General features: G+C 46.6%; 1 protein-coding gene across 1 annotated transcript; it reads right to left on the reverse strand.

The window, feature by feature from the left end:
- Positions 1 to 29,600: 29,600 nt before the first annotated feature.
- On the reverse strand, positions 29,601 to 58,945 carry ALOX5AP (arachidonate 5-lipoxygenase activating protein). Its single transcript, XM_081046017.1, has 6 exons — positions 58,900 to 58,945; positions 49,679 to 49,793; positions 43,441 to 43,540; positions 41,221 to 41,291; positions 37,856 to 37,937; positions 29,601 to 30,072 (listed from the first exon to the last, which is right to left on the reverse strand). The coding sequence occupies exons 2-6, from the start codon at positions 49,746 to 49,748 to the stop codon at positions 29,910 to 29,912; spliced, it is 486 nt and encodes a 161-aa protein (XP_080902143.1). The 5' UTR covers positions 49,749 to 49,793; positions 58,900 to 58,945; the 3' UTR covers positions 29,601 to 29,909.
- Between the last annotated feature and the right edge of the window lie 10,745 nt (positions 58,946 to 69,690).

The raw sequence follows: 69,690 nt of genomic DNA on the forward strand, positions 1-69,690 counted from the left end.
CGCCAGGAAAGCTTGTTAAAACTGCAGACTCTCCCTTACTGCTACCACCACCAGCACCACCACCCACAAAACCAGAATTTCCTGGGAGGTTGTGGGACTGACAGGGAAGAGACCTACAGGATTCCTGCACCTGCCTCCGGGCCCCTGAAACATGCGGTCCTCGGAGCTCCCACGATGGTCCAGAAGGAGGGAACCCTTTCCCCCCAGGCTGCAGGAAACCTCCAACGTATGCCCTCCATGCCACAGTCAGCAGGCCGTGTGGCTACTCCTCCCCTCCAGACTCTGAAACCCTTTTGCACTGGTGTCCCTTTCACCTCAGTGCTCCTGGGTAGGAGCCAAGAAAAAACCAGAATTCCTAACAAAGCCCTCGAAAGCATGGATTTCAGCTGCCCTTGCGATGGCCTTGGTCGCCTCTGCAGCCTGTTTGGTATTTGGGTCTGGCCCTATCTTATTCACATCCGTAGAGAGACACTGCATGAGCTGTTTTTGGTGGAAGAAATTTAGACAGGCCTGGGGATCAGAGCTGCCTTTAGCAAAACAGATTCCCAACCTCTGACCCCCCGGGGCACACTTTGGGACCCATCTACTCAGGGAGCCTTTCAAAAGGATGCTGGGACACTCTTCTTATGTTAGTTTTTCCTGTGTCATGCCTTTAGAGGCAAAGAGTCAGGAGCCAAACCCTGGCCCTGCCTCTTAGCTGTGTGATCTTGGGTACATTATTCACCTTCTCTGAGCCACAGGTCTTATCTGTAAAATAATAATAAAAATAAAAGTAATAACAATAATAATAATAATAATAATACAGTAGTCCTCTCTTATCCAAAGTGAATGAATGCCTAAAACCACAGATAGTACTGAACCCTGTTTATACTATGTTATTTCCTGTAATACACACCTATGATAAAGTTTAATTTATAAATTAGACACAGTAAGAGAATACCGAGAATCACTAATACTAAAATAGAACAATTATAACAATATACTGTAATAAAAGTTATGTGATTGTCATCTCTCTTAAAATGTCCTATGTCCTCCCCCTTCTCCTTGTGACGCTGTGAGATGACACAACGCCTAGGAGGAGATCAGCCAGGTATGGTGATGCTAAGTGATACAGGGATGGTGACGGAGCGTTAGGCCATACAAGGGTCACTGGAACACAAGCACTGTGATACCACGACAGTCGATCCCTATAGTAACCGAGACAGCTACTAATTAATGTTCGGGGAGGGTCTACAGCAGGGAGATACTGGACCAAGGGATGATTCACATCCCTGGTGAGACAGAGCTGGGACAGCGAGAGAGTTCATCACGCTACTCAGAACGATGTGCAATTTAAAACATACGCATTCTTTATTTCTGGACTTTCCCATTTAATATTTTCAGACAGCAGTTGGCCGCAGATAACAGAAACCTCGCAAAGCGAAACCGCAGATAAGAGGGGGCTACTGTGATAATAATGTTCCTGCAGCATTAATGAGATAAAAGCTCCTTCTAGGTGCTTAGCTGGTACAGAAATATTTGATCCCGCCCTTCCTGTCTGTAGCCTTCTCACCCTGCATCTATACTGGGAACAGGTACCTGGACACTCAGGGAAATGGTACCAGGGAACCATTCTCATTGCCTAAGTGTGACAAGTCGTCTGTCACGCCTGATATGTGCTCCTGAGTCTGAGTGGAGACAGTTACTGTTAGTCTTTTAAAGCAACAGGTGGCCCAATCTGTTGATGGCATCTCCCATTCAGACATATGCTCTACCCACGAGGAGCAATGGTGGCAAAGCCGTCTTGGTTCTCGAGTCTTCTCCTGAGCTCGGCGGTGCCGAAGTGGCTCTGAACAAGGTTTCGTATTTAAGCACACATCTTGTGTACCTGTCACAGATCCAGACACACTGGGAGCCCTGGCGCAGGCACCTGTCTATGTCCCAGCTTTGAGCAACAGAACTGATGCCAATATTCGAGGCTGTTGGCTACCAGTGGCTGACAGGTACCAGAATCCTGTGGCCTGTTAATTGTCTTGGAAGCAAATCCTTGAACTGGGAGAAAGAGAAGGCAACTGTAATTACTGCTTCGCCTGGGCAGAACTTCCCAGTGAGGGGAATTGGCACATTTCTGGTATGCCTGTTAAACTCCCAGTGCAGGGCTAGAAACTTCATGTAAATTGAAACTTTTAATCCTTAAAACCGGGCGAGGACATGATTATTGTCACCAAGAAACAGAAGCTCAAAAAGGTTAAGTGACCTCAGAGTCCCAGGATCAGAACTAGGGGATGAAGCTGGGCTGGGGACTGTGACTATGGAGGATGGGAATCAATCACTCTCTTCTTAACCCTGAGGCCTCGTTAATCATTAATGTTGTCTCAGGGACTGGGCACCTTAAGACTAGAGAACAGGCAAGAGTTTCCAGGGAATGCCTCCAGGTCTCACTACAAGGTCAATACAAAAACACTTCCTGGGGCCTCGTGGGGCACATTGGGCAAACACATTGTGTCTTAAAGTATGTATTTATCCAGACTCAAAGGAACGGAAAGAAACCTCGGACAAAAGAAAACAGAATAATGCAGAAGTTGCTGTGTTGTCTCCAGGGAACAAAACCCAGGAAGCCAAATTACAAGAGACAGAGGCCACGACAGCTGTCTCCTCAACCCCCACCTCCATCCCCAGGAATCTCCCCATGCTTCCCGCACAGACCTCGGGGTCCCCAGCCACAGCAGCCCCTGCCACCCTCTCTGTTCCCTATCACTCACAGCCACGGTTGCAGCTGCAGTTATGTCACACAGCTCAGTGCCTCCACGTACTGCTCGCTTGTTCCCACCTGGTTTACACTCCTTTCCTGCGGCATCTTCAGGTACCTTTATAACTTTGCCCCCCTCTGTGAACTGTGAGTTCTTCAGAGGATGAGCCTTCCGTGTCCATCTACCTCCCCCAGAAGGTTGCCCAGGGCTCTGGACATGGAAGGCACTCTGTAAATGCTTCAGGGCAGACTTTCTGAATGGATAGTGGCCTGGGAACAGAAACTTTGCATTCCCGATCCCTATTCTATGGCTGGAAGCATCTGATCCTCGTTCTCATTGAAAACTTAATGCAGTACGTCCTCATTCAAACATAGTCAGCCCAGGCCGGCCCGGTGGCTCAGGCGGTTAGAGCTCCATGCTCCTAACTCCGAAGGCTGCTGGTTGGATTCCCACATGGGCCAGTGGGCTCCCATCCACAAGGTTGCCAGTTCAATTCCTCGAGTCCCGCAAGGGATGGTGGGCAGCGCCCCCTGCAACTAGCAACGGCTACTGGACCTGGATCTGAGCTGCGCCCTCCACAACTAAGACTGAAAGGACAATAACTTGAAGCTGAATGGCACCCTCCACAACTAAGATTGAAAGGACAACTTGACTTGGAAAAAAGTCCTGGAAGTACACACTGTTCCCCAATAAAGTCCTGTTCCCCTTCCCCAATAAAATATTTAAAAGAAAAATAAAAGATAGCCCATATGGCCTGTTTCCTCAGACAGTAAACAAGGTTATACAGTCTTATAGAGACCTCCTAAGGAGTAACCAATAACTAAATAATAATCAAATGTTCACAAGATCATAGGAAAATGAGAATAAGGGGACCTCTAGAATCTGAAGGTAATAAACAACCGTGAAAAACTGTATTTTTAAATCTCCAAACAGAGTACTTTAATATATACTTGGGACAATTCATTTCACTTTTAAGAATCACTTCAATAACTCAAACGTGTTTATTGAGCACTTCTCAAGTGCTTGATGCTGTGGGGAGATTATTAAGACCTCCTGTTTATAAAGTACTCTATACTTCTCAGCACATTTTCACAGAATTTCTTCTGTGTTTCTTGGTTTCCTCATTGTGGCAGGCAGAAGAATGGCCTCCAAGATGCCCACGTCCTAATCCTAGGACCTGTGAGGATGTGACCTCATATATGTAGATGGGACTTTGCAGATGTGATTGAGGAGCTTGAGATGGGGAAATGATCCTGGATTATCCAGATGGACCCAATGTCATCACCAGGGTCCTTATAAGAAGGAGGAGGAGGGTCAGAGTCAGTCGTGATAGATGGGACTATGGAAGGAAATGATTTAAGTGATGTGGCCATGAGACAAGGAATGCAGGTGGCCTCCAGAAGCTGACAAAAGGCAAGAAGAAGGATTCTTCCCAGACAGTCGAGAAAAAGCGCAGCCCTGCTGACACCTTGATTTTAGAAATTTAGGTTGGTGGTGATTTATTACAACCACAATAAAGAAACTAACCCACGCATCTTTACAGTGGAGATAATCACAGTCCTTACTGACGAGGAAGGAAAAGAGTTAACAGAAAGTGAGCCCAAGGGGGCGAGCAGAAGGTGATGTGATCAGTATTTTGCACCGCCTGCATGCACTCACCAGGGACCGCCCAGGCCCAGCCCCTAGAGATAAATTTTTCTGTTGAGACACTCCTAGAAAAAGGAGATAAGACCCTAACCAGAATTGTCCGGTTTTCAGGCTGAAGGCCAGCCTGACCTCCAGCTTCATTGTAATACAGTTAGAATAAAATGAACATTATGGCTTAGACCCCCTTCCCGTGGGTTTTTCTGTATGCTTTCTGGGTATAACTGGCATAGCCTGCACAATGCCAGTTCCATAGCCTGCACACGTCAATCAAATGACCTCAGTCTATACATCAAATGTCCTGAGGTTTTACATTACATCCTCTGCTGTAAGAAAATTACCTATACTTTCCTATATAAGAAAAGCTAACCTGAAGTCCAGAGCAGCTATCTACCCTAGACTCTGCCCCCAGCAAATCCTCTGCCAGTGCTTCTCTTTTTAAATAAATTTTCTAACTTCTATTCCTTTGTGCCTGATGAATTCTTTCACAACCCGCGAGCGACCAGGACACTTACCTCGTCGTGCGTGCTGTTAGATAAGACATACATAACCAAGGTTTGGAAGAGTGCCAGGCACATGATCATTTTGTTAGTTATTATTATCATAGACTTATTGTTTTATTTTTATTTGGGAGATCTTATTGTGTGAGGTAGGCAATAAGTCCACTTTGCACCCATAAAATGAGCCCATAGTAAGCCCTTGCTAGACACCAGGTCCGCCAGTGACACTGGGGATCCAGGAGGAATCAAATGGCCTTTCTGACCTCAGGAGCTCGGCGAAGGTAAAGGAACCAGACACCTCAACAAGGAAGGCCAGCACAGGTGACAAGACATGTAGGAGTGTGTCAGGATTGGAAGGGGTCCAGAGGAAGGATTTCTGCTGGGGAGTAGGGGTGACGGGGTGGTCCCCCTAATGAGAAAAGGCTGGAGTTACGTGCTGCAGATGGCAGAGGCCACCAGGCAGGCAAGGGCCGGTGTGCTGCAGGTCGAGGGAGCAAAGGGGCCTGAAAAGGCGGTGGAGCCCGCTGCCCAAGATCACACACAAATACTTGGACCTTGACCTTCTTCCCTAGCCCTTTCTGTTGCTGTGGGGGCACGCCAGGATCACAGGCCTCAAGGAGGAAACGTTTTAAAACCACCACAGAAGTCCCTGTTTGAGAGAGCTTAAAAATAAATGGTGGGGAAATTCCACCAGAAAGATGTAAAAGAACCAGACTTGGAGAAGATTTTAAGAGGGAAGAATGTGAGTTGGACCCTATAGGTGGGAAGATGTCGATAGTTGGCGTGGGAGTGAAGGATGAAGCTTATCAGTGTGGACGCCGGTCCTCCTGCAGGTGGGACACTGGGGGGTTGTGGGGACCTGCTGGTTCTAAGGGAAGGAACAGAGGACAGGCTGGGTACAGAAGTCAGGTCAGGTCTTGAAAGCTACTTCCAGTTAAGACTTTATTCTGAGGACATTGGGGCAGGGGGGTCTGCTGAAGGGGTTTTGAGTAATAGGATGAAACCAGTGTGTAAGGGATATTAATGGGTCTGCTGTGAGATCGGGACTTACGTTATGTCTTCAGTGTGGTGTATGCTCTGTTGTTATTTGTTGACCTGAACTGAGATTTGTAGATGGATTGGGAAGAAGGGAGAAACCCGGTCTCTGTCCTAAACCCTACTTGCTCCCCCCTCATTGCAGGTGGAAGCTAGTGGTCACCAATCCCCACCAAGACCACAAACCCTGGTCTTCACAAAGGTTATAAAGTCCTTTTAGGCTTGTCTTTCCTTATTGCCTTTAACTTTCCCCAGTAAATACTAAATGTGTCACCAAGTGCAAATTGGAATGGTACTTTTTAACACCTCTTTTATAACTGAGTATTGACTGAGTAGAACAGAGTGTGGACTCAGTTATAAAGCAGGGTGCTAGCTACAAAAGTGTTATTTCAATGCCTGATTCTGAGGGTAAGAAGCAAAGCCTTGTGTGTCGTCCCAGTCCCAGCATGGCGTGATGGCTGCCCAAGCCAGCTCCACTGTGGGGGCTACAGAACTAAATGGGGGCCGAGCTGCCAAAAGGTGTCCCAAATTGTGCACCAGAAATAAAAGTGACAACATGACGTGTAGGTCGCTAAGAAACTGTGCGCAAGTAGAATAGCAAGAAATACAACTTGAACGTGGGCAAAAAAAGGAGTGTATATTGATTCAGACATGTGATAAATGACACAGGGGCATCCTCGCCTCAGGGACCATGGAGCAGTGATTCCAATTCAGACAGAACCTTCCAGCTACTCTTGACCTTATGCTTCTCTCTGCATTTTGGCTTCATTCTCACCAAAAGGTAGTGGATCCTTTTCTCCAAGAAGTGGGGCCATGACCACCAGCAGATTCCAGGCTCTCCCTCTCTGCCCAAAAGGAATGCCTTCCCCACTAGCTGCACTTCCCATAAATCTCAGGGAGGGACTGGCTCAGATGTCTTCCCCTCAAGGCCAGGGGGGCAGGACGTGAAAAAGATGACAGCTCCCATGTGGACCACCCAGCTGGAGTCAGGAACAAAAGGCAGTTTCATTAAAGAGGGGGTTGGGTAGCAAGAACACCAAGGAATCTTTCTGAGCCAGGAGGCTAAGGTAAGAATACGCACAGCAGCTGATGGTGAGGTGTGGCTGGGAGGGTTCTGTCATCTCCTAGGTGTCCCTGCCTGGGTTTCCAGGTCTTGCCTGGCTGTCTCTGCTTCCTGCCAGCCAGGAGGCCCCCTGCCCCTCCCCCTGCCTGAGTCAGTGTGGCCTCACTGCACATCGTCTGCGCTGGGTCTTCTGAAGTCACTCATGCCTGCAGTGAAAATCTCAGCGTCCCTATTGGCTTCACATCGTGTCAGGCAGGCACAACAATGAGAAATAATGAGAGAGGCATATAAAGACCCAACATTCTTGTCAAAGAATCACGGAAACCTGCAGCTCAAAGATAGCAGGTGTGGGTGACATCAGGTTCATCAGAGGTTTGCAGACACCTCCCCCAACGACCATGAAGCTGATGTCTGTGGCAAAGGGTAAGTGACCGATTAGGTTGGTCATTGTCCTGACCAGGGCTTAAGCCTTGAGGCCCACGTGCCGGGGGTAGAATGCTAACCCTGGAACAGTACAATTGGTTCTATGCATTCTGCACTCCACCGTAGATGCCACCGGAGCCCGCCCTGCTGGTTGCAAGTGTTTTAAATTCTCCAGCCCCACTGGTCCCTAATTGACCCCAGATTCCTGAGCGCCAGGAGCCAGCCCTGAGTTGTTTATCACCAGCCATCCCCTGCGTTGCGCTGAGCTCAGCCTGGAAGGCCTCCCCTGACTGAGTCAGCTGAGCCCAGAGCCAGGGGGACCACATCCTGGGGGCCTCAGCAGCACCAGTGTGGCTAAAATGCCTGTTTTCTCTTACGTGAAGCTATGTAACACAGAGGCCTCAATGTTCCGGTTATCTGGCCAATAGAAATTCTGTCAGGCCTTGATTATCAGACAGCTGGCTGGTCCTGTCAGGCTGGTGATTCGCAGGTGAGTTCACTGCACTGAGACATAATCTGCCCCTTTGCCCCGGGACACACCCTGAGCCTTAGCCAGCTGGCTTTGAAAGTCTCACAGGGGTGAGCGGGTTCCTGGCCGGGCAGAGCTCATCCACCTTCCCCATCCCTGATGACAGGTGGACCCAGTGTCATCCTGGTGTACAGATGACAGTGGGTTAACACATTGACAACTCGCCCCTGAACACAAAGAACCAACTGGAGCCTTTTCTGGTTCCAGCTTGCTCTGTTGGAGCAGGCTGAGGTCAGAGGGCCACGTTTGGTGTGGGACGGCAGGCGGCAATGAGGCACCCTGGCAGCCTGGAGGAGACTACATTTAAGCCCTGCACTAAAACAACGGTGCTTTGAGGCGAGTGGTTTATTGGGTGTTTCCAATAAAGAGGCAGAACCCAGGCTCCCTGGGGATCCTCCAACACATAACAGCACACACTCATCTGGCCACATTTGCATGGTAACCCCTTCAGCAGGTCCAGATTGAAGCTCGTGTGCCCTCCCAAGCTTCCTCCAGCCTCCTTCTGAAATCAAAGCTGTCTGGTCAGACTCCGACAGAGGAAGGAACCGGGCTGAGCCTTGGAGAAGCATGAAACGCTCAAAAGCAAATGGCTCCTCAACTGCAGACAAAAGTACACTTTTCTCTTAGACCACGAACCTGGAATGTGCCCTCTGATGATGATTACAGGCCAAATCAACACCCAAGTGATGGAAAACAGGCCCGCTCTGCTCACGGCGCCCAGGCTGTCGGGCAGCTGTGGCCTAATGAGATCCAGCAGGCCCTGGGGGAGGGGCATCGGGGGCTCTTGCTTAGGTGACAGGAAGGGGGTGTGGTGCTGGGGACAGAGCATTTGGACAGACAGCTTTTCCCAGGATCTCTTCCCCAGCCCAAACCATGACCTATCTGTGTCCAAATCTCTCATTACCCACTAGCTGCATCTGCAGAATGCGAGTAAAGTCTATTCTCTTTGCACTTGGTGGAAATGATGCCCTTATTTGCTATCTAATGAGGCCCCATGATAATGCACCCACAATAACATGCGGTTGGACAGATATAGAGTGAGGGGTGGTTGATTCCTGCCATCTACACCAAGACCACCTGGTCCTTCCATCAACCTCATTATAACACAAGCCCATTTTTTATGAGCCTGAACTTTGAGCCTCTATTTAGGAATTGACTACATTTATTAAGAACCCAAAGCGTGCATAGAAAAAAGCAAAGCGGACAGAACCACCTTCCACCTGCTTCCAGGGCCACTTTGGTGGGATGGAGCTCTGGTGAGATGTGCTTCCCCTGAAGGAGCTCACATTTTCAATGCCCACAGGTCATTGCCTCTAATCAGTGGTCCCTGAGGTGCAGGATCAACAGTTAAAAGGGATACACATGGCCCTGCTAATGACCTTCAGTCCCTTGCAGAAGTGAGTGGTGGAAAGATGGCTCAACAGAGAAGTCGAGGCAGAACACTGGTTCTGGCCCCACAGGACGGCGGACTCGGACCTGCCTGTGCTAATAAGCTGCCTGCTCACCCAGCTCTGGGGAGGGCAATGTGGCTGGTAATGAATTCTCTGCCATTTGGGACAGTAGGTGACATGAAGGCACCAGATCCAGCTGTGCTTTCCAGCCTCATCTTGGCTGTCTCCACTGTTGGAGCTGTTGGTCCTGGGAGATGGAGTGTTCTTGAGAGGCTGGAGACCTGCTCGCCACTAATGTCTCTTTGTGTCACTGCCGATGACGTTCTCAGGCATCAAGGAGCTGTGATTCCTGAACAAGAAAGAAAAGTGCCTTCTCCACAGCTTCAGCACAGAAGATGACTTTCAAGAGGAGACCGCCACCTATGAAGGGGATGGGAGGAAGGGAGAGAGAGTCCACATTTAACATTCTTCAGGTTGCTGAGAAAGAAATCACAGTACAGTTTAAACCTAGCTACTCTCTCGGAGGAAGTTTGCTTCGCTGTCTGGAGTCCTGGCCTCGCTGGGGAGTCACGACTTTCAGATGTGGCTACAAGGCTGCTGCCTGTCGTCCTCCCTGAGGCACCTCACAAGCAGACAAGTCCCAAAGGCAATCTCTTCCTCACAAACAGAATCGTGTGAACTCCTTCCTGCCCTCTGGCTTCACCGACAGGGAGTACATTCCAGAATATACAAGAATGTTCCAGAACTTCCTGAGAATTCTGGAATACCTGTGCCCTCCTCCTAGACAACCCAGTTCTGTGCTCCAGGGAGCTTGCAGGCTCCAGAATCTCTCACCTGTAGGTTCTCCCCACTGCGTGACAGTTCAGAGACTGGATGGGCTGTGTGTCTGTGACCTTCGCTACTCGAATCTTCCTGCTACTCAGTATATTCTCACTCTATGGCATGCACTACCCATTGCTCTCATTTTTAATCACGTCCACAGTGGATGTGTGGGAGGCAAGAGAGCCCCACCTGGGAGTCTCAACATCCTCAACATTCAATATAAATGCTCAATACAGCCTTTACCACTTTAGATGGGGACTTTTGCTATGCCTTCCCCTGGAAAACAATAACTATCATTTACTGAGCATTTCCTATGGGACAGCCTTTAACCGATGTTATTTCCTGACCCACAGGATGTGTGTTCTTTTTCCCTACAACAGATGAGGACTCAAAAAGGTGAAGTAACTTCTCTAAGATCACACAGCTAAGTGCAGAACTCCAGCTTTTGTTGGGGAAGCCTGGCTCAAAAGCCGCGTCTCCCTGTAACCCGACCTGCCACTCGGCCTCCTAGAAGCCTGAGGTCTGGGCTAGGCCCTTTCTCTCTGTCCTGTAGGGTGGCCTTGGGACTGACCAGCTTGCTGGGATGCGGGACTTTTGCCGTTAAAACCTATGGCATGTGAACCCCTGGACGCTGAGGTGGGCCTTGGGTGCAGGTACAGACGCCAGGCTTCAGGAGCAAGAGGAGCACGCATCAGCACACACAGACACGCCTGCAGGACAGACTGCAGCATGAAGCTTGCCAGTTTCCTAGAAAGTTCCAGCTGCCACCTCCAGGCCAGAACACAACCACGATAGTTGAGAGAGTGAACACAGGGCTTGTCGGTGGGCAGGACTCGCTAAACATTAGAGAAACACTCCCATGTTGTTGTTTCCTTTTTATGAATCCCAGAAATCCAAAACTAGTTAACATTTTTGAAAATATTCATGGACCCATTGAACTCAGCAGCATCTTGAATACTCATCTCTGAGAAGGCGTCAGGGTCCCCCCCAGGGGCACAATCTGATGTCCTTCCAGGGCTCCTCCCACAGCCTCGGCATTGCCCCTCCCCCACGGGCAGTGGGCACGTGGCGTTCTGCAGGGGCTACAGCCACCGGCCACCGTTCAGACCAAACTATCTGCTTTCTCCTGAAAGCCTCCTTCTCCTCCACACCTGCCCGCTCCAGAGCTTCCTGGCCGCCTCCTCCCTGCCCTGGTCAGATGGGCAGTGTCCCTCTCTGCTGGACTGTGTGTTAATCTGTTTCTAAGCTGGGAGCTCTGCCAGGCCAGGGCTAGTAGTAACTATCTTATTCTCGGGTTCCCGTATCCACTACAGTGTCTGGCATGCAAATGCTCAATAAATAAATGCTTGTTTCAGTGAAATGGAAACAGAGCTATTCAGGGCGCGCTGGTAATGGAAATACCCCAGCCTGAAAGGTGTTCTGCTCCAGGTTGCAGCCACAGGCAGCTCCAGGCTTACTTACAAGCACTGAACTTACTGTCAGCTTCTAGCCAGGGCTACAGGTTCCTGGCTGTCTTTGAGTCCACTCCACAGTTGCCAGGGAAACCAGCCACTCACAAAGCCCCTGGGGACTTTGAACTCCACCCCCATCCCTGCTGTGAGCCTTCTCAGATGCTGCCATGGGAACCACAGAGATGCCAGTGCCTCCACCAGCCCACCCCTTAGAGTTGCCTTGGGCCCAAAGATGGGGGATGGGCTTCAGCACCCCACTACCTACGGCTGCTTTTATGGAGAATTGCATTCAAAATTCCCGAGTGACCAGGCTGTAAATGAACTCTGGAGCACATCCTGTGAAATGAAGTGACTTCCTGGCAGCTAGCTGGAGAAGGGCAAGAACCAAGAAGCAGGCAGGATGGGAAAATGCAAGCGGGATCAGTTCTTCTTAACTTCACAGTGGCTTTGGGGAGTGGGGGGTGGGCGGCATCTGGAAAAGGACATTAGGGGATACTGTCAGAGTCAGACCTCCGGGAGTGGGGGGTGGGTCTCAGCAGATTTCACCATTTAACTTTGAGAGGCATCAGTAGAGTATTTCACACATGAGGAAATTGAGGCTTGGAGAAGTTCACCAAATCCATGTTCTTAACCTTCTTCCTGGGTGCACTTAACCTGGCCTCCCTTACAACAGAGAGTGGCCATGTGGCTAGCTAAGGGATCCGAGAAGAAGCAATGTGGGCCTCTTCCAAGCCTGGTCTTAAAAGCCCCCCTTGCTTGCCTCCATGCTCTCACCCTCTTCTGGCTGGCGGAATGGTGATGACCTCTGGGCAAACTCGCGAGTAACCAGTGGCCTGGTGGAGATGGCAGAGCCTGTGCCAATCCAAGCTCCTGAATGACGGTGCTGAAGAGGGTTGCCCTACCAACCACTGCACCTGCCCAGAAGTATTACGTGAACAAAAAATAAACTTCTAGTGTGATTATACATATTGAGTTCTGTTTGTTACAACAAGTAGCCTTCCTTACCTGATACAGCAGGACAGTCCTATCCACCTTTCAGCTTCCCTGTACCACCTCTCACAGGTCGGGACCAGTCCAGGGCAACCAGTGGATGTGAGGTTCACAGCCTTGGTGGGACAGGTCCAGAGATGCTGGGATCAGAGCTGTTATGTTCGTCACATCAGCTGCTTCCTGTGCTCTGGAGGGCTTCCGTGAAGTTGGCTCCAAGGCAGAGTATGAATCGTTCACATGAAATGTTCCCAGGGAAATTATAGATTTGCTGCACGATGTCTGGTACTTAAAAAGTGTTCTATAAATACTTATCAAATGGATGGATGGATGGATAGATAGATAATGTCTTGTTCTATAGGACAGGTGAAGGAGGGAATGTCCTAAATACAGTTATAGGAGTCTAACTGAGACACAAGAAAGTAGCTAAAGAGAAAGAGAGCCTCTCACTCCAGAGAAAATAACCACTAACTACGTGTTGACAAGTCCAGCTGGGTGGCCCAAGGAGGCAGCAGAGCTGTGGTGGCATCAGCGGCTCCTGCTGCTGGGGACACTCCACATCCTTTCCCAACCAGAGCTGGAGATGCCCAAATAAAAACACAGGGAGCACAGTTCCATCTGAATTTCAAATAATTATCAAAAAAGGTTAGCAACATTGTTGCAACAAGTTCGCGAACTTAATTGTCTACCCACATGATGCTTGGGACATACTTACACTAAAAAAGTATTCATTTCTTAAAATCTGAAATTCAAATTTACCTGGGTGTTGTGTATTCGATCTGGCAACCTTAAGTCAGACTGCCTGGCAAGTGATCTTGAATGGCCCGACAGGGGATACCGCTGAAATGGGCGGATCCAAGGCCACTGTGTCAGGGGTGCTTTGTCCCTTCCGAATAACAAGGAGGGAGCCTAGCAACCTCATGTGGTATCTTCCCTGCATTTTGGAAAGTATTCTAAGTGTGGAAAATGGCAGGTCTATAAACAGTGTTGTAAACTGGAACAGCAAAAAACAAAAACAAACAACAACAAAAAGTTTGGCTTTCCGTCCACTGGATCCAGAAAAGAAGTCCTTCCAACCCACTGACTGTTCATTAAATCTGAAACACGCGGCCTCATTCATAATAGAATTTATAGAATAGGAGGGCCGAGGACCTTTCTGTTTTGAACTGTTCGAAGAAGTCTCCGTGTGTTTTTTCCAAGACTCTTAAAACAAATGTCATCTACATGTAGTTACCATCACTGTCAAAAACCTGATATTTAACAAAGACAACCCATTGTTCTCCCCTTAGTTTCAACATTATTTTGGCTTATTTTCTTCCTATTCCTAGGAGCCATGGGAGAAGGTTCTAGAAATAAAGGGAATCTAGCCTTACCCTCTTCCTCCACACTGATTACATTACACATTGACATTGAAACCTCCTTGGAGACAAAAGTCAAGAGGCCTGCAGGTAAGCCAGCTGCTTCCTGGGGCGGGTGCACTGGTCAGCTACCTGACACCTCATGGTAACAGCAAGGTTGAGAATTGCCTTTAAGCGTCACATCATGACACCCACTGGTCACGTGTTTTACTTGTCATTATCCCCCAACGTCCCTGTTTTTGTGCTTGCCTCTCTGCAGTCAGTTCTCTGCCTGCAGCCAGAGGAGCCTTTGCAAAGGGCCGTTCCCCTGCTTTGAACCTTTCAGTGACTCCCCAGCCAGTTAAAAAATACCAGAACCTTTACTGTTGTCTACAGTACACCACTGTGATCTCATTTGTCCCCTCTGCTGACACCTGCTCCACCCCACAGACCAACACAGGCCTTCTTTCAGCTCAGGCACACAGGCTCCATCCTGCTCAGGGCGCAGCGTGAGCTGGTTACAGGACTGGGAAAATCTTTCCCTGGGTGTTCAGCTGGTTGCTGCCTTGTTGTCATTCAGGTAACACCTTAAGTTGCCTTTCAAAGCAGCTTGTCCATCATAAAACCTCCAGCAATCCTCCTCTCCCATCTCCCCCATCTCATCACCCTGTTTTATTTTGATCATAGCCCTGACCACGGTCCGTTAATTTTTGTATATTTGTATATTGCCTGTATCCTCAAAGTAGAATGTAAACTCCAGGAAGACAGGGCCCTGTTTGTCCTACTCAACCCATATCCCCAGTGCTTAGACCAGCACGTAGCACATGATGGGCTGTCAATACATGTGGACTGAATGAGTGGACAGTGAACATCTTGCAGAAAGTTTCAAAGCTTTGTCATCTCAGTAGGCACCAAATCCTCATGCAGGCAACACATACACAGACCAATAAGTCTAGCAAATACTTACCCAGGGCTACTGCGTGCCCAAGTACTTTACATGTAGGATTTTCTTAGTCCTCACAACAGCCCTGGGAATTCTGTCTACTATTATCGCGTTCTCCAGGTGGGAGCCTGGAGAACAGGTGGGAAGAGTAAGCCGTCCATGACCACACAGGGAATGCCTGGATGTACCCCGGGCATCCAATTCCAAATTCTAAGCACTGATCACTAAGCTGTGACACTGACCCCAAATACAACTCAAATCCTGGGGCGTAAAAGGGACTGGGTCCAAGCTGGGTTCTGGAAGATAGTCCCTGTGAGGCGTTTGGTTATCTGTGTGGGTTCTTTTTTATACCATTTGTTGAGTTCTGCTCACATGTTCAATGTTAGGAGGAAAGAGGACCAACTGTGACTCAGCAAGACTTAGGAGAGAGCCAAAGACAGAAGAGGAAGGAGACCAGTGAAGACAGCCAACAGAACCCACTCGCCCATTCGTCATTCACTCAGTGACGTTTTTTGAGCACGTAACCACTGTCAGGCACTGTTCTGGACACATTTGCCTGTCGGGAGGTGGTAAGTACCAATGGAGGCACTGAAACAAGGTAGGGAACATGCAGTGCCGAGGACAGAAGGACGCTGCTGAAGGTGCATATGGAGTTGGGGAGCAGGCTGTTCCTGGCAGTCGGGACAGCCCCCTAGAGGCCCGCAGGCAGGAATGTGCCTGGGGTGTCCGGAGGATAGGCAAGGTTTGGGACAGAGGGAACAGTGGGGAGGGATGGGTTGGAGGACAGGGAGAGGCCTGCTCTAAGGTATTTGGATTTTACTCGGGGTCCACAGGGAGCCGTGGTGTGACTTACATGTTTAGGGTCACTCTGGTTGATCAGACGAGGGGCCATGAGCATGAAAGTAAAAGACCATGGTGGTGGTTCTGCCCTCTACTGGACAGTTGGCAGTGTCTGGAGACGTTTTTGGTTGTCACATCTTGGGGTGGGGGTGCGGTGTATGCTCCTGGCACCTGGTGAGTAGAGCTTAGGGGTGCTGCTAAGCATCTTACAGGGCACACGAGGTCCCCCCAGCAGAGAGATAGCCAACCCCAATGTCAGTAGTGCCGAGGCTGAGAAATCAGGGTTCGGGTATTACAGCAATAATCCAGGCAAGAGATTTACTCATTCAATAGTACTGTGCCCCCACTGTGAGTCAGGCAATGTTCCAGGAATGGAAGATACAGCCACAAACAACACAGACAAGCCGGTGGCTTCACGGAGGTTATGGTGCAGTGACGATGGCAGTTCAGAACAGGGTGGAGGTGGTGGAGTGGTGACAACGGTCAGGCGTTCAAAACGCTTTTGAAGGTGAAAGTGCCCGGAGCTGCTGAAGACCGGATGTGCGGGAGGAGCCAGGGAGGGATCAATGTGGACTCCAGACTTTGTCCCAAGCACTTAGCACAGAGCTGTCATTTACTGAGATGACCACTGCTGGAGAAAGTCATTTGGGCGTTGGGGAAATCATGGGTTTTCTTTTGGACACATTAAGTGGAGCTGAGGGCAATTGGCTATTTTAATCTAGAGGTTAAAAAAAGAAAAAGTCTCTTTTGAAGGAGACAGAATTGTAGAAATTGGCACGTGTGAAGAAGAGAACTCGGGGAGTCACTGTAGATGAGACAACACGTCCGAGACATCCTGGCACCAAGCCTGAACTCTCCACCATGAGGAGGCCGGGGAGGGACTAGCAACCAGGCGTGCAGGGCCTTGCAAGAAGCCAAAGGAAGAAAGCGTTTCAGGCGAAGAGAATGATCAAACATGCCCGGAAGAAAATCTAAACCCCGGCCCATCCCCACTTTCCAACCTTGTAAACTGTCCTGTGGACGCATTACAAAACTGTCCACTCACCACGGCCTTGTGTGCTCAGCCTCTCCGGGGTGATTACTGAGCACTGACTGTGATCAGTAATTAAACTGGATGTTGCACAAGACCCAAAAATGACGAACACAGTTCCTGTCCTCATGAAGCTTTCTAACTACTAAAGAAAATACCACTGCCACATCAGATGGAGTGAATCCGTGAGGACGCACTGAGTGCTTACTCCAGTCACAGCACTCTGCTTGCAGCTGGAAACATACAAGAGAAACGTCTGTCCAAGCCTTCATCTGCTGGGGGTCACAGTCTAGCTGAGGAGTCTGCAGTAAACACAAATGAAAGACACAGAGGAGAAATGAAGGCCATGATAGGACGGAGTGGGGACATCTGGGCGTTCAAAGAAGGAGGAAGCCATTTGGACTAAAAGGCCCTCTTGCTCTCCTACTGAAATGCCACTCTTTTGCTGTACGTGGGGGATGGAGGCCCCAAAGAAGTGGGGGATCAGGCAAAGGGATGAATGAATCAGTATGACCATGACAACCTCTGAGAAAGGGACCCTGGCCACCTGCTGACATGACAGTAGGAGGGGCTACGATCTCATGGTGTCTCTTCCACCTCATTAGCTCCCAGCTATTATTTCCTCAGAAGTCACCAGATACTTTTGCATTTGAAATATTGAGGCTTTGGAAGAATCCATTTCCATGCCAATTTCTCCCTCAGTTCTGACAGAGAAACCCCAAATACTTCTCAGTTCTGCACACCCAAGCATTATGGAGGGGGGTGGGTCATGAATTTCTGCCCAAATCATCATATTATACTAAACAAAGCTTCGGTGCCCACAGGAACTCTTTGTATAGGGGGCAGAAGAGCCTCAATGGAAAGTCAGGCATTTGCTTGTTTTAGCCTAATTTCTAGAGGGTGGGCTGGGCTGTACTTAGAGCGATAGATTGCTAGGCATGTGTGGGTAAAATATGTCTTGAGTTGCAAAAAGTATCCACCTTTTTCTGTAAAAATTTCAGGCAATCTTTAGATAGATGTATATGACTTGAGAAGGGATAAAAGGAACCATGTAGTTTGTTTTTGTACTAATTCCTGGAATATTATTCCATGAAAACTCAAGATACCTCAGGAGGAAGATAGAAGGACAAAGTATTTCAAGGAATGTCTACTTCCTCTATCTCGCCTCATCTTCTTTTTCAAGTCAGTCCACTTTAGCAACAGATATTTCAATTATCTGTTCTATCAACACCTCCCGGAGGCCAGAGGAAACATGATCACCTTGCTTCGATGCAAATAAATGCGGGAATAGATGAGTTTTTCAAACAGCAAAGGACCCTAGAGTTAGAAATCCCCTGTAAAGTCTGGAAGGCTTGTAAGGCCATTATGAGGAAAATTCCTTCAAGTTGCTTTTCTTTAACAAACAAACAATGAGGAAAAGATCTGTATTTTTATGTTTCCCAGTGCAGAGCCATCCTGCTCTTTGAGCCCCTTTCTAAATGGGAAAATACAAAGGATCAATTGATTTCTTATGAATGTGATTTTTCTTACCTGACATGTTTTCCATAAATTAAAACAACATAGCTGTGTTTTTAGATTAAAAGAGCCAGTTCAATAGGACTGTCCGCGGAAGAGGAAATGAAGCATCTGCTTTCTGCCTGCATTAAGACAATGACTTACGACAGGCAGCTGTCAGGCGAGGCGTCTGGGTTCTGGCGGAGCCAACTCTCACGACGGTGCTGAAAGCCTTCATGGATTCAATGAAAGTCCTAGAAACTCACCACAGCCTTTCCGCACCCCACGCCCAGAAACAATGCGAACAACACGATGCCCACACATACGCGATTGTGAGGATAATTTCAGGGTTTTCGAGCTTCACCACCCCCGAGGTCCAGACCTTGATCCCACATCTATCAGTTCTGAGCTGAGGAATCTGGGTCGAATTACTGGCTCTCTCCAAGGCGCACTCTCCTCCCAGCTCACCGGTTTGTTCTGAAGATGAAATGAGATGTGTCTGAAGCTCTTGGCACAGAGCCTTGCCCATAAGAAAAGCTGGTTGTGGTTAGCTGTTATGGTCATGCCTCGGCCATGAGTTTAAGATTACCTGGCATAAATAAATAAATAAATAAATAAATAAATAAATAAATAAATAACAAGCATACGTGCTTATAGTTTATCAGCATCCTTTTTTTAAAAAAAATCTATATTACGGGATTTATAGCGTAACAGTGAAGACTATGGGTTTCCTTTACGATGTCCATAAATTTACTTTATAATAGTTCGACATCGTACATGGGAACATGAATTTGTATTAGTTCTAAGGAGCTTTGACTCAAGGAGCACTGAGAATTCAGCCTCCAAGGGTGGTCAGGTGGCGATACATCAGACACATGTCAGCTCTTCTGATCTCAATCATCTCCTGAGGCTTTGAAAATGAAGATAGTGAGTGTCAGAAATGTGTTTGGTTTTTTTTCATAAGCAATTAAAGGTGGTATGTGAAATGCCAAAACAGATAAATTTTCGTTCACACATGGCATTTTCCATGGAAAGAAACATGAAATCAATGAAGAAATTATGAATATGGCATATGAAATAGAACATTCATTAACTGGGATGGAAAATATAAAATGGAGGTAATAGAAGCAGCTATTATTCTAAGCCACATACGTAAGTCTTAATTTCATGGTATATCTGAAGTAAAAAGTATTCTAAAACCTGGAAAAAAAGAAAGAAATGTGTTTTATTGGTGAAATGAGACGCTAGTTAGTCTACATGATGACTAGCAGAAATATGGTAAAATGGAAGGTGTTCAAGTGTGGAGGGCTGGGTGAAATACTGTGAAGGGCTCCCCAACCCGTGCGTGAATGGCCCATGGTCTTGTCCATAGGGATGGCACTGAGGTTCTGTCCATAGCCAGGCCTGTGACCAGCCATTGGCTAGGATTTTTCTTTGCCTAATGCCAACTCTGAGGTCCTACGTCTGGAATATTGTTGCTTGTGCCTCAAGGGAAATTTTCATGCATGAGGTGGAATCCATCAAGCTCACAGTTGTGTGAACTGCCCTGGGCGTGATTTCTAAAGGAATGTTTGTTTCATAAAAGGTCTGTATTTGTGGCCAAATTTAGCCTGAGAATTGCTTTCTTACTAACATGATAGCGAGGTTTGAGGGCATAGGTAACTCTCACCCACCATAGATGTCTCGGTGCCACCATCTACCCCAAGTTACCCAAGAGTTGTGCTTGGACTTACTTGATAAAGTCCATTGATGGCAGCTTTGAGATAAGAAACACCTGAATTTGAATCCCAGCTATGCTACTTCCTAGCTCTTTGACCTTGGGTAGTCTTCACCTGTAGGTTACTAAAGAATTAAATAAGATAAGGCATGCAAAGCACATGCAAAGTAAAGTACCTGGCACACAGTGAGAGAGTAATAAAGGCATTGTCATGGTTATTATCAAAGGTTTGGGGATTCCTATTTCTTCTTATTATAAGTGACCTACTAGTGTTCTTTTTTCATGATGATTTACTCAGAACTGTAAGTTGAAACTGTTTCCTCTTGGGCTTTGGTGAGCTGGCTCTGGTATTTTTCTACCTCTCTGACTATTTAATGTCCCCATTAGGATGAACATTCTTTTAGAGCAGGGATCTTGTCTCTCTCAGTCACCGTTGATGCCAGCAACTAGTCCTGGGCCAGGAAGATGGTAGAGGAATAATAATGATTTAATTGTACATGAATCTCCTCTCGCCCCAGCTCCAAACCAGGATTTCTCCTTTATTCTCCTCCGTTCCCTGCTGTCTTTCAACCAATCGTCCTTCCTGTTGCTTGTTCATTCGTAATATTCATAATGTTACGTCTTCCATTCTGTCTTTTCTATTCCCTCAGACACCATTTTAGACCAGGTGCCATCTTAGTTTAAGCACCATCTTGCATTTAGACCATTACATTTGTTACCTACCAATTATCTCCAGCTTGCTTCTCTACCTGCATCTAGCTAGTTTCTTTCTTCAAACTTTCTCCTACAAAGCTGCCAGATTATTCTATTAAAACTCTGCTTTGCACAAGTTTTGAGAGAGTCACCATTCTCTTAAAAAACAAAAAATACTTGCAACAATTCTCTGCTGAAAGCATCCAAATCCCTTTGGCTAACACCTCTTGACCCCTGTGTTCACAGTCCAGCAACTCAAAACTTTCCACCAAAGTCTCCTTTAGTCATAGAGGAAGGTGACGCAAGACTGTTAAGGAGATTGTTTTCAGTCTTCTGTTTTGTATTAAGAATTCATATGAATTTTGTGTTTCTATCACATAATATATCCATGTTTGTTTTAATGTAGAAACGTTTTAGATTATAGCCATCCTGTAAAATTGGATGAATCCAATCTCCAGAGTCTGAGAAGATGTGCCCAGTTAAGCCGGTGGTTTGGGTATCCTCTAGCTCACCATGAAATGACATTTTCCACTCTGTCACGATCTCACAGTCTGTTCTCCTGGGCCCTGGTGAAGTCCCTCCTCCCTATCTCTGAATATTTTGGGCAGAAGTCACTGCCTCCTCTGAGATCCTACGTCCATACTGCTGGTCTTACCCACTATAGATTGAACTATTGACTATCTGTTCATAAACAATTCTGTTCCCCCAAATAAAAGGTAGCCTTCTTGAGACGAAGATCCCCTGTTACACTAGTGTTTAGCCCTTGGTGTGGCAGCTTTGATCTTTGAGAACAAACATCAGTGTATTCTGTCTTCCTCATATTCTTTAAAGTCTCTCCAATAGTTTCATTTTATATTGATTTTTTTTCTTTCTTCTCTTTTTCCTTTTCATTTACTGCCTCCTTAATGGCATTTCTTTCTCCTTTCCTCTTTCTTCAGGTCTGAGGAAATCCAAACACTGAGTTATCTCTCAATGATAGTTTTTCTGATGCTACGCTTTAAAATGCTTCCAACAGAACAGCAAAAAGAGTAATAAATAGCGGCTAATTTATTGATTTATTTGTATATATTTTTAGCATTTCATCAAGGTCACGTCATGTGCTTAGAGCTCTATTTAGCTTGTTTCATAATAATGCAACTAGTTGTGAATCCTTCACTGAAGTAAAGTAGAACATTTTAGAAAAGTACACAGGCACCTCTCAACTTCCTGGCAACTCACTTCCTTTCTCTGCCTGGCCTCTCCCATCTAATTTCTTAATAACAGCTTTACCACACGGGAAGAATGAAGTCAGAGACCTCCGAAAGGAAGGGCTTTGAAACAAAGGGTCACAATGTGATGAGGCTCAGGCATTAGCTATGCTTTCTGTGGTCCCCATTAACTGGGTGATTGAAAGGGAGATGGAAAGGATGTGTCAGTTGAATTGCAAAATGTTATTGTGGTTTTTCCCCCCTCTCAGTAGAAAGAAATCACACACACACACACCCTTTCCTCGGACCCTCCCCTCAGCTTTTTTCTGAAGCTGAAAATTACAAGAATCATCCAGTCTCAGAGTGTCAGTTGCATAATCCAGTCCTCTTTTCATGTCACTAGCTGGTGCATTGATAAGTTTAAATATAATTGGGGTGAAGGAGGGGAGTACGTGCCCAGGGAGGGTGGCCTCCCAGCTCCAGGTAAGAGTAGATATTTCCAGGCAGAGCTGGTTGCCATAGCAGTGGCTCCGAGGACCCGAACGTGTGTGCATGGAACTAAGTAATTGTGCACCAAATGTTCATTCTTTTGCCCTCTTGTTGATTGGCTTAGCAGTTATTTATTAATTTGAATTCTGAGAAGGCTTATATTTCATTATGTTCATGCGGTGGTTTCCAGTCTATTAATAGCAAGTTCATTTTTTACAACAACGTCAACCAGTAAGGCCAAATTCCATTAAAATTTTTTTCCAAAAAGTATGGAAAAAGAGACAAAGTGGTTGCTTTTCTACGCATAGACCTTCTGAGTTTCTTAAAGCCTGTGCTGACTTCTATGAGACAAGGAGGAGTGTGCCAGTTTGCAGGGCTGCGGTAAATTTTAATACACGTGCTGCATATGATCTGCTACCCATCAGCAGGTCATTAAGTGCTTAGGCAAGGATTGGAAGAAAAAGGAAGAATAAACTTCCCCTGGGACCTGGGTCTATCGGTATGCCAAGCCAAATTTTTAATTTGGAGAGCAATTCTGCAGAAATGAACAGAAACTGCTGCCTAAACATTTTAATAAGAATAAGCCCCTGAGCCAATGTGCAAGCAAGCACACTGCTTTCCAGTAATTTCATTTCTACAACCGTTCCACAAGCCGCTTCTCTCTCCATATTCTGATAACCCTTGCCTCTAGGGGGACCGTAAAAGTGATATTTTAATCATGTGCCACATCTGTGATCAGAAATACTTAATGAAACACTCTCATGATCGTGGTAACAAGCTTCAAAGACCTATTTTCCAGATTTAGACAAAATCAGTGGTAACTTTCATTGGCACATTTTTCAATATTGTCTGCAAGCAATCACAAATTCGTACCTACGATAAGTGCTAGGGTGAGGGCCAGCACATTTTTCAGCTGTGAGGCCCTGCTAGCTCCACAGAACTTGTAGATCCGGGCTGTGCAGCAGAAACGTAATGCAAGCTGCATGTGTCGTGTAAAATTTCCTGGTAGCCACATCAAGAAACGTATATAGAAACAAGTGAAATTAATTCTAATAATACATTTTACTTAACACAAGAGCCACGAGATTATCATCTCAATGTGTAATCAATATCCAAACACTATTAATGAGATATTTTACGTTTTTTTTTTTTTTTTTTTTTTTGCATTGAGTCTTTAAAATCTGGTGTGCATTTTACACTTACAGCATGTCTCCACTGAGAGCTGCCACATTTCAGGGCTGGGTGGGTACGTGTGGCTGGTGTTGGGTGGTACGGCTCTAGAGTGAAGGCTTTCTGAAAGGGTGGCCGGCAGCAGCGGCTTCAGGAGAGGCCTGAGGTTCTTACCGTGTTTCCCTGAAAATAAGACCTAGCCAGACCATCAGCTCTAATGCATCTTTTGGAGCAAAAATTAATATTAGACCTGCTCTTATTTTACTATAATATAAGACCCAGTCTAATATAATATAATATAATATAATAAATAAATACAATATATACAATATATACAATATAATATAATATAATATAATATAATATAATATAATATAATATAATACCAGGTCTTATATTAATTTTTGCTCCGAAAGACGCATTAGAGCTGATTGTCCAGACTGGTCTTATTTTCAGAGAAAACGGTAATAAAGTTTAATTCCTGAGCCTTATCCTTGACCTGGGGATGGCGCTAAGGAGTTTGCATTTTTAACAAGTTCCTTAGCTGGGGCTTCTTGTGCTGAAGTCTGAGAACATTTGTTAGGCTCCCTGTTCAAAATTTGCTCACAGCCGTCATCACCACCCCTCCCCCACCACACGGTCACAGGTACCAGGAGACACCATCCCACAACCCAGTCTATTCTGTCCTTGGCTCATCGAGTCTGTCTTGAGCACTGGTTTTATGGGTTATATGCCTGGACTGCTCTTGGGACAGAGTGATAAACAACACAGGCAAAGTCTCTGTCCTTTCGAAGCTCACGTTCCTGTGAAGGAGACAGACAGTAAATGAGTAAGTAAAGGGGTACTAATGTCAGGTGGTGGTAAGTACAGAGAAGAAAAGGAAGGGGGTGGAGAAGGACTGGGCTTCTGTGCAGACGTGATGTGGTAGTCCTGGAGGGCTCCCAGAGGAGGTGTCCATGGGAAGCCACTGGATAAAAGGAGGGGGAGCGTGGAGCTGTCTGGGGGAAGAGAATTCTGCTGGAGCAGCTGCAGGATGGTGTGACCATGTGGCTAGAGCCGGGCGAGCAGGGGGAGGAGTGAGGAGAGGACGCGGGCACCCACCAGCACACACACCCCACAAAGCCGTGCCAAGGCCTTTGGGGTTTGTCCTAAGAGCAATGAAAATGCCCTGCTGGCTTTTAAGCAAGGGCATGTGACATAGAGCTGATGGAGAGGCCATAGACGTTGTCCAGCAGTGAGGTGACATTGGCCCAGGCAGCAGGGACATCATGGGGATGGTGGGCAGTGACCAGCTGTGGGATGTACATCGAAGCAGAGCTGAGGGAACCTGGTAGAACAGTTGGCCGCAGGGTGGAAAGGAGGAGAGGAATGGAGGACCGCACCATCCTTTGAGGCCAGAGTGGTGGGTGGGACATGTGCTGAGATGGGGAAGGTGTGGGGTGGCGGGTGAATACAAAACTTCACAGATTCCCTGTCGTGCGGGGCGGCCTGCGGGGTCTCAGCTCCCGCTCCCCACATAAGAACGCAGGACATGGTGAGGCCAAAAAGGAACACCCCCGGAGCCATAGGTAGGGGAGTCACACCACTATGGTCTCACTAGAGGCTGGATCCGCACAACATGCAATCTGCTGTCCGCTTTTCTGCCAATCGACCGACTCCCCATTTGCTAGCTGCAATCCACCTCTCTGCAATCCGCAATCCGCACTCTGCCGCTTGCTAGCTCAGCCCCCATCTTCTTGCTAGCCCCCATTTTCCTGCTAGCGTAGCCACAGCAGTTATATTAGTGGCCAATGGCTAACTGGTTACAGCTGACGGCCATCTACTACCTGAGCTAGCACCCCTGCATGTGAGGCCGAGAGCCTGGAAACTGCTCTCTGGGGCTCTGTCCCCACACTCCACCCCTACAGGGTCTTGCCTCACAATCTACGTGACAAGCGTCTTCCGTGAGGGGCCCTGTGCGAGGAGACTGGAGGTGAATGCAATATCCTGGACACAGCCAGGCTCTCTGGGCACAGCCAGGGTTTCTCAGGGCACCACCAGTCTCCCCGGGCACAGCCAGACTTCCTGGGCTTCTTAGGGTACCACCAGTCTCCCCGGGCACAGCCAGGGCTCTCAGGGCACTGCCACTCTCTCTGGGCCTCTCAGGGTACCGTGCTGGAACAACAGCGGCTCATAGTCAAGGTGCTTACATATTCTCGATGGCAGCCGGTCAAGACACAAAAGCAAACATCCGCCAGTTCCACTACATGATGGTGTGTTCCCAAACAGTCAAGCGGTCCATTATATTAGGGATGGAAGGCAATTCCCCATAGTCCATAGTCATTCGCCAGGGCTGTCCTGGGGGTGAGGGATGACCTTGACCTCATCCTCATCTCCCACGGAGGACTCAGCCAGTGTTTCCTCCTGGGACTACAAGTCCTGCATCTGGGCTGCCTCAGCAAGCACTTCCCAGGCAAAGGGCCACAACAACTTCGCTTTCTCCAGCCTCTGCTGGTTTGCAGACTGTCCACATTTTCCCACCCCTCCACAGGTGTGCAGCTCTCCAGAGCTGCTCCTCCTGGTCTTCCTAAGACTGAGTGTTCATAGGCACAAACTGCTCCACCGCCCTTCGGAGAGCTTTGGCCGGCACTGTACCCTGCTCGCTGCGCCATGTGTCGTACAGGGCAGCCTGCGGGGTCTCAGCTCCCGCTCCCCACATAAGAACACAGGACATGGTGAGGCCAAAAAGGAACACCCACGGAGCCTTAGGTAGGGCAGTCATATCACTATAATCTCACTGGAGGCTGGGTTTACACTGTCCACAACCCTCACTGCTCCGCTTGCAGGCTCAGCCCCCATCTTCTTGCTAGCCCCCATTTTTCTGCTAGCGTAGCCATGGCAGTTATATTAGTGGCCAATGGCTCACTGGTTACAGCTGATGGCCATCTAATCACAGCTGACGGCCATCTACTACCTGAGCCAGCTCCCCTCCACCTGAGGCTTAGAGCCTGGAAACTGCTCTCTGGGGCTCTGTCCCCACATTCCCTCTTCACAAACAGGGAAGAATCCTATTTTAGTCAAAATGGAAGAGGAAGGAGGAATTCCCTTATTATATGTCTTAATTTCACCTGGTCTATCACTGCTGTGTCCATGGGGGACATAAAAGTTTAAGAAGCTTTGCTATCCTCAGGAGTTGGAGGGAACCCCGGCCTCCTTCCTCACAGAGCTCCCTCCAGGGGTTTACACATACAAATTCACACACACCCTGCTTCTGCCCAGAGCTCCCATGCTCTCTGTGCCCCCAGCTCCCTTTGGCTCCTGTGAGAGTGGATGGCAGGCGAGGCAGGCAGAGTCCTGAACTGCCCCACACACTGTGCCATCCCCATCCCATGAGTGTGAGCAGCACCTGAAACATGATTTCACTAAGACACATCGTAAGGTCAAGGTGAAGGGATTTGGCAGATGAAACTAAGGCTCCCAAGCAGTTGACTTTCAGTTAAAGGGGAGCTTGCCCTGGGTGGGCCTGACCTAATTAGGTGAGCCCTGTGAAAGTGGGTCTATAGACTTGAGACGACAAAATGCACCAAAGACGCCCTCCTGTTGGCCTCAAAGGAGAAAGCTGCCATATTGTGGAGCAGTCCAGGTGTCAGGGCAAAGGAGATGAGGGCTTAGTCCTACAGCCGCAAAACACCTACAGCCAATAATCCCTGATCAAGGAAGAGAACGCTGAGCCTCAGCCGAGATCACAGCTCAGGCCGACGCCTTGATTACAGACTGGAGAGACTCAAAGGACCCAGCTCAGCCATGAGGACCTCTGACCCAGGGAAACTGTGAGATGGTAAACATGTGTGGTTTTAAACCATTACGTTTGTGGGACTTGGTTATGCAGCAATAAAAAACAGATACAATCAGCTAACAATAATAAACATACTAAATACGGCAAGGATAGATAATAATATTCAGCACTTGTTATGTGCTAACCATTTTTAATTGCTTTATCCCACTTTTCTTCACAACAACCCCATACATTTGGCACTGTTTGCTCCCAATTTAACACAGGTGAAAACTGAGGCTCAGGGAGAAGTCCCAGAACTGAGGATGTGACAGAGCAGGGACTCGCCCAGGCCTGGAGCTCTGAAGACCCAGTTTGACCACTTCCAGTGCTGTCTTCAGGTAGAGGAGCTCCTCCCCTGAGACCCCCTGCTTCGAACCTGGGATGCCTGCTCTAGTCGCGATTCAGTCCCATGTGCCCTCGGTCACGCACGCTCCACCCAGGCCACCATCCGCAGAGCCTCTGATGGGCCATCTCATCATTTCCTCTCCTTGCACTCTGAGGTCCCGTGGTCAGGTTGAACAGTGGGACCTCTAGGAGCTAAGATGTCCCCAGGCTCCTGGGGGAATACTCTGACCTAGCCCACCCTTAGGGTGACCAACTTATCTTGTTTCCCCAGGCCTGTCCCAGTTTTAAAACTGAAAGCCCCACCTCCAGGAACCCCACAGCCCCAGGGACACTGGGACAACCAATCACCCAACCACCTGCAAGCCAAGCCCAGGCTGAGGCGGGCCTGGGGGTCACTACCACCCTGCAACTTGCTGTGCTTTCCTCACCAAGAAGAAAAGAAATGGCCGGCTAGGATATTCGAGTCCCGCTCTTGACAGGGAGGTAGGAGCGGAACCAGCTCTACGAAAGTGACTGGCGCCAAGAAGCACTTTTTGGGTTGGGTTTGGCAGTGACAGCCCAGGGGGCTTGTACCTGGACCATCAGACAGGCCAAGAAACTGCATCCATGAGGGCTTTCCCCCTGAATCCAGAGGTCTGCTGCCGTGAGCATTACACACGAAGTACATTGACCCGACAGCACACAGGCTGCACTGCATGTCTCCACCCACTCCACTTCCTAACCAGGCAACTCAGGGAAACCCGGGGGAGGATCAGCCCCTGGATTCGCCCCCTCCGTCTTAAAACCGGGACCCTCTTGAGACTCAGTTTGGAGGTAAGGACAATCACCTATTGCTAGTCACCACGACTGACACCCCAGTCCTGGTGAGGTGACTCCCCTGTAGGAGCTGGCTTCTCTCTCTCAGGTGTCCTGGACTCTTGGCTACCTCCGGCCATCTTCCCAACTGTGCTCTTTGCGCCAAGGGACACCAGGTGTGGCAGTGGTTGGACCACTATGAGTCTGTCCACAATATGGGAAATGGCTCAACACACATAATTTAGTAAGTACTGCCAGCCGGTAAGCCTTGAGCTCAGTCATTCATTCATTCACTTGTTCAGCCAATATTTTGGGGCACATACAACGGGCCCGGCGTTATCACAGGCACTGACACCGAGCTACAGCACATTTCAAACTGAATACTGTGATGAATGCTGGGCACGATGCTAGACATAGAATGCCAACCTAATCCTCAGGGATGGTGGGTAGGGGTGCACAATCCACAAAAGATTCCTCAGGTAGCCTGTTTGTCTACAGTGTATTTTTTTTTTTCGCACTATCTGCAATTTATCTCATTAAAACCATTGGGGAAAAACCCATCTTAATCTCATGAAACTCACACCTAAAGTCTCGTACAAGATATCGCTTTACAGTATGTTTCTTTGAGTTCTCAAATAGTTTGAGTCATGGGGTACCTGTAATGCGCCCATCTCTGAGCTTGGCACAGGAAAAGTAAAATAAATAGGAGACATCAGGGATATTCAAGAGCTAATGACTTAGTGGGGAAGAGTGACACATCTTAATAAATTCCTTTACATTGTTAGGAGGACTTGGTTGAGATGTGATAGGGTGTTGTGGGCGGTCAGAGGGCAACACTAGACAAACCTGGAGTCAGGGAAGGCTTCCTGGAAGCGGCAATGCTTCAGCTGTACCTCTTCTCTTCCTCTGTTTTAGTGGTATTTACTCGTATTGGCTCATTAAGAAATGTCAAATAATACATGAAAATATAAACAAGAGGCTAAAACTTACCCAAACTCTCTTCACCCAGAGATAATCACAGTTGACATTTTGGTGAATACCTTTCCATGTGTGTGTGTGTCTGTGTGTGTGTGTGTAGTGTATGTTTCATTATCATTATTTAGGTTCAGAAAAACAAACTACTTGTTCAACTGTAGCAATAGACCCACAGAAAAACTCCACCACCAGCCTAAAACATGTCTCTGTATTTTATTTTAGGAAAACATAAATCTGGTCCCAAAACATCTTCAGAAAGCAGGATAAGTCAAGGAGCAAACAGAGAGGATCTGAGGATCAAATCCAGGGCCACTGCCATTTTCGAGGGCAGAGCCGACACAGGTATTTTCTTCCAGGAAAAGCTAGGGTAACTCAAGATGCAGAGCCCAGATGGTCACTAGATGTGTTTCCTCTCTAAAGAGGAGCTGCAGCTCTTCAGAGGTTGTATTATGATGGCGTCCAGCTATTGATCAGATGAGAACACCAAGCCTGCACTCAGCGGACAGTTAGGGGATGAGCAGCAGAGGGGAGATGGTGGTGGTGATGGTCTTTATGTAGTTTTCAAAGTCACTTCCGAAACAGAGGATGAGGTAATAGTTGCATATACCAGCAACGGACATGAGGAACAGAAACAGGATGATACGTTTCCCAAATATGTAGCCTGGTGTGCTGGAAAAGAAGGAAAAGCAAAACTGTAGAAGCAGCACAAATTTCACCCCAAAATAATGTTATCACTTTGAGATACACGGGGTTTAAAGTACAGCTCCTTTTACTCAAGGATGCCTGTGGGGACACAGCCCCAGAGAGCAGTTTCCAGGCTCTCGGCCTCACGTGGAGACGTGCTGGCTCGGGTAGTAGATGGCCGTCAGCTGTGGCTAGTTGGCCATCAGCTGTAACCAGTGAGCCATTGGCCACTGACATAACTGCCGTGGTTACGTTGGGGAGTCAAGGAGAGTCGAGGGGAGTCAAGGAGAGTCGAGGGAAGTCAGAGAGCCGATTGGTTGGTAGAAAAGCGGACAGCAGGTCGCACGTCATGTGAATCCAGCCTCCAGTGAAAATATAGTGGTATGACTCCCCTACCTATGGCTCCGTGGGTGTTCCTTTTTGGCCTAGCCACATCCTGCGTTCTTATGTGGGGAGTCGGAGCTGAGACCCCACATGACACCCTGCGTGACAATGCCCCATTTCCTTCATGGGAAGGATGTCATAGCTATTAGTAGTCACAGAACATATTTCAAAAACAAGCTAAAGGAGCCCAGACCTCAAACCCCTCATCGTTAGGGCTCTGCTCTCAGTGCCTCTGTGCTGCCCTGGTTTCCTTCTGAACTTCAGCTCCTTGATGGCCAAAGGTGCCGGGTTCTGCTGGTCACCAAGCATTCTGGCTGGGGATGGGGAACCTCATGGATCATTCAGACCCTCTCTGTGCAGCTCCTCTCCAGGAGTGCCTGTAAGAGCCGTGCTGGCAGCTGTGCATAATGCAGGCCTTATGGACCTCTAGGAGAGGCGGGATGATTTAAGTGAGCCAACAAGGCTGGAGGAATGTAAAAGGTGCTTTGGCATCTGAGGGCTCCACCTGCCTGGGAATTATTCATGTTCACTCCAATGAGAGCTGGGCCCCGGGCAACGGAAGACAAGCATTTTAAGTGCATGGAGGGAGAGAGGCTTTTTACACATTCATATCCTTCTATCGAAGGTTTGGAATCCTAAGCTGGGGTCAAGAGCATTTCCCCAGGAATGTGACCACCTTAGTGCACAGCGGCCACCCCGGCTTCCTCCCCGCATCTGCGGAACCCTGTAACCGCCGCCTGGGTCCATCTGGGTAGCGCTGGTCAAGTCCTGCCAAATGGCTCGGCAAGGGGGTCCTTTGACAACCAGGACCCTCAACAAGCACAGCTAGCTCAGCTACACAGGGGAGTTAATGCCGCTGAGCCTGTTTCTTGCCATAATCAGGGAGAGCAAAATTTGGTGTCCATGGGTTTAATGTTAGAAATTTTATCTTTTTGAAAGGGGTCCCAAAGGCTCACAGTGTAATCCACAATGTTCCCATGTCAAGCATTTGAAAATCATTCAGCAGTTGAATCTCCTTGCTACTCAACGTGTGACCGGTGGGCCAGCAGCACGAGGAGCTTGTTAGAAATGCAGGATCTCAGGTCCCTCCTGGATCTACCCTATCAGCACCTGGATTTTGACAAGCTCCCTCCGTGACTCCCAGGCACGTTCAAGTTTGAGAAGCACTGCCAGCTGAGGCGCCCCTGCTACCTGGCCATCTGTGTTCTCCTCTCCTTGGCTCCCTTGGTTCACAGTCATGCTTATGAAGTGAGATGCCCTATGTCTTTTTTGGGGGAAAAAGTGTGATCCCAAAAGAAAGGGTTCTGGGCTGAATTGAGTGCTGCTCAAATTCCTACGTTGATGTCCTAAATCCCAGTAACTTAGAATGTGACTGTGTCTGGAGGTAGGGTATTTAAAGAGATGATGAAGATGAAATGAGGTAACTAGTGTGCACCCTGACTCAATCTGACTGGTGTCCTTGTAAGAAGATTTGGACACAGACACGCACAGAGAAATGACTATGTGAGGACTCAGGGAGAAGACGGCCCTCTACCCTGTTTCCCCGAAAATAAGCCCTAGCCAGACCATCAGCTCTAATGCATCTTTTGGAGCAAAATTAATATAAGACCTGGTCTTATTTTAATATAAGACTGGTATAATATAATATAATATAATATAATATAATATAATATAATATAATATAATATAATACAATGTAATACAATATAATACCAGGTATAATATAATACCAGATCTTATATTAATTTTTGCTCTGAAAGCTGGATTAGAGCTGATGGTCCGGCTAGGTCTTATTTTGGGGGAAACACGGTACATGCTAAGAAGAGAGTCCTCAGGAGAAAGTAACGTCCAGACCTCTGAGACACTAAATTTCTGTTGTGTGAGCCACCCAGTCTGTGATACTTTGTTCTGGTGGCCCTGGCAGACCAATACCGAGTTACCTGCTAATGCTGATAAGGAAGTGAAAACAAAGCAAGGGAGTCTGTTTTTTTTCTGACAGAGAACAGAGGGATTCAATTGTAAAAAGTCAAATTTATCACATGAGCGAGGCCACCATGTACTCATTACGGAAACAAGAAAAAGTGATTTGCAAAGCTGTTTCAAACCGTGCTCAGGATAACTCCGTGGTGAGGAAAGAAATGGTGGTGCCTCCTGATGGCATGGTGACATTCTTGAATTTGGGTAGGATTTTTCAAAGGAGTCAAAGCATGCCACTCCCAAAGGAGATGGGCCCGTGGTGCTTTAACTCTTCCCAGGCCATGAAAAGGTGTAAAAGGCGAGAACTCAGCACACCCCCAGCAGGTGCAGGGCTGAGTGTGAACGAGGCCCCCAGCTGGTCTCTCAAGCCTAGAGACGGGCTATGGCCCTGGGGGCTGGACAGGACGTGCGAAGACGGAGACCTTCCCCAGGTTCAGGCAAAGCCACAGAGCTCGTGTAGTGAGGAAGGGTGCAGAGGAAGAGTGAGGGGCCTGATTGGGCACATACTGCATGTCAGACTTGGAACCAGCAAGACCTCACTTTTATTGTTTCTAGGAAACGACGCATATCCCAGGCCAGAAAAAGCTAAAGGAGCTCATCACCACCAAACCAGTGTTACAAGAAATGTGAAAGGGGCTTCTTTAGGTAGAAGGGAAAAACAAATATCAAAACTATGAATAACAAAATGGCAATAACTACATACCTGCCAATAATTACTTTAAATGTAAATGGATTAAATATTCCTATCAAAAGCCAAGGGGGCTGAATGGACAAGAAAACAAGACTCTTACATATGCTGCCTACAAGAAACCCACTTGCAATGGAAAGACACACAGAGACTGAAAGAAAAGGGATCGGAAAAGATATTTCATGCAAATGGAAATAAAAAAATAAGCTGGAATAACAAAATTTATATCAGAGAAAATACACTTTAAAACAAAAGCTATAATAAGAAACAAAGAAGGACATTTCACAAACAATGGCCAAGATATGGAAGCAGCGTAAGTGTCCATAGATAGACAAATGGATAAAGAAGAGGTGGTACATATATACAATGGAATATTATTCAGCCATAAAAAAGAATGAAATCTTGCCATTTGCAACAACATGGATGGACCCGGAGGTTATTATGCTGAGTAAAATAAAGCAGACAGAGAAAGACAAATACCATATGATTTCACTTACATGTAGAATCTTAAAAAACAAAATAAATGAACAAAACAGGAACAGATGGAGACTTTTCCTAGGTTCAGAGAACAAACTGATGATTTCCAGGTGGGAGGAGGGTTGGGGGGCTGGGTGAAAAAGCTGAAGGAATTAAGAAGTACAGATTGACAGTTATAAAAGCAGGGATGTAAAGTACAGCACAGGAAATATAGTCAATGATATTGTAATAACTATGTGTGGTGTCAGATGGGTAGTAGATTTACCAGGGTTATCACTTTGTAAGTTATATAAATATCTAATCACTATGCTGTACACCTGAAACTAATATAATATTGAATATCTCTCATAATTGCAAATTTAAAATATATATATATATAAATAAATATATAAACAAATAAACAAACAAATAAATAAGTAAAAGTTGATGCATAGTTCTTTCTAAATGGTGTGGGGAAGGTCCGAATAAAATTATTAAGCATTTGTAGGGACCAGGCATTTTATATCTATGACTTCATTTAATTCTCAGAACAGCTCCATGAGGTATGATTAACCTATTTTCCAGGTGGTGAAACCAAGAACAGACAGGTTAAGTGATTTGCCTAAGGTCACACAGCCAGGAAGAGGCAGAGTGGGAATTGAACCCTGTGTGTGAGGCCAGAGTTCTGCTCTTGCACCCATAATGACTCCCTCCAGATTCTAGAGACTAGGATTTGGTTATTAGTTTTGAAATAAATGTGCCCACCCCCACCCCCAACATGCCCAGCATAAAACCCACAGGAAAACATAAAAGAGGCATTGTGCCAAACAATTCCTATCTCCAGTGTGCCTATAACTTCCAGGAAGAGGAGCTGTGGTGTGAGGAAGGTGAAGCCAGGTATCCGGAGACCTGAGTTCCAGCCTCAACTCACTGCTGTGTGGATTTGGGCGACTCATCAACCCTCTCCCACCTCACATAAAAATGCACGCAAAATATGGGTAGGAAAAGAAAATTCATGGTCTCTCTGGCTTTGAAATTCTGTTCCTTTCAATGAGGAAATATCACTTTAAACCTGGTAACTTCTGAAGAGAATAAAAATTGTAAGATACATGAGAGAAGGACATAGTTCCCTTTGTTCTGCAATAAATCAGAGCCTCCATAAATGTGTGTCGCATGAATGACTCATTCTCAGAAAAGAGGCATGAGCAGCCCTAGGTGGTTTCCAGTGTCTGTGTGTATAAGACTCACCTAAAGAAGTTGTGAAAATACAGATTTTCACAATCTCTGGGCCCCACCCCAGAGATTCTGGGTCTACAAGTCCAGGGTGGGGCCCAGGAATTTGTATTTTGAACAAGCAGCCAGGTGAGCCTGGTGCAAGTGGTTTTCGCTTTGGAAACACCAGCCTTGGTACCCATATTCTCCCCCGGGGGTTCCAAAAGAAGCAAGTTCATCCTCCAACTCTGGTGACGTAACCCCCTGGTCCATGTTTGGAGGTGAGGGAGCAGACTCTAAATAGTGACGCAAAGGGGGAAATGGCTATGAGTGATCAGTTGTTTTGAAAATTGTGCCCATTGTTATGTCTGTCAGTTTAATGTTTCTGGTCTTGCCCTGTGGCCCTGATCCCCGGGCTCCTTGGGCTCCTTGGGGAAATGGCTCTGTTGTGCTTCTTGTTAGTGTCTCAGCAGCTGACACAGTAGGTAGCTCGGAGCAGGCTGTCAATAGTATGTCCTGAATGGCTGCTGAGTGAGCAAGCCACAAGGAGGAGGCGGAGCTGGGCAACCTGAGTTCATGGGCCTCGCCACTCGCCCACCTTGGCCCACCCACCACTGCGCTGAGAACTTCAAATTGCAAAGAATTTAGTGAGGGTTCCAACAGGGTATAGAGCTCTGGGGGACAGAAAGAGAGAGAAGCCTAGTGCCAGCTGGTGAAAGGAGGTGATAAAAGTCAGGTAGTCTTATAACATAATGCCGACTGCCGTTGAGTTTGGGCCCAGGTAATAGCTTAGGATGAACGAGGAAGAAACTAAGATTCGTCTTCAACGGCTGTGTAGTAAGGGCGGCCACAGACGACCTCACCAGGACAGGGAGAAAGGGGGTGGCGGTAGGATGTAGGGCTGAGAAGAGCCATAAGGTCTTGGGGGCTGGGGGTAGGATAAAGGAGGGAGCCACAAAATCCATGAAGGAAGAAGCATTGGTGGGGGAGACACACCAAGGATGTCTTCCTTACTCACTGGACCAAAAATGACACTGCAGTTTCTGAAGTGGACAGGGCCAAGCAACTTCTGGGGAGAAGCAGAGATGATCTAGAGTCCAAGAGAGAAATTCTCGGGGAGGGATATCACTGAGCAGTGCCTTCTCCATCTGTGAAGCCGAGAACTAAAGCAGATCCCGAAGACATTAGGGCATAAAGCATCTGTAGAGTCTGAGTGTGACACAGCCCAGGAACAGAGGAGGGTGGACAAAAGGGGGGTCCACGATGGAAGATGGTATCAGCAAGTGGTTTCTAGAAGACGTAATTCAAAATCCCCTTGGACCTAGCCACAGAGCCCCTCAGTCTTGAACCCACCTCAGGCTATATTTTGGTCTGAATTAGGATCTCACCTAGTGTATCATTTCTATCCATGACAACTGCTCAGAACTTCATGTGAAGAAGCACCATGAAGCCACATTTGGTCTCCGCAGGAAAGAGCACGGTGACTGATTAGTCATGAGTGCAAGGGACACAGGACAGGTGAGGAGGGTCTAAACCAGCACAGCACTGGGGGAGGGGAACACCAGGGAGGGATTTCAGAGATTAGGCCATTTATATTTCAATGAGTTCCAGAGAAAACATATTTTCAGATTTTAAGTGTATATTCTACTGTTTCTTTTTGCCACCTCTGTGTATTCCCTAGTGGTAATTACCTTTAAAATGAAAAGAGCCTGTGAGTAAATGTACAAATGTTGTCATGTTCCCCAGTTCATCTTAGAATTAAAGCAACTTTTAAGATCTCAGGCAAAGGGGACAGATGAAGAGAAGAACAGTGACGAGGCCAAATCCCTGGGATTTGGGGGGAGGAAGATGGGGCTGCCAGGGAGCCAGCCCACAGGAACAGAACCCCCTTATTTCACTGATAGACTCACAGCTCATCACCACCACCCTGAACCTCTGACAGCAGGTAATCCTGGGGAAGGCAGAATAGAGGCTTTCCAAGGTAAAAGAATAAAGACTATCATTTAGGGCAGTGTTGATAAGGATAAGATGCTAATGGAATTGTGGTTTGTGAGGATAAATAGGAAGACCACTAGAGAGGAATGAAGGGGCTTGAGCACAGGGAAATAACTGCTGGCAGGAGTCGTGCTCTGCAGGACTGCCGCTCACCATCCAACCACCCTGTCATTTAGCTTCACAGGCTCCCAGCTCCCGTGGAGTGCTTTCCTTCGTGACCTCCCTGGATGTCACTGCCTTTGTCACCAATGAAGGATGCTATCCAAATGGGGAGACCATTAGCCTCTAGAGAAGTATGCTATTGTGAAAGACGGGGAGGCATGTGAAAACCAGACAAGGAAGAAGACAGAGGGGAAGGCTGGTAGGCGTGTGAGCAGCTGCCTCCCAGAACATATTCCTGGCCCTCGGAGCCTGTGTGGTACGCTAGGAATCCTGTTCTCTTAGGCACACGGTCACTTGAGCATTTCTTCTGCAAGTGCCATCATTTATTTGACTACAATCAGATTTCCCAATCCAGGTGGAGGGGAAGTGTCACTGCTGCTTTGGCACCATCTGTAAGCCATTCGATGGTGACTGTTCTTGGTCCCCATCCTCTGCCTGTGATAGCATCTTATTTTCCCAACATTCCTTTTGCTGGTCCCCGGAAGATCTGTTACTCAGAGAGCTTATCACAAGGTGCAAGCTTTAGTTGTTGTGTCTCTAGGCAAACAATGAAATGTTTCACTCACTGGAGGCCTGGGGAAGCCAGACAGAGAAGGTCATTCAAACTGCAGACTGGGAAGGGTGGGAGTGGAGGGTGTGGGGTTGCAGGGAATGTGCAGCACATGGTGTTAGAGCGTCCTTTGTGAGCCCAACGCCATGCGGAGGAAGTGTTTGACAGGACAGAGTCCGCAGAGTTCAGGGAGAAAAGGCAGAGGGATCCTCGTCAGCCTGGCCCCCTCCAGGGGTCCCCCAGAGTCCTGAAGGCTAGGCAGAATATGGCTGTGAATGATCACTGTTCGTGCTCAAAAAGCCTGAAGAATCGCTCTGTGGTTTTGAAACAGCCGCAATGCCTACCTCTGAGTTCTCTCTCCCAAGTAGCCAACGAAGTACTTCTGCCTCACGAACAGGTACATCAGCCCAGCAAAGGCAGCAGGAACTACGGGAGGAAGGAAAACACCCGTGTTAGTTTCAGAGACACCAGAACAGCTAAGACAATATGAATCCAGTCACTGCACTGGCTGTAGGTCACCGAGGCCTCGGGGGCTGACAGTCAGGGCTGATGTGAACTTCTGCACACAGCCTCGGGCTGGAAGAAACCGAGAACTTTGATAATGGTGGTTTTACTTTATACGGGTACCGCGGTATAGTTTACAAAGTATTTTCATATCCATCACCTAATTTGAATCCTTTCCACGTGACCAGTATCATATTTTCTATTTCCAGATGTGGAAACTTGGGCTTGAGCAGTCAAGGGGCTTGTGTGAGAGTCAGGTGGTAGGTGTGTCTGTGTGTGTGTTGGGGGGTTGGGGGGGTGGGCAGGCTGACTCGAACCCTCAGCCCAGCTCTGAACCTGAGTCTCTTAAAAGGATACCCTTCACCTCTGGGCTTCCAGGCATCTCAATGCTCAACCTTCTAAAAAGATCTCTATGAGAGGAGATCCTCTTTGCCTCCTAGCCTGCAAGGAACAGCCACTCGCAGTGCCCAAATAACCCTACAGTCCTGACACTTGGAGCTGAGTCAAAAAACCCAACCCCACCTGGACGGTTCTGAGCTGGAGCTCCTAACCTTCTCTATCTGGCTGTCCAGGCCTCCAGTGAGTGAAACATTTCATTGTTTGCCTAGAGACATGACAACTAAGTACTTAAGTATCAGCTATACTTAAGTCAGTACACATCTGGACAAAGGGACAGCCTTCCTAACTCTCAGCAGTAACTGTGAGGGTCAGAGAGGTGCATGGGTATCAAAGCACTTGGAAAACCTCCCAGCATTATTCAAATGTCAAGGTAATTATGCTGAGTGGGCACTTTTTATATGTCAGGCACTGCCTGAGGCCTTTGGGTACCTGGGTCTCCCATCCTCCCAGCCTCCTGGTAAGGAGCACGTTACTGCCACCATTTGGCAGATGGGGAAACGGAGGCTCCAGGAAGTCAGTCTGCCCAGAGTTACCTGCAGACCAAAAGACCCGTGAGGACAGCCATCTTTTGTTAGACATCATCTCTGTGCCTGGCATCGTGCCTGGCACGTACTGGCTTTCAAAAACTACTTGTCAAATGAATACAAATCATATAGGTGGACCAATGAAGAGATGGAATTTGAAACCAGGCCTGAGTTCAAAACTGTAGTACCACCATCAGCACCCTCAATAATTTATTGGGCTCCTGTGAGGCTGATTGACATCAAAGTGCCGTTTTTGTGGACTATAGTCAGAAAGCGGCAGTTATATATGGTTCAATTTGATATGTCCCAACCACTGTGTCAGGGGCTACATGCACATTATCTCACACAGTCCTCCTGGGAATGCTATTATTACTGTTTTACAAATGAGGAAACTGAGGTTTAGGAAAGCCGAGGCACAGCCTGGGGCCACAGCAGCAATGAATGTCCTCAAAGACATTGTCAGTCCCCAAGACCTGTGTCCTTTCCACAACTGCACCTTACCTCCCCAAATACTATTGTTAAATGACTGGTAAGAAAAACCAAAGGACAAAAGAACTGCTTGTGAGGCTCATCCTATTCTCCAGAAGTCAGAAAATTGTCACAATTCACAATCTGCCTTGGACAAAGTTTTTCCTGGTTTGTCCCATCTGGATGGCTCTGCACTAACTTACCAGCCCATTACTCTTTCACTGGGAATTAAGTTGAACAGCAATAGGGTTCAGGGTGGGAAATGGCTGGACTCATGCCGGGAACAGTGTGTGACCCTGTGGACCTGGGCTGCCTGGAACAGCAGGAGGGGTACAGTGGGTTCAAACCTGGGCTCACAATGCTGAAGTCTGAGCAGGACTCTTGTCCCCCTGGGGCTTGGGCCTCTTCTCTGTAAAGTAAAGGGCTTGGGCTACAATGATCTCCGAGGTTCCTTTCAGCTAAAAATTCTACCAGTCACTACTATGCGTATATTGATAAGACACAACAATTATCATCCAGGTTTACTGACACTTTTGTTCTCTGCCAATGCCAGCACTTGTTTCCATAGGAAATGCATAGTTCCAGGCTCTGACCTACTTGCAGACTCCCTGTGTATTTATCTAGCTAGAACAACTCTAGATTCGTCTACATCCAGGATTATCGAAGACATAAAAGGAATCATAACTCCTACAATGAGCATAGTTTAACTTGATTTTTCAAGCAGTGCCAGACATGTTTTTTTATGTAACTCAGGATAGAGAGTGGAAAATAAATAGTGAGCTCACAGCCACAAGGTGTCCTGCGTGATTCCAGCTATCATCCCTCACCTCTCTCTCTGTCACTGCACCTTAGTCTTTTCTTTCATGGCACTCTGGGCAAAAATTTATCCATTCACTGATTTTCTATGGCTCATCTCGCCAAGTGCTCTGTCTCACTACCATCTCTTTTTATTTACAGCTCTGTATCCAAGGTCAGGCTTTGTCACAGAGTAGGTGTTTAATATATACATATTATATAAATGAATAAAGTGAAAGGCTACTTGTGAAAAATCCAGAATTTAGTGCAAAAGACCTGGGCTCTCATCCTGGTTTGTTATTTACCAACTGAGTAACCTTGAACAAGCTACCTTATCTCCCTAGACCAAAGTGTCCTCAAAAGTCATGGGGGGGAAATAATATCCACTCTACCTACTTTGTAAAGTGGGAGACGGTGACACGGATTAAACAGTTCATCAGAGAATGCTAGTGGCCTCTTCTGGTGCACCTGCTGGCCACAGTGTGGAAACTGGCCAGCTCACGCAAAGCCTCCACCAGACACACTGCTAATCTCCAAAGGGGACCGAAAATAGAGTCAACTTGCTGAAGTCAAGACTGTGGGCTGCTGACAACCCAGGGAAGACTGGAGACCTGGAATTTTCCCTGGGGGAGGACTGCCCGGCTGGAAGCTTGTCAGCAGGAGAGCCAAGAGACGCAGTCCCAGAATAGAGTCCTCCGGTGCTCTCAGTTGTAATGTCCTTGTATCGGAGCTAACACTGCTTAAGGATTCTGAGTCACAGTTAGCCTTAAACCACCCTGTCAGCAGGGCCACTCTTAGCCAGCCCCCCGGGAGCAAGCATTAGCAATGCATTATCGCACCCCAGGCTTTGCAGGCACAGAGCCCGTGGAAATATGGCCTCCTGAGGGCTCTCACCTCTTCAGGGCTTCCCGCATCAGAGCTGGAGGTCAGGCAGTCTTTTCAACAAAGAGCCTGCACTGCAGCCGCCTCGAGATAGATGCCCATTTCACAGAGAGCACACACAGAGGAAGCAGTGTTACCTTGGCTGCACAGCAGCCCCGCAGTCCAGAGCACCGCGAGGAAAGTGGGGTACGCGTCCACACAGTTTTGGCTGCAGAGTAAATAAAGACAGAGAGGAAAAATCAGCAAACATTTACTGCCGTGTTGTCTGAAAACGACCTGAAACCTCAAATGAATGATCACCACAGCACACAGGGCACGAATCCCATTCATAATTCCACGTCCATCTTCCTGCAAAATCGCGACACTAGCCGCCATGTCAGAAGTGGACAGCGGTGTAAATCGACACAGGTTTGGATCCCATTTACTCTCCTTAGTGAAGCCCATTGGAGATCTGGTTTCTTGGCGGGTCCCCTTTGACAGAATCCCCCCTCCTAGCCGTGCCAAAGTGCTTCTGGAATGGACAAGTGGGCAATGCAGAGGCTGGGCTGTGGCAGCGGTCGGTGGGGGTGGCTTCTTAGAAGCAGAGCTGGTTCATTCTTGAGGGGAATGGCAGAGGCTAGTTGGCCTGACCTGCCCTGTTTCTTCTTCATTGCAGGGGGAATGGCAACTTAACTTCCTCAAGGAACAGTGGAATGCCACTGCATGGCTGCCCTGCCTAATGTCCCCAGTGTGGACGAGCTGAGACATTAGAACACAGTGTGACTGGTGACAAGGCAGGAGTAATGTCTCTCTCCAAACTGGTGGAATAGGATTAATGTTTGCGTTGGATCCGTGTTCAGAGAGGTTTCCATGTCGCCCTGCCAGACACCTTTACAGCTGTTGCACATGGATGTGTCTGAAGGGAGCCCTCACCTCTCGCACCGCAGGGGTTGGTTGATGTCATCCAACATACCCTCCTTTAAATGGATCCAAAATGCCTTCAGTCACATCTTTAAATTTCTTCAGTTGATTTTGAGAATTACTACGCTGAAGGCCCAAATGTTAAAATAGAAATCGCAGCTGTTCAGCTGAGGGTTTCCTGGAGATCATCCTGCAGGAATAGCCCTGAGCTGGAGCGCTGGGTATGAGGGAGTGGGACCCGGGGACGGGGAGGGGGTGGAGGGCAGGAAATCAGGTGGGACGACCCTACCCATGTGTCCATGAGTGGCTCAGTCTGCGTACACAGCAATTTAGAAGCTGGGGACCAACGGGGCTGACGATGAAAACTGGCAGCAGAGAGGACTCCCCCTCCACCTTCTGCATGCCTAAATGAAAAATAGCTAGGTGAGGCAGAGGATGAAAGAGCAAGTGTGTCTAGAGCGCCATGAAGACCTGTGCAGTCCAGAGCCCTCGGAGTCACTTTAATTCACAGAAGCCAATGGTACCCCTGAGTGTGGGGCCTTCTCTCACTGTTCCCACAAAGCCCCTGACCCCTCAGGGTGGCTCCCATGCCCACATTTGCTTGTGCTGTTCTTGACAGTGTAAAAGCCCTTTCCTCGGGTGGCTATGACTCTCCTCACCCCACCCCCTACCCAGGCGACTCAGAGTCATCGCCTTGCCAAGCCCGAAGTCCCTCACCAGCTCCCAGGGAAGGCTTCCTGTCCGACAGGCCCCTAGTCGCGGGCACTGAGGAGCAGCAGACATGCCTCGGGCTGAGCCCTCTACTTAAATACAGTCCTCACAGAGGGAAAGCTAGTGTTGGCATAACATCCATTCACATTTGCATGCCTAATAGAGATGGCACCCTCTCCTTCATAGGGCTTCCAGGTGTTCTCGAACAGCTTTTTGATTCAAAAGCCAAGCAGAGAGGGGTAAAGCCACTGCATAATTCCTACATTCTCTCTGTTCTTGTCTGGTTGCTAAAGGCGACCAGTATTATGAAATGTACTGTGTCCCCCCCGCCCCAGATCACCACCAAGGGGACCACAGGGGCAATGAGTGCAGGTTGCTGCCAGAGGGTCCGGCCTGTTGCTTCTGAGGCTAGAAAGTGAGGGGCGGATAGTTTTTCTGTGGGGCTCTAACCCCACAGGAAACTGGTCAACTCCGTGACTAATGACTGGCTCCCAGGCTTCTGGGACAAGTGGAGCTGTGGAGGTCTCTTCTCCCTGCCCCCAGGGCCCCGACTTCCTTTCTTTTAATGCTAGCACTTCCTAAGATGGTGAGGGGGGGGTCCCCAAAGCCTGTCTCCTGGGAACCCCACCCCCTGGCATTCTGAAGTTTGGCCCAGACAGACGTATGGCCTTCAGGGCAGTCCTCGCTGCAGGAGGAGTGCCCATGTCCCCACTCTGTGAATCAGCAGCGTCAGGGTTTGGACTCACTTGGCAGTGTAGACCCGCTCAAAGGCAAGCGTCCCAGTCCTCTGGAAGCTCCGCCCAGGGTGGGTCTTGCTTTCATGCTCCACCTTGTGGGCGAAGAACCCTGTCGGGAGAAAGGTGTGCATTGGGCTTAGAAGCAGCCTGCTTCGGAGCCAGTGATCCCATGTTAAATGTTATGTGTTTCCTTGACTTGACCTCCAAACAGCCCAAAATGTCCTCCATCAAATGTCATTTTGCAAAATTGTACTCGGCAGCCACTGTCTCCTAATCACTGTTTGGTGTTGGTAATGCGATTGTGAGCAAGACGTAGCCCCTTTCAAGGATCTGACAGAGGAAGGAACTAGACAAACAAGCGAAGTGGACATGGATCCACAGTGAGCCCCACTAAGAAGAGGCTGAGTGAGGACACGGTGCTATCGAGGGTGAACGGGCGCCGCTCAGCTCAGTGTTTGGGTCTCAGAAGGATGCCTAGAGGAGTGACACCCAGGATAAAAGCTGAAGAAGAAGTAGGAATTAGAAGGTCAGGGGACAACTCCACTGAAGTGGAATGGAGTATAAAAGGTGTAAAGGCAAGAACTCTCCTTGGTTTAGTAAGTCCAGCTTATGACAGGCTGTGGAACCCCATAGAATTACAAATGAGGCCAGAGAGGTAGGTGGTGAGTTGTCCTTTCAGTGACATTTATCCATTGTCACTTGCCAAGTGCAGACACTTAGCTTGCATCCGAGAACAAAACACACAAGAGCCTTGGCCCGGGGAGCTTATGTTCTGGCAAGGATAGGAGACAGACCATACAGCAGGCAAAATGCATCGGTTACAGTTACACAGTGTGCTGAGCTGTGGGCAAAAGCGAAAGTACAGCAAGGACGGGCCATTGGAAGTGCCGCGTGTGGATAGTGAGCCTCAGTGAGGAAGCAGGAAGTGAGCGAGGCTTGAAGATTGTTGACAAGTGCCCACTCACTTGAACGTTTTGACTGTGACCTTGATGGGAGCCAAATTAAGAAATTCAGAACTTATTCCCATCTCGAGAACACTGAGGAGTTATTGACAGGTATAAGCTGAGGGATGTAATCAGAAAGCCACCCCGTGTTTAATGTGGGGATGGTGAAGAAGGGCGAGACCTGGATCAGAGAGAAGAAGAGAGGGAACTGATTAGGGTGATAGCTGTGGGACAGAATCCGGAGGCTTTGTCTATCGATTGGGTGTTGGGGGTGGGGAATGAAGATCTCTGCCCCTCCCCCATTTTATTCCTTTACTTCTGTTTCGAGAGTGAAAAGGGGGGAAATGAGATTGTCAGGGACGCACCACCTTTTCATCACCTTCAAATTAACCTCCTCAAAAGATGTGGAAAGGATGTCTTATCAATTGTATATATAAGTAAAAGCCTTTCCTGGTTTTCTGTTTCGCAAAAGTGCACTCCTTCCCCAGCAACGGGCCGTTTCGAGCCCATCTCTAGGGCTGGCTCCTATCAAGGAGGCACTCTGGTGGGCGCATGACAGAGGTTCCCTTACTGGGCCTTGTACCACGTCCGTGAAGTGGGCAGAGCTGTCCCTATTTTGTAGACAAGGACACTACGGCTCCAGGAGGCTAAATAACTGTGTCACTGTCACTGCTCGGGAGCCATGAAGCTGGGGCTCAGGCCCAGCTGGCCGTATAAGGACATGCTTTCCTGTCACCGACACACTGACGCTCACTGTACAGATTTCATCAGCTCCACTGGATTTAAGTACATGTCTGTCCGTGTACTTAATTCTGAATGTCTCTTCTGAGCATGGAATCCAGTAAAAAAATCTGAGTATTATTTTTCCAGACCCCAAGGTGATGTCCTGGGCCCTGAACATGTGAACTGAGGTAGTATTAAGAAAGTTAGAGGTTATTTCTGCCACCAGCATCACAACTTGGTTGTATTTCCCTGAGTCGGCCCTTCTTCCTCTGCTTGCTCAGAGAACAAACCCCTTCCTCTTTCCCAAGGCTTGCCCTCTACCTGTAACCTTGACCCCATTCCTGCCACCTCTCATGTCTTTGTTTCATTACTGTTTTCCTCATTTCCTGAACTTTCAGTCTCTTTTCTTTCTCCTTCTCTTTACCCTGGAAACATACTCAGATCTTTCCTACCCTGAGAACACAACAAAAAGAAACCTGTCTCAGTCCAATATTCTACGAGATCTCCCTATCCTTCCTTCTAAGCTAAACTTGAAAGAGTTGGGCTACCTTTGCCCACTTCTCCCCACCCCTCACACCCCAACTCCTTGTTACCCTGAACTATGTTGCAGAAACTGTGCGTGCAAAGACCACTAACACACTTAACGCTGCTAGCGTTAGGCCAAACCAGAGAGAGAAATAGGGACAGAGACAGTTCCTGAGAACTGATAACACGCTGGGCACTGCTGCCACCTTACTTATGTCATTTCATGCAATGCCTTCAACCAGCACACATGGAAGTTATTCATAAGTCTGCTTCTCAGGTGAGGAACCGGAGGGCCGGAGAAGTTAAATAGCCTTTTCAAGATCGCATAAAAAATCGTGAGATTTTAGTTAACCACAAAGTTAGTATGAGCCAGCGGTGTGACTCTGTAAGGACAGAAGCAGCAGGCATAACTAAGCTTTTCCAGAGAACAAAAACAGGACCCGTGAATAGAAATTATAGGGCAGCTTTCAGCTCAGTATTAGAAAGAGCATCTTGAGTGGTGAGTACGAGTGAATGCAACTGAGTGAACAAAGTGTGAGCGTCTACTCTATGGAGTAGGTTCGAATCCTAGCTTTACCACCACTGGCTCTAGACCCTCCAACCAATGGTCTAGCATCTGCAAGTCCCACTGTGCTTCTCTGTAAAATAGGAAAAATAATAGCATATATTTTGCAGGGTGCAAGGATTGAACGAGACAATATTATGCCCAGCATGAAGCACTGTGCACCCTTCACTACACTTGACAATGGGCAGGGCACGCTGAGTGCACTGTGAGCTCCCCAATGCAGTAGTGTGACGGTAGGAGCTGTTGAGAACGGTGTAAAGAAAATTTCCGTATTGGGGAACTCCATGAGTCCACGAGCCTGCTTCTAGAGCCCATCAAACCCCAGGTTGGGTGGTGAGACCACCCAAGAGCCCCACTGTGAGTGTGTGTTGGGGTGGGAGTAGCAGGGAAAGGTGGGTGCTCCCTACCAGGTCTATTTCCCTCTCTGTCACAACTGTCATAGACCCCTATGACTGCAGGGCCATCGTGTGCCCTTTCTTGGCTTCACAACAAGAAGAGAGCTGAGGAAGTGGCTACTTTTAGAGGAGAGACGATGATGCTACTTCTGCCACCTGCCCCTACCATCAGAAGGGCCATGGAAACAGCCCTTCTGCTGGAGGACACCCTTCCTCTGCTGTCACCAGTCAGGCTCAGTGCCCCTCCTCTCGGCTCACCCTCTTCTTCCAATCTAATAGTTTGGCTTCCTGTGGAAGGCACTTTCTCCGAATCTGTGTCCCAGGTTTGTTCCCTGTCAAAATGCTGGGCAGGAGAAGTCGGAGTTTCTGCAGATGTTCTTCATAGGACATGTGACTATCTACACTCCCCGGGAATCAGGCTTGGTCGGTCAGGCCCAGGTTTCTTAGAATGATGGATTTTAAGCTTGTTCTGTGTCCCCACAACTGCGTTCTGCTGGATCAAGTAGGACAAGGGCGACATGTTCACAGATCTTGATGACTAAAGAACGTTGGCGAGGCAGAGGAGGAAGTTCCTCCAGGCGGCCGGGCCAGCCTCTGCGGGAACTGAGCCTACACGGTGTCCCCAGAGCCCGGACACCACAACCACACAGACACACGTGGATTGAGCTGCCTGGTCTTGGGACAAAGTGTGCAGTGTCTGGCAACCGTATGTAAACAGTTCTTAAAACTAACAGGAAGGGAGCAGAATGGCATTTGGGGGGAGGTGGGCGGAGGGATAACAGCACTGTTTTGCATGTTTTCTGAACTCTGTAAGGTACATCTGTGGCTGGTACACTGAGGTTAATTAGAATTGCAAAGACGGGCTCTGGACATACATTTGGGCCTTTGTGAAAACAGGTAGAGGTGTCGTCTCCCAAGTCACTGGAATTTTTCTTGTTTCCCTACAAGGCAACAGTTACAAATGAAAAGGTCCCATGGTGAGCTGTGTGCTGCATGGGAACCCAGGGCTGTGCCTCAGGGGGTGGCAAGGGCTCCTGTGGCCTCAAAAGGGGCACTTTTTCCCTTTCGCAAGCACTGGTGGGACAGCGCTGTACGAGATCACTCTGCCTCCACATGGCTAGAGCTTCTCGCCAAAGGCTGGGGAGGGACAGAGGCTGTGAAGGGGAAGAGGGCCTGTGGGGACTGTCCAGCATGAAAACGTCTGCAGCCCAAAACATAACTCCATGCTTGTCCACACTTGTATGTCCCCCCCAGGAAGCCTCCATCCCACCCATCAGTGGGTGGGGCTCTGTGAGTGAGGCCAGGGTGTGCTGTCATTATCTACCTTAAATGGCCTTGAGATTGTGACTAGGACTCAGACATTTGGCTATCTATAATCCATCCTCCCCCCCATGAACCTTAGAATTTCTTAATCCCATCTGCCAAAAATAACTAAAACGTTATCATCTAGTTCAACTCTGCTCACGGTTTGCTATGCCAATACAGAAAAGTCCAGTGCCAGCTCCACAGCCCAGGGCCAGGTATTGGGGCACCTCTTTTGGAAGAGATGAAGAGACAGTTTTCATAACAGGAACCACTGCAGCTCTGCCCTGAACTCAGAGGGCACTGGCTCCTGGCCACTGGTACTCATCATCTATGTTGATGGGTATGTGGGGAAGGGCTGGAGGGGGACCCTGCCCCGAGCTTAACCAGCACTACCCACCACCCGTGTCACTGCCTCCACAAAGAGCTCATCACAGGGTTCCTGCTCACCCTGCCTGCTCGTCTTCTCCCACTGCCCTTTCCCTCTGTGGGGGGCAGGGACCCTAGCTGCCTGCGTCCCCATGTACCCAGGACACTGCCTGGCACGGAGTGGGGTCCCTATAGGTGTGTGCAGGTGGAATGAATGAATCTTTTGCTCAGCTTCAAACTGAGGGAGCCCGGGCATGGCACCTACATGAAATAGCAGTGGCGTGAAGAAACAGTGGCCTAAACAATCCAGTTGTTCCCTTCAGAGCTGCGATGCTACTGAAAACGTTTGGGTCAGAAAGCTGCGAATGCTGTCCCGTAGATGTCATGTCCTTGGAATGTGCGAAGTTGGGCCTTTGGTGTAGGGGGCCACGGAGAAGCCTTCCTCAGTGCCCGGAAGGTTAATCACCAGACTTTGTCCACACTCAAGTTGGGAGAAAATATCAGACTATCCCAAACTGGTTACAAATTTAAATTCCCAAAGTGTGATGGTGTGTGGACATTCAGTCGTTCCCATTACGTTACAGAGCTGTCTCCTTCGTAAGTACTCTCCTATTTTCTCTATCTCAATAAGTTGCAAAACACAAAGCCACTGGGGTTACTTACAAAAAGAGTCTGATGAGCCTCAGCTCAGAACCTTCAAGACAAAGTCCTACATGGTCCTGCCCTCCGCAGGCCTACGTATTCTGCTTGCTGTTTTTCAGTGATAGCACGGCTCATGGAGATGCAAACCCCCAAACGGAAAGTCTCCCCCCTTCTCATGTATGTAAGTATATCAATCATATGAAAAATGCTTCAGAAATTATGCATTGCTAAAGAAAAACGAAGTACTACAAAACATGTTTCTTCAAAAGAAAAAAGCAACACAGAGAGGTAAAACAGTGATAAGGTGATTTCCCTCTCACACACCCCAAATTCATTTCTTTTTCTTTTTTTTCTTTTTTTTTAAGCCTACACTTGACAAGTAACCTCAGATGCACTGGAGTAAAGCTTGGTGTCTAAGTGAACATATATCTCACTTTCCCTTTCCAGGCTTCTTGCCTTCCTCTCTGACTACATTAATAGTTAAAATGCTGACTGCAGGCACGTCAGGGAGGGTTTTTGTAAAGTCTCCAGGTTGCCACTCTGGCACTGAAAACATGATTAGTTATCACCATTAAAGTGAAAGACCAGGACAAGAAAAAAAACACTCATCCATGCAGAAATGCACACAACTCTCTCTCTATATTCAAACAAGAAGCAAATAGAGAGAAAGCAAGCTGTGCACATGCACACACAGAGATCTGTGTCAGGCTGACTGTCAGACAACTAGCAAAGACTGTCTCCCCTGTGGCCCACCCCCCACCTGAGTGAGGGTCTTCCCTTACCGTTCTGGACCACGCTGATGAGGGTGACGATGGCCAACAGGACAATATTGCCCAGGGTTTCCTGGTCCATGTTTACTGCAGGCTGCCCAGCGAGGACTGTGGCACCCAGGCTGCACTGTGCAGAAAGGGGAAGTGAGGACCTGCACCCTGCCTTTCATCATTAGAATTTCCGAAGGCCCCAGCACAATTACTCAGTGCCTTCTCTCTCTCTTTTTGTTTTTTTGTAACTAGCCACTAAAGTGCCCTGGCTCAGTGTGGCACAGCAGAGGAACAGGAAGGAAAGAAAAAATAAAACTTGTTTTATATTTATAGAGCACCAAACAATCTGTGCGGCGAGTACTGTCATTCTTCCCTTGAATTTCTAGAAGAAAAGGAGTGCTTAAAACATGGCAGGGTCCGCAGTAACAGCCACATAAGGCCTGGATGAATGAATGAGTGAATAAACAAATGGATGAGGAGGAGGAGGAGGGACAATGGACATCTCCATTTCTACAAAACTAAAACAACAAGAAAATTAAAGCTCGAGACGTCATCAAAATGGCGGCGTGAGGTGAGCCTCTGTAACGCTCCCCTGGAATTTACAACTAATTGAACAACAATAACTCCACAAAGGACTCCCTGCACAGCAGACAGGCAAGACGAAGAGGCCCACTACTGAATTCACCTAAAGGTGGACGAATCGCGCAAGAGGGGGAGGAGGGAAGGGAGAAGTGCGGGGATGGAGCCGCGCGGGCGAAGGACGCAGACCTAGCTCAGTGCTCCGAGCTCGCTGCATCCCAGAACCACCACAGCTGCGGGAGAGGGAAGGACTCGGACTGCGAGGGCTCTGCTTACGGCCCACAGGGCTGAGGGGGCAGCATATAACACGGCTGAACCCAACATTCACGGCAGAGACCTCAGAGCAAAGACTGAGGGAAGAAGGCTGAAAACGGTGGTTTAAGCCCTCACTGCTGAGCAAGAATGGAAGCCTTAGGCACTGAGACTAGCCGCCCCCGCCATATCCTCCCAGAGCTCGCCCTGCCCCCACCTGCCTGGTGCTAGAAGCAGAACAGTAGCAGTGTCAGATCAAAAGAACAGAATATTTGCTGTCCTGAGAACTGTGGAACGCAGACACAGATTCGCAGCCCAACTAGTTCCCGCAAAGGGGAGGGAGCCATGGGAGCAGGACTGGCTGTGGTGGTGATCGCTGCCATTGCTCTGGGCCACCTCTCACAACTCACCCCGCCCCTGGCCCCACCTATCTGTGCGGATCCCTGCAGGAGTAAACAGAACTGCTGAAACATACGGTCTCTGAATCTGGTGCAGGAAGAGCTTTGGAACTTCAAAAGCTCTCCCCATCCCCACAGGGGTGTGGCGCCCTATGACCCAGGCAAACTGTTGACAGAGGAGGAGCCTGTCTCCCAGGGAATCTCTACATTGTGTGAGAAGCTGGAATAGTGCAGAGAAAACATAGCACTACTGTGTGAAAGAGAAAAGAAAAGGCTGCAGTCGGAGAGAAAATAAAACATTCTACCAACAAGAACTGGAAAACAAAAGAAAGACCTCTTCCTATCAACCTGTTGCAGAAGTCACTCCTGTAGATGTCTAGGAAGAGAAATAATAAATCAGTAATTGCCATGAATAACCAAGGCAACAAGACAGCTCAGAAAGAAAGTGAAAAGTCTCCAGAAAAGGAACTTCAAGATATGGAAATATGTGACTTAAATGATAGAGAATTCAAGATTGCAGTTCGGAAAATAACTCAACGAGATGCAAGAAAACACAGAAAGACAGTTTAATGAACTCAGAAACACAATCAAAACACAACAAAAGCATTTTACAAAAGAGACTGAAATTTTAAAATAGAACCAAATAGAATTTCTGGAGATTAAGAACTCAATAGAAGAAATTAAGAATGAAATAACCAGCTTAGGTAGTAGAGTTGACCACATGGAGAAAAGAATCAGTGACATCGAAGATAGAAACCTGGAATTTACACAGAGGGAAGAAGAAAGAGACTTGAGACTTAAAAGAAATGAAATAACTCTACAAGAACTCTTTCTGACTCCATCAGAAAGAGCAATATAAGAATAATGGGCATACCAGAAGGAGAAGAAAGAGAGAAGGGAACAGAGAACATATTCAAACAAATTGTTGATGAGAACTTCCCAAACTTGTGGACAGAACTGGATCCTCAAATCCAACAAGCAAATAGAATACCTAACTACCTCAATCCCAACAGGCCTTCTCCAAGGCACATTGTATTGAAGCTGTCTAAAATCAACGACAAAGAAAGAATCCTCAAGGCAGCCAGGGAAAAGAAGACGGTAACCTACAAAGGAAAGCCCATTAGATTATTGTCAGATTTTTCAGCAGAAACTCTAGAAGCCAGGAGGGAGTGGAACCAAATATTCAAACTTTGAAACAGAGAAATTATGAGCCAAGAATAATATATCCAGCAAAGATATCCTTTAGCTATGAAGGAGGAATAAAGACATTTCCAGACATACAGAAGCTCAGGGAATTTTCTAATACACGACCTGCACTACAAGAAATTCTAAAGGAGGCGACCACCATCAACAGGCACAATTTGGGGCAACCAAAACATAAAAAGGGGGAGAGTAAAGGCCTGAACCGGAATATGTGAATGTAGAAAGTAAGCGTGCTGAAGAAAATAGAATACTCTAAATATCAAACTTTCTTTTACATAAACTTAAGGGTAACCACTGAAAAAAAAAAAAATCCAGAACTGAAATATATACTGTAATAAAAAAAGAAACAGAGGGAATCATCATAGAATACCACCACACAGAAATAATAGACAACAACAGAAAGGCAAAGAAACAATGGAGACACAGCCTTACCAAAAAACTAAAGATAGAATGACAGAAAATCCTCCCGTATCAATAATCACCCTAAATGTAAATGGACTGAACTCACCAATAAAAAGGCACAGAGTAGCAGATTGGATCAAAAAACTAAACCCAACCATATGCTGTCTCCATGAGACACATCTCAGCTACAAGGACAAGCATAGACTCAAAGTGAAAGGGTGGAAATTGACACTCCAAGCAATTGGTACCCGGAGAAAATCAGGTCTAGCCTGATATCAGATGAATACAGATGATATCAGATGAAACAGACTTCAGGGTGAAAAAGATAACAAGAGACAAAGATGGACATTTCATAATGGTAAAGGGGACTATACAACAAGAAGACATAACAGTCATCAATATTTATGCCCCCAATCAGGGAGCACCGAAATATACCAAGCAACTACTAACAGAACTAAAGGGAGAAATTGACCAAACCACAATTATACTAGGGGACTTAAATACATCATTGACAGCTATGGATAGATCATCCAAACAGAAAATAAATAACGAAATAGCAGCCCTAAACGACACATTAGATGAAATGGACATAATTGACATATATAGAGCACTTCATCCTAAAACATCAGACTATACATTCTTTTCAAGTGTACATGGAACATTCTCAAAGATAGACCATATATTGGGACATGAAATCAGCCTAAGCAAATTTAAGAAGATTGAAATCATACCAAGCATATTCTCTGACCACAAGGCTTTGAAATTGGATAGCAACTGCAAAAAGAAAGCAGGAAAAAACACAAATACATGGAGATTAAACAACATACTTTTAAAGAACAACTGGGTCAAAAAAGAAATTAGAGGAGAGATCAAAAGATACATAGAAACAAATGACAATGAAAATACATCCTATCAAAATTTTTGGTATGCTGCGAAAGCAGTTTTAAGAGGGAAATTTATATCATTACAGGCCTATCTCAAGGAAGAAAAAAAAATTCCAAATAAATAACCTCATGTTACACCTTAAAGAACTAGAAAAAGAAGAACAAGTGAAACCCAAGGTCAGCAGAAGAAAGGAAATAACAAAAATCAGAGCAGAACTAAATGAAATAGAGAACAAAAAGACAATAGAAAAATTAATGTGACAAAAAGCTGGTCCTTTGACAAGATTCACAAAACCTACAAACCCTTGGCCAGACTCACTAAGGTAAAAAGAGAGAAGACACTAATTAACAAGATCAGAAATGAAAAAGGGGAAGTTATCACGGACACCACAGAAATATAAAGGATCATCTAAGAATACTATGAAGGACTGTATGCCACCAAATTCAATAACCTACAAGAAATGGAGAAGTTCTTAGAAACATATAGCCTTCTAAGGCTGAACCATGAAGAACTGGAAAATCTAAGCAGACCGATCACCTGTAACGAAATTGAATCAGTCATCCAAAACCTTCCCAAAAGCAAAAGTCCGGGACCAGATGGCTTCACTAGTGAATTCTACCAAACCTTCAAACAGGATCTAATACCAATCCTACTCAAACTCTTCCAAAAAATTAAAGAAGAGACAGTACTCCCTAACTCATTTTATGAAGTCAACATTACCCTGATACCAAAACCTGGTAAGGACAACACAAAAAAAGAAAAGTACAGACCAATATCTCTGATGAATACAGATGCAAAAATCCTCAACAAAATTCTAGCAAATCGAATACAACAATGCATTAAAAAGATTATTCACCACAACCAAGTGGAGTTCATCCCCGGGGCACAAGGATGGTTCAACATCTGCAAATCCATCAATGTGATATATCACATAAACAAAATAAAGGACAAAAATCATATGATTATATCAATTGATGCAGAAAAAGCATTTGACAAGATACAACATCCATTTATGATTAAAACACTTAATCAAATAGGTATAGAAGGAAAATACCTCAACATAATAAAGGTCATATATGACAAGCCCTCAGCTAATCTCATAATAAATGGAGAAAAACTGAAGCCCTTTGCTCTACATTCAGGAACACGACAGGGCTGTCCCCTATCACTTCTGCTTTTCAACATAGTGTTGGAAGTCCTTGCCAGAGCAATCAGGCAAGAGAAAGAAATAAAAGGCATCCAAATTGGGAATGAAGAAGTTAAATTATCACTCTTTGCAGATGACATGATACTATATATAGAAAACCTTAAAGACTCCACCAAAAAGCTATTAGAAACAATCAACGAATACAGTAAATTTGCTGGTTACAAAATCAATGTACAAAAGTCCATTGCATTCTTATATACTAACAATGAAATCTCAGAAAAAGAAATACAAAAAACAATTCCCTTTGCAATTGCAGCAAAAAGAATAAAATACCTAGGAATAAACTGAACCAAGGATGTGAAGGGCCTATATGCTGAAAACTATAAGACATTTTTTAAAGAAATTGAAGAAGACACAAAGAAATGGAAAGATATTCCGTGCTCATGGATTGGAAGAATCAACATAATTAAAATGGCCATATTACCCAAAGCAATATACAAATTTAATGCAACCCCCATCAAAATTCTAATGGCATTTTTTAAGGAAATAGAACAAAAAAATCATCAGATTTGTTTGGAACCACAAAAGACCCCGAATAGCCAAAGCAATCTTAAGAAAAAAGAACAATACTGGAGGTATCGCACACCCTGACTTTAGCTTGTACTACAGGGCTACAATAATCAAAACAGCATGGTATTGGTAGAAAAATAGACACATAGACCAATGAAATAGAATTGAGAACCCAGAAATAAAGCTACATAAATATGGACAGATAATTTTTGACAAAGAAGCTAAAAACATACAATGGAGGAAAGACATCCTCTTCAATAAATGGTGCTGGCAGAATTGGATAGCTACGTGCAAAAGAATGAAACTGGACTGCTATCTGTCACCATGTACCAAAATTAATTCAAAATGGATCAAAGACTTAAGCATAAGACCTGACACATAAACTACATAGCAGAAAACATAGGTACTAAACTTATGGACCTTGGGTTCAAAGAGCATTTTATGAATTTGACTCCAAAGGCAATGGAAGTAAAAGCTAAAATAAACGAATGGGACTATATGAAACTTAAAAGCTTCTGCACAGCAAAAGAAACCGTCGACAAAATAAAGAGGCAACCGACTGAATGGGAGAAGATTTTTGCAAACAGTGCCTCCGATAAGGGACTAATATCCAAAATATACAAGGAACTCATGAAACTCAACAACAAAAAAACAAACAACCCAATTGAAAAATGGGCAGACGACCTGAAGAGACATTTCTCCAAAGAGGACATACAAATGGCAAATAGACATATGAAAAAATGCTCAACATCACTAATCATCAGAGAAATGCAAATAAAAACCACAGTGAGATATCACCTCACCCCAGTCAGAATGGCTATCATCAACAAGACAAATAGTAACAAGTGTGGGAGAGGCTGTGGAGAAAAGGGAACCCTCATACACTGTTGGTGGGAATGCAGACTGGTGCAGCCGCTATGGAAGGCAGTGTGGAGGTTCCTCAAAAAATTACGAATAGAATTACCATTTGACCCAGCAATCCCTCTCCTGGGTATCTACCCAAAAAATCTGAAAACATTTATCCATAATGACACGTGTGCTCCAATGTTCATTGCAGCTTTGTTTACTGTGGCCAAGACATGGAAACAACCAAAATGTCTTTTGATAGATGAGTGGATAAAGAAGTTGTGGTGTATATACACAATAGAATACTATTTTGTGGTAAGAAAAGATGAAATAGGACCATTTATGACAACATGGATGGATCTTGAGAGTATGATGCTAATTGAAATAAGTCAGACAGAAAAAGCAGAGAACCATACGATTTCACTGATATGTGGTATATAAACCAAAAACAACAAAAGAATAAGACAAACAAATGAGAAACAAAAATTCATACACACAGGGAATAGTTTAGTGGTTACCAGAGGGTAAGGGGGTGAGGGGAGGGAGATGAGGGTAAGGGGGATCAAATATAAGGTGATGGAAAGAGAACTGACTCTGGGTGGTGAACACACAATGGGATTTATAGATGATGTAATACAGAATTGTACACCTGAAATCTATGTAGTTTTACTAAGAATTGTCACCCCAATAAATTAAAAAAAAAAAACTATTTCAGAAAGCCAACTTCTGCATAGTCTTTCATCATTTTAAAAACAAAGAATAGGAAAAGTCTCAAACTTTGAGTGTAATACTGCATAAGAAAATATAATACGATTGTATGGATAATTATACGCTGTTGTTGATTAGTAAAACATTTCTGTGTACATTTAATATATTCTTTTTTTGAATAAAACTGCATTATATTTATGGCTTGACAAAAAGAAAAAAAGAAAATCAAAGCTCAACCAAAGAACTGAGAGAAGTGGCGGAGATGGCGTTGCAGAGGACCCTAAGGAAACCTTCCAAACAGGAAGTGCTGTTAAACACTGCCACTGGTTCCCCTGAAGTAATTGTGGAGACACCTTCCCTGGAATCTTCTCAATATAATGATAAGACTAACCATCAAAATGTTCTCTGTCTCTGAGTTTGTCTCTGTTTCGTTTCTGTAGTGCTACAGGTGGGTACCGTTGAATAACTGTGATGTACACCCGAAACTAATATAATATTGTATGTTGGATATATTTTAATAAAAATCTTTTAAAAATACAAATATATATACACATATATGTATATGTGTATTACATATATAATGATAAGAGTAGAGAGAAGATGTGAGAGTGAACCCGCTGGCTCGACAGGGGGTCGCCTGGCATTTGACAGGACAGCTTTCTCTGGATAAATGGCAACCCCTTGGTAGTTACATGGAAAATGCAAAATTCCTGCATTTTCATCCCAGATGCAACAACTATTTGGCAGTGATCAAAAGAAGGTTTTATCAAAACCTCCCATTGAAAGAGAACGTTGGAGCTGCCTCTTAGGGAGGGGGAGGCCAGCATGGGGTAGCAATCTCACACCGAATGCCAAGATTAGCAGAGGCCAGCTTGAGTGTCCTCAGTTCCTGTTAGAGAGGAAGAGGTGCACGGAGGCAGTGTGCGGGGACAGGATGCAGGAGGCCAAGGCCAGCGGCAAGGCCACCAGGGCTGGTCAGGAATGACACTCTTGAGTAGTCTCTGAGTGCCTGGTGCACCTTGCAAAGTGTGGTGTTCCCATAGCAAGATTTGTGTGCTCACCTGAAGGAGATCTCATTTGTACAGAAGTTTGGTAAGTGTCAGGGAGGTCTAGTTTCCAGGAGAGAGAAGACTGAGCTCCACAGACAGTTAGCCCTGCCAATACTCATAACTTAGTGACAATGCACCCGAAGAGAAGGCCAGTCCCCTTGAAAGTGCTCAGGCTGCAAACAATAGAATCGTAGGTCAAATTAAATTGGGCAAAGAGGGAAATTTATTGGCTCAAAGAATCCAAGGACCTCAACAACCAAAAGTGAAAAAGAGAAGAGATGTGGTTGGGCCTTAGAGCCAGGAAATTCTCTCTCTCTCTCTCTCTCTCTCTCTCTCTCTCTCTCTCTCTCTCTCTCTCTCTCTCTCTCTCTCTCTCTCTCTCTCTCCTTCCATCACCCCCCTCTTGCAAACCCCCAAATTAGTGCTCTCATGGGGTTCTCTCTCCCAGGCCCTCTCTCTCAGGTTTCTTTAGCTTATCAGCCTTCTCTCAGCCTTTTCCTTTAGCTTATCAGCCAGTTTTCACCCCACAGTGGAAAATACGTCAACTGTGGTGTGTTATATCTTATAACTTCTGTCATCTGCAAGGGTCTGACTTCTCTCATCTGAATTCTTAGAACCATCTCATTGGACCTGAATAGGCAGATATCCATTCCTAGGACAACCCAATGGCAGGAAAACGAAAGAACCTGGTAGTTTCCATACTTGTCATATGCTTGAGGGAGATTGGTCCCTAAAGAAAGACTGGGGGGTTGGGGGAGATGCTGGGAACACCCACTACCATGCTGTAACTGTCCACCACTTATAATCCCAGATTAAAATGCCCAGTTTTTAAAGAAGTTTCTCTGTCCCACAGCCTGATGTCTTTAGGGTTTGTGCTAACCTCCGTCCTGCCTGGCGTTTATGTCTATGGTGTGAGCGTGTGTGCCACGATCTGCAGGCACACGGAAAACACACCAACAGAATCCGACGTGTTCTGCCCAGATGCCTTGGGAAATCTGGAAGGGGCAACCTTGCCTGTTTGTTTCCCAAGCTTCCAGGAGCCCTACAACGTGGGGGTGGGCTGCCATTTTCACATTAGAAGGCCGAGAAGACACCTGGTAGGGGGTTCAGCAGCTGTGCCCCCTCCCCTGGTGGGACACCCACAGCTCCCTGGAGTCACCCGCCAGGGTGGACAGCACATATGGTAGAGCGAGCCTACTTCACCGGGAAAAGCACTTTAGTAGTCAGCTGAGATGGCCATTAAATTCCAGCGTGCACATTAAGATTCTGACTGCGGCTGCCGAGGGACACTTATCAGAAGTGAAGCCTCTGGAAAGGGCATTCATCTCAATAGAGAGCTGCTGAGACAGAACAAAGAGATGAGGGGCACCCTGTGAGTGGGGGAGGGGAGCACTGGCTCTGCACCAGATCTCAGGTCCCTCACAAGATCATCTCCAGCCCTGCGTCCAGCCCTCCCCAGCCAAGACCAGAACAGACCAAGCTGGGAACCCAAGGCTGTGAGCTGCTGAGTCCTGGGGCCCCAGCTTGTGCATTTGCTGCACAACACAACCCTTTGGGGACAAACGGTTCCTTCTATTGCCCAAAAGATGAAACTGAGATTCAGAGGGGTTAAGCCACATGTCCAAGGACACACATGTATAAGGGACAGAACTGGGACTCAAACCCAGGCCCTTCTACCTTTAAAGTCTGGGTCTCCACCATGCCGGGCGCTGCTTCTGGAACAGTTTTCAGAGCCAGGAACTCCCTAGTCCTTCTGTATCCCTGCTGGGCAGTCCCCTCAGAGGCTCGTGGACTGAGCAATGGCCCTCAGCCCTTAAAGAGAGATTTCTTTTTTAAAGGAAAACATACACATTTCACAGGAAATAACATATTCCTCAGACACCTGACCGTTAGCAAAGGTACTTGAACTACCCCACAGCTGCAAGGCCTTGAGCCCCCGGACTCCTCCCAGATTCCTGCTCCCGGGGCCCTCACCGCTTGTGCATATGCTGCACTTATCTCCGCGTGACAGGTTAGTTAGACAAATGTGCTGGGCGTAGGGAAGAATAATTAGCACATTCATTAATTAGAGTGCTGTTAGTAATTTCACTGTGAAGGACAACCATTTGTCAAAGAGATCAGGACAGCTGGGGCCAAGCAGAGACACAGGGGGGCAGCAATTCAGAGAAGGTAGTGGCACTGACCGGCTGCTGTTTAAAATATGGGAGCTGCTCCTACACTGAGCCTCAACAGGCCTCCGTCACCATGGCAACAGGGGCCACCTCGTGCAAATACAAGCCCATATGTTCCATCTCCCCTTGGGTGCATGTTGCCACTTCACAACATGTCTGCCCTTCCCTCTCCATTCACAGTCACCCCCAGTGCCCAATAGGGTGAGGACTTCCCCACACATACACGTGGGGAGCGAGGGAATGCATGGAGAATTCTGCTGGGCTGGGGCATAGAGGTGGAGCCGAGGTCGACATGCTCAAATCCTGGATGGTTACAAAGCAGTTCCTTTCATTTCAGTCAATTGAAAGAACATTCAGACCAATATTGATCTGTACGATATGTGATATGAACAAGGGCCAGGCCACATTCTGTTCTGGATGTCACACGTCCATAGTCTCCAAGAGAACCAGATCATCCTGGAGGAAGGGGCACATCTGTCTCCTTCCCTGGCCACAGTCAAATGACCTTTTTTTACACGAACAGCCCATATGTCTGAACTGAATTGAACTAAATAGAGATGAGCCCTCGTCCCATTATATAGATAAAGAAACTGAGGGAGAGTGAGTTTGCTGTAACTTCAGTACTATTCTCTGGGTCCTGAGCTAAGTGCTTTACAAATCAAAATGATGTTTACAGATATGACCTGCATTTCCCGGTATCTCAAGCTGGAAGCTGATAATCCGGGTGCCAGAAAACAAATAGAAGCACAAGTCCACACAGACTATAACAAGCCATGGTCATATCCAGAAAGCCTCTTCCCTCTCCTATCACAAATACAGACAACAGTGTATTGTTATGAGTTTACAGGAAAATGAAGCAAGTATTCTATGAGTGCAGAAAACATCATGCTGGGTATTGTCTAGAGAAACAGAGGTCAGGCCTAGGTTCCTTCGCCCAAGTATCAGCTTGATCTGTCTTATAGGCTCTCTAAGGAGAGGAACTCAGCAATGGCAATGGCCCTGGCCTGATCTGGGAACACTCAGTTCCAAGAAGATTAAAAATCGTGATGCTGGGGCAGCCGGTTTGCTCCGTGGTTGGAGTGCGGTGCTCATAACACCAAGGTCGTCGATTCGTGTCCCACCTGGGCCAGTGGGCTGCGCCCCCCACAACTAGATTGAAAAACAACGACTTGACATCCTGGAAAAATGCATTGTTCCCCAATATCCCCCAATTAAAAAACAATTGTGATGCTGATAAACACTCAGCTGATTTTTGACAAAGTAATTTAATGAGGAAAGGAAAAGTCTTTTCAACAAAGGGTGCTAGAACATCTGAATATTCATATGGGTGGAAAAATGAACCTTGACGTTACCCAAAAATCACATCAAATATAACTAGAAATGGGTCTTAAACAAACACATAAAAACTAAAACTATAAAGCTTCTAGAAGAAAACATAGGAGAAAGACTTTGTGACCATGAGAAGGTAAAGGTTTTTAGATAGACACAAATAGTCTGAGCTAGGTAAGGAAAACAAAATCCATAAGTTAGAATCAAAATTTAAAACTTATCCACTTTAAAAGACACCATTAAGAAAATAAAAAGGCAAGCCACAGACAGGAGAAAATATTTGCAATACATAAATCTGACAAAGGATTTCTATCCAGAATATATAAAGAACTTATTCCTAGTCAATGATAAAAAGATAACCACATTTTTTAAATGGGTAAATGATTTAAACAGATGTTTCCCAAAAGAAGACATACAAATGGCCAATAAATGCATGAAAAGATTACCAACATCATTAGTCATCAGGGAAATGCAAATTAAAACCACTATGACATCCCACTATAAACCTCTTAGCATGTAGCAATCCAATGGAACTCGAATCTGTTGCTGGTGAGAGTGTGAAATGGTAAATGTAAAAATGGCAAAATATAAATAAAATCACTTTGGAAAAAGTTTGGCAATTTCTTAAAAAGCTAAATACACACTTACTATATGACCAAACAGAAGCTAACTTCCAAAAAAGACAATGGCAAAATCATACTTCCATCTAACACAATGAAACTTCCACAAAACAGAAAATGCAGTAATCCTCTCCCTACAAAAAAGGATATAAATCTTTTTATTCATCTTTGGTTCTGCTTCTGACTGAGTCACATTTTCCTTTTGATGACTGGCAACTTAAATGCTGAGATATATGGTTAACTGTTATCAACACATATTATGTTATATAGTAGGGAATTGAATAGAGGAATAGAAAAAATGGTTATTTTATTCACAGTTCTATTCAGATCAAGATAAAGAAGAAATATTCAACTCGATTACAGTCCTCATTTCTGTGACCGTTTATAGCTGTTGACTAATATTTGTAATTACCTTCTATGGCCCATATCATTAGCAAGTACCTCAGCTGGTCAGGCTCCTTCCCAGGGAAATAACCCAAATCTTTATTCCTGAAGGGCCTGGCCCATTATCAGTCCTGCAGGGATTGGATTGTTACCATTTTCCATTGACATTCATCACAGGACCTGGGAGTACAAACTCCTCACTCCCATTGCATACTTGCAATCCTATTTCCCCTTGTCATCAGGATCAATCGCCCCAGCAGAGAAAGGACCCCCTTCTGTGCCTATTGGTTTACTGGCATGAAGAGATGGCAAACTCAGGTTTCAGTTTAATGGAACCCTTGTTGTGTTCTCTGATGGAAGCATTGCCCCCACAGGAACTAAAATTTCTAAACTAGCAAAGCCCAAAGTTGCAGAGATAAGAACACCAGGGGTGATTTGAGCACATCCTGTATCCTGGACGTCATAACCCTAGCCCTGCAAGGTGTTGCCACCACCCAGCTGGTGTTTTATCTGGGCCTTGAACAGCCCATTCCACAGTTCTAATCAGGTCAGCTGCTTCGCTGTAAAACCAATGAAGTCCGTGATCATAAGCCCATTGCTCTATTTCCTTTGCTATAAATTACTTCTTTGATCAGAAGCAATGGTGAATAGAATTTCATGACAATGGAGTAAGTCCAGGGATGGGTTTGGCAGAAGCATCATAGTCAGGGAAAGCAAGTCTCTATCCAGAGCAAGTGTCTATTCCGGTGAAGACAAAGCACTGCTCCTCCCATGATGGAAGTTGTCCACTGTAACCACCCTATCACCAGATGGTTTCCTATTCACTTCCTCTAACCCAGGGAATGGTGCCATATTGATGTAGATTTCTCTGCGTGGTAGGCTGAGCGCTCTGCAGTGGCTAGAGACAAATTAGTCTTGATGAGTGGAAATCTATGTTGCGGTGTCAGTACATAATTTTGCCCCAATGACCACGATATTTGTAAGCCCAATGGGCAAGAATTAGGGTAGCTGGAGAAAGAGGCTAACTGGTCCCACCAAAAGGGATCATCTTGTCCGCCTGACTGTTAAGCTCTGCCTCTGCTGCAGTGGCTTTTGTGAGCACTCGTATGGGACATATATTTTCACATTTTCTGAGCATTCAGAGAAATTGATCCATTCACCTCTTCCCCAGACTTCCTTGTCATCAATTTTCCAATCATGTCCCTTTCAAGTTCTTGACAATCCAGCTAATCCATTTGTTGCGCGGGGGACCCTGCTTGCTGTGCCATTTGTCGTGCAGGGTCTCAGCTCCCGCTCCCCGCCCAAGAACGCAGGACACGGTAAGGCCAAACAGGAACACCCATGGAGCCATAAGTAGGGGAGTCAAACCAATATATTCTCTCTGGCAGCTGGGCTGGAGACACAGGAAGCAGGATCTACATAATCTGCCTAACAACAGTCCGCGCTTGCCAGCCACCATCTTCTTGCTAGCCCCCATTCCTTTTCTGCTAGCGTAGCCACAGCCATTATATTAGTGGCCAATGGCCTACGGGTTACAGCTGATGGCCAACTAGCCACAGCTGCTGGCATCTGATCACAGTTGATGGCCATTTACTACCCGAGCCAGCACCTTTCTATTGTGAGGCCGAGAGCCTGGAAACTGTTTTTTGGGGGCTTTGTCCCCACACCATTGGCCATTGGCCACGAATTAGTTCAGATTTGTAGTTATGACCATTTTTTCCTCTAGGCAAAAGGACCATTCACTTTCACTGGTTGGCGTTCACCCACTGAGGGGACCATCTTTTACCACTGCCCTCAGGGCCACCCCAGAGTGAAGCTATACAGTCTGCAGCTATCTGCTTTTGGGTAGTACCAGCATACTGTGCAGACACCTATAAGCCACACCTTGATATTTTTCTCTCTCAGTCAACTGGTCATCGGGAATTCCTCATGAGGCCATCGATTCAGATTGAGGGGAGCTGTCAACTTGGCAGTTGTACTGGCTAAGGGTGTGTGCTACTTGTCCATGTAATTTTCTTGTGCCTTCAGGATCTGCTGGAGCCCAGTCTCATATATACACCCCTTCCACTTAACGATGGCATGCTGCTGTGTGAACCCAACTTCCAGGCTTGGGTCAGACGACACTCAGTTCATGATGGACAACTCAGGTCACAAGATAACTTGGTGGCCCATGATGAAGCATTCAGTGTTTATTATCAATAACAAGTCAGGTGTTTCTCAAAAGGAAACTAGTTATCTTCAGAGGGTAACACGGCTTTGCTCCAAACTTCTAAGGACCTATGCCAGGAGTCACCTCAGAAGCTGCCAAAGGCTCCAAACAGCACCCCTCTCTACCAGCGATGCTCTAAGCACCATTATATCCACTGAGTCTTAAGGCCCAAGTGGCAGAGAGGCTTGCAAAGCAGCCTGAATTTGTGTGCAAGGCCTTCCCTTATTCTGGGCTCTCAGTCAAAACTGGTAGCCTTTTAGGTTACTCAGTAAATGGGTTGGACTAGCTTGCCCAAATGAAGTATATGTTGCCTCTGAGCTCCACACAGTTCTACCTGCACCATGACTCTTACTTAGTGGAAGGAGGGGCCAGGTGTAAGAACTCGTCCTTCACCTTGGACGGGATAATTCACCATGACTCAGATTACCGGCATCCTGAGAAATTTCACAGCAAGACAAGCCCCAAAATTTTTATGGAATGCAGATCCTCCATATGTACACACAAAGGCCTGTATTACAGTGTATGTAACAGCTTTATTTAAAATAGCTCAAAACTGGAAACAACCCAAATGTCCATCAGCAAGCAGGTGAATGAAATAATCAAATCGTGGTATATTCTTACAATGGAATTATTCGGTGATAAAAAGGAATTACTGACACACGACATAGATGAATCTCAAGACCATCATGCTGAGTGAAAGAAGACAGACACAAAGGAACGCATGCGTATGCTTCCATTTGCATGAAACTCACATAATCTACAGTGATGGAAAGCAGCTTAGTGGTTGCCTGGAGCTGAGGCCGGACTGGATAGTGGCTGGGGAGGAACCCCAGGGAACCTTTCTGGGATGATGGAAAAGTTCTATATCTTGATTTTGGTGATGGTTACATGGACATACACATTTGTCAAACTGTGCACTTAAAATGGGTGTATTTTATAGAATATAATAATAAAATTCATGTATATATAATATTCATGTATATATAATAAAATTCATGTTAAAAGAAAGTTTTTAAAATTTTCTGGTTTAGAAACTCAATAGTGTTTTTCAATTAGAGGTTAAAGTGAGTTGCATTGAAACACACAATGACTTTATTTGATAAATATTCAACAAAGGAATTTATATTATCTAAAATATGGACTGTATGAATTAGAGGATCTTCTGGCTTTGCATTTCAAATAGGTTAGAAATATCAGGTGGCAGAAAACTCCATCATCCATTCTTCCTACATAAAGCAGCAATGCTGCCTGAGGGACAAAGTTGGGAACACTTGTATCTTGTTGATCTCTTGTTCCATTGTTTGCTTTGGCCTCTATTTTAAGTAGTTAGGTGGTAAGATCACCTGTCTGATATTCTAAGGTTAGGGACCAGGTGTCCTGGAATGGCCCAAACAACAAATAGATTTCACTTCTAGAAATGGAAAAAAGAAAACTCAATGCAATAGCTATAAATTGTTTCAGATCTCAGATCCTCTGTCTTCCGCCAAAAGCCAATCAACTGTGAGAATGGATTACCTGTTCAATCCCAGAAGAAGGAAAGCGAGAAAAAAGGCATCTGAAAGCTAAAAGAAGGTTGTAAATATAAATTAGCCCAAAGAAGGAGCAAATCAGTAAACAGATAGGGGTTTGCCTTATTCTGTTAGGAATCAGTTAGAAAAGACTTCACAAAAGTGTGTAAGTAACCCCAAGGAAAGTCCTAGGGACCAACTACCCCAAGTCAAGAAAGAAGGGGATGGTTCTACTTAAGCCTTGCTGCTGGAGCCCTGGGAAGCGACGTACTGGTACAGGAACTCCATCTTAGAACAAGCAACAATAGCTAACACTTACCAAGGGCTCACCTTTTACCCAGAATGGTGCTAAGCATTCTTATTCAATCCATTTTATCAAGATAGAAACCGAGTGTGGGGACAGAGCCCCAGAGAGCAGTTTCCAGGCTCTCGGCCTCATGTGGAGAGGTGCTGGCTCGGATAGTGGATGGCCGTCAGCTGTGGCTTGTTGGCCATCAGCTGTAGCCATTAAGCCATTGGTCACTGATATAACTGCCGCGGCTATGAAAGGGAGAGGAGGAGAGTGAAAGAGGAGACTGAAGGAGAGTAAGGAGAGTAGAGGAGAGTCGGTCAGTTGGCAGCAAAGCGGACAGCAGGTCGCACGTCGTGTAAACCCAGCCTCCAGTGAGACCATAGTGGTGTGACTCCCCTACCTATGGCTCTGTGGGTGTTCCTTTTTGGCCTCACCACATCCTGCATTCTTATGTGGGGAGCGGGAGCAGAGACCCTGCATGACACCCTGCACGACACATGGCGCAGCGAGCAGGGTACAGTGCCGGCCAAAGCTCTCCGAAGGGCGGTGGAGCAGGTTGTGCCTATGAACACTCAGTCACAGGAGGACCAGGAGGAGCAGCTGCCTGAGAGCTGGACCCCCGTGGAGGGGTGGGAAGACGTGGACGGTTCCCCAACAGCAGAGGCCGGAGAAAGCTAAGGTCCTTGCTGCCCTGTGGGCTGGGAAGTGCTTGCTGACGCACCCCGAATGCAGGACTTGTCCCGGGAGGAAACGCTTGCTGAGTCCTCTGTGGGAGATGAGGATGAGGTCAAGGTCATCCCTCATCCCCAGGACAGCCCTGGTGAATGCCTGTGGACTGTGGGGAATTGCCTTCTATCCCTAATTTAATGGACCGCTTGAGTGTTTGCTTGGGAACATACCACCATGTAGTGGAATCGGCTGATGTTTGCTTTTGTGTCTCGACCAGCCGCCATGGAGATTATGTGAGAAAGACTGGCTGTGCCCAGGAAGACTGGTGGTACCCTGAGAACCCTGGCTGAGCCCAGGAAGTCTGGCTGTGCCCAGAGAGAGTGGCAGTGCCCTGAGAGGCCCTGGCTGTGTTCAGGAATTCGGGCTGTGTCCAGAGAGAGTGGCAGTGCCGAGAGGCCCTGGCTGAGTCCAGGAAGTCTGGCTGTGCCCAGAGAGAGTGGCAGTGCCCTGAGAACCCTGGCTGAGTCCAGGAAGTCTGGCTGTGCCCAGAGAGAGTGGCAGTGCCCTGAGAGACCCTGGCTGTGTTCAGGAATTCGGGCTGTGTCCAGAGAGAGTGGCAGTGCCCTGAGAGACCCTGGCTGTGTCCAGGAATTCGGGCTGTGCCCAGAGAGAGTGGCAGTGCCCTGAGAGCTCTGGCTGTGCCCGGGGAGACTGGTGGTACCCTAAGAAGCCCAGGAAGCCTGGCCGTGCCCAGAAGGACTGGTGGTGCCCTGAGAAACCCTGACTGTGTCTAGGATATTGCATTCACCTCCAGGCTCCTCGCACAGGGCCCCTAGTGGAAGACACTTGTCGTATAGATCGTGAGGTGAGACCCTGTAGGGGTAGAGTGTGGGGACAGAGCCAGGAGTGCAGTTTCCAGACTCTCGGGCTCATGTGGAGAGGTGCTGGCTCGGATAGTAGATGGCCATCAACTGTGGCTGGGTTGGCCGTCAGCTATGACCGTTGAGCCATTGGCCACTGATATAACTGCCACAGCTACGAAGGAGAGTGAAGGAGAGTCGAGAAGAGTTGGTCGGTTGGCAGCAAAGAGGACAGCAGGTCGCATGTCGTGTAAACCCAGCCTCCAGTGAGACCATAGTGGTGTGACTCCCCTACCTATGGCTCCATGGGTGGTCCTTTTTGGCTTAGCCACATCCTGCATTCTAATGTGGGGAGTGGGAACAGAGGCCTGCCACCCTGCACGACACATGGCGCAGCGAGCAGAGTCTCCCGCACGACACCGAGGTTCACAATAACTTGCTCCAGGTTTAGGCTAATAAATGGCAGGACAAAAAGGAAGAACTGAGCTCTTTTTTTCTGGTCTAATTTCCACCGTTTATGGGCTCTCCCACAGGCTCTGGTCCTCTCCTAAATTCTCCGTTCACTGGTATGAAATATGGGCACTTCCAATTATCAACACATTCTCAGCAAGCTAGAAATTGAAACTTCCTCAACTTGATAAGGAACATCCATGGAAAACCTACAGCTGCCACCATACTTAATGGTGAGAAACTAGAAGCTCTCCTGCTGACATCAGGAATGAGACTCAAATCCTTTCAAAATTGTACTGGAAATCCTAGCTCATACAGCAAGATAAGAAAGAAAATAAAAGACATACAGGTTGGAAAGTAAGAAATAAACTGTCTTTGTTCATAGAGGACATGATTGTCTATGTAGAAAATTTGAAAGAATCAACCAAAAAAAAAAAAAAACACCAAAAAAAACCAAAACAAAACTTGGAACTAGTGTGATTATAGCAAAACCTTGCAACAAGGTCAATGTTTACAAGCCGATCACATTCTTATATACCAGCAATAAGCAAATGAAATTTGAAAGTAACGCCATTTATATTAGTACTCTCAAAATGAAACATTTAGGCATAAATCTAACAAAACAAGTACAAGATTTATATAAGGGAAGCTACAAAACTCTGATGAATGAAATAAAAGGATAAGTCAATAAATGGAGAGATATTTTATGTTCATGGCTTTGAAGACTCAATGTTGTCAAATGTCAGTTCTTCCCAACTTGATCTATAGACTCAGTGCAATCCCAGTGAAAGTTCTACCAAGTTATTTTGTGGGTGTGGACAAACGAAACTCTAAACTTTATATGGAGAGGCAAAAACCCAAAGGCAACTCAATATTGAAGGGGAAAACAAAGTCAGAGAGTACAGTCACGACTTGGCTTTCAGACTTAGTGTACAACTACAGTAACCGTGACAGTGTCTATTCTTTGGGGAAAGACTAGACAAATAAACCAGTGGGACAGAGTAGAGAGCCCAGAAATTGACCCACATAAATATAGTCAACTGATCTGTGACACAGGAGCAAAAGCAATACAATGGAGAAAAGGTCATCTTTTCAAGAAATGGTACTGGGACAACTGGACATCCACATGCAAAAAAATGAGTCTACACACGGACTTTATAGTCTTCACAAAAATGATCGGACCATTAGTCTCCGTGTGTCTTCTGCTCCTTGTATCTCTTTGGCCAGGAGTCAGTGGATCTAAAACAAACCATGATCTTAAAGTATCTTCAACATAGCAACTATTTTTAGAGATGTGTGGTGCCTAGTGTCCCAAGTACCTTGTTAGAAGAGTGATCCAGGATCTTCTACGGACCTAGTAAAGGAATTGTGGAATTAAATACAGCCCCACATACCTGGTTCCTAAATAGGAGCAGATGACAGCTAGGCAGGCGGACTAAGTGCTGTATATTTTCTATCTTCTCATTTATTCACTTATTCACCAAATACTTATCAAGCGTACA

Source organism: Rhinolophus hipposideros (genome assembly GCF_964194185.1).
Source record: "Rhinolophus hipposideros genome assembly, chromosome: 4".
Lineage (NCBI taxonomy): Eukaryota > Metazoa > Chordata > Mammalia > Chiroptera > Rhinolophidae > Rhinolophus > Rhinolophus hipposideros.

What these genes read in the sequence shown, in the direction of transcription:
- ALOX5AP (XM_081046017.1), bottom strand. Translation starts at nt 49,748, where the DNA reads ATGGACCAGGAAACCCTGGGCAATATTGTCCTGTTGGCCATCGTCACC. An exon ending in GAGCGGGTCTACACTGCCAA is followed by an intron (nt 41,292 to 43,440) that starts GTGAGTCCAAAC and finishes TTTACTCTGCAG; the next exon opens with CCAAAACTGTGTGGACGCGT. An exon ending in TTGGGAGAGAGAACTCAGAG is followed by an intron (nt 30,073 to 37,855) that starts GTAGGCATTGCG and finishes CTTCTTTTCCAG; the next exon opens with CACACCAGGCTACATATTTG.